The 72089-nt window shown below is 46.1% G+C and overlaps 1 long non-coding RNA gene and 1 pseudogene across 2 annotated transcripts; one reads left to right on the top strand and one right to left on the bottom strand.

Annotated features, from left to right (window-relative positions):
• Positions 1 to 11789: 11789 nt before the first annotated feature.
• On the bottom strand, positions 11790 to 63389 carry LOC132829698 (uncharacterized). 2 transcript variants are annotated; one of them, XR_009646258.1, is made up of 4 exons: positions 63296 to 63389; positions 62472 to 62604; positions 59428 to 59550; positions 11790 to 11909 (listed from the first exon to the last, which is right to left on the bottom strand). It is a non-coding gene; the product is annotated as an uncharacterized LOC132829698 (long non-coding RNA). The 2 variants fall into 2 exon arrangements; XR_009646259.1 differs by lacking the exon at positions 11790 to 11909 and adding an exon at positions 53740 to 53756.
• A 3087-nt stretch (positions 63390 to 66476) lies between these two features.
• On the top strand, positions 66477 to 67035 carry LOC132829497 (cyclic AMP-responsive element-binding protein 1-like; annotated as a pseudogene).
• Positions 67036 to 72089: the final 5054 nt, after the last annotated feature.

The following is a 72089-nucleotide window of genomic DNA, read 5'->3' as shown; positions in this document are numbered from 1 at the left end:
GGTCCTACCCAGTGTGAACCCGCTGGGGTCTCAGGGGACAGGATGAATCACTGCATCCCTTCTCCACACTGAGCATCTGAATGGGCTCTCCCCCTGTGTGGGCTCACTGGGGACTCTGCAGGTTGGAGTATTTATATTTACAAATCCATTCCCACCGTCACATACAGTGTGAAATTGATGTAAAACTGAAGGGAAGGAGTGAGTGAGCACCCACAGAATCATATGTGTCTGAGTTGAATGAATCTGGCATGAGGAAAACATGACAACATTCACAACTAGTTAGAAACACAGAATCCTGTGGGTGCAGAAAGAGTCTATTCAGCCCATCGAGTCTGCAATGACCTGCTCACCCATCCTACCCCCATAACCCCACATTAACCATGGCTAGCCCAACCCATCTAAATTGCACACTGTGGCCATGTTAGCATGGCCAATCCAGTAACATTACACATTTGTGGGAGGGTCACAAACTACATCCAAATGCTCAGGATTGTGGATGAAGGCTCACAAATACTTAACTCTGACACAAATGCTCTGCTTTTCAAAATAAAATCGGGGGGACACTGCAACAGGAAAGATTTCTGCTTATCTCAGGAGGAAGAGAATTCAAAACTCGCGCCATTGACCCAGGGGGCGCAGTGAAAGATACAGAGGTCTGGGAACCATCAGAAATGTAACAGGTTGTGAGCAAGGTGGGGTGAGACAAGGGCAAAACGACAGTCTGTCACACAGGGGAAGGCAGAGATTAAACAGCAGAAATGGTAATCCCTCAAGGCCACAGGGAATAGAGTTAGGGCTGGGAAAGAAACAAGGAAACAAGGTGTGCAGCTGTCAAAGAAATATGTTAAAAAATAGATTATAAAAGCATAGAGGGCAGAGTTCAGTCTGAATTTTTTGCTCTCAATGGAGACTAAAAAAAGCTGTAAAGCCTGGGGAGTTCTATTGCAGCCAACACATACCCAGGATTGGCCAAGAGGCCTCGATCGGCGCTGTCACTTTCTGATTTTTTTTCTGACATTTGTACTTAAAGTCTGATGACGCTTATTAATTTTTCAAATCAGACTGGAGTTTAATATTCTGGAGAAATGTCAAATAAATCACATTGATCACATTCTGCAGACCTTAGTCCATAACCCTGCATGTTCCAGCATTTCAGTTACATCCGTGACCTGCCGATGGGACAGGACATACAGGAATGGTGATGGTGGTGTCTAGGACATTGTAAGCTATGATTTTGTGCATATGACTGTGTCAGCTTGTTGCTTGACTAGTCTGCGTTCCAGCTCACCCAATAAGATGTTAACAGGGTGAGACACTACAGTTGGAGTTCCTCTGTTCGCCAGTTCCTTTCCTTTCTGCTTTTTAAAAATTCCTTTCTCTCTCACTCTCCCCTTTGCAGACCCTGACACAAGTGTCTCAACATTGAATCATGACAAAAATAAAAAAAAACATCTCTGCAAGAAAACTAATGGATGAAACTATATTATTTTCTGCATATTTAAACAAAAGCAATCCTGTTCAATAAACAGTATTGAACCAATTTATCTGTTTAGGTTTTAGCATTAGTTATCAAGTCATTACCATTACAATAATTGCATAATAATTGGTCTGGGTAACAAGTATACTGAGGTTCACAATTTAATTTATTGACTGTTTGAAAAATGGCACAAAGTATCTTTTTTCAGGATTCTAACAGTAATTATTAAGGCATTTGCATGACATTAATTATAGTATGCTTTAGTTTAGTCTTGCTAACAACTACAGTGAAGTGTATATTTGAATTTAATCCAATCTTCCCTAGTACCTATACAGCAATATAAAAATCCATTTTATTTCCAATCAACACACCTACAAAAGAATCCATTATTTCTGATGCAACATGCACTGTAAAAATATGACTTTTGCTCATTTGAATGATCTGTGTAATCCCAGCCTTATAAATTGAGAAAAACCTAATTAATTTTCCCTGCAACAATTCCGTTCATTTTTGCAGTCAAATAGCAAGATGAAATTTATCATTATTCTTAAATATGCCAATAGAGTTTTGAAAATTTATATGTTGCTAATATGCAGGCATTTCAGCCCATAGAATATAGAATAGTACAGCACAGTGCAGGCCTTTTGGCAACGGTGTTGTTCCGAAATTTTATCCTACTTTAAGATCATACTTACCAACATGCCCTTCATTTACTATCATCCATGTGCCTACCAAAGAGTCGCTTAGATGTCCCTGATGGATCTGAATCTACTACCACCACTATCTATAAAGAAACTATCTCTGACATCTCCCCACAACTTCCCCCATTCACCTTAAAATAATGTCACTTTGTGGGGAAAAGTCTTTCATTGTCCACTCTATCTATGCCTCTCATCATTTTACACAAATCTATCAAGTAAACTCTCATCCCTTTTCACTGCAATGACCAAAGCCCCAGCTCCCTCAATGTTTCTTCATAAGACATGCCTTACAGACCAGGCAGCATCTTGGTCAATCTCATCTGCACCTTCTCTAAAGCTTCCACATCCTATGTATAATGAGGTGATCAGAACCAAATACAATATTCCAAGTGTCATCTCACCAGGGATCCATAGAGCTGCAGCATACCCTCATGGCACTTAAACTCAATCCCCCCGCTAACGAAAGCCAACACAGCATACACCGTCTTAATAACCCTATCATCTTGGATGTCAGTTATGAGGAATCTATGGACGTGCACCCCACGATCCCTCTGTTCCTCCACATTGTCAAGAATCCTGTATTTAATCCGAAATTATGCATTCAAATTTACAATTCCAAAATAAATAACTTCACACTTTCTCAGGTTGAACTCCATCTGTCACTTCTCAGCCCAGCTCTGCATCCTTTCAATGTCCTCTAGCAACCTACAAAAGCCCTACACATTATTCACAACTCCACCAACCCTCGTGTCATTGGCAAACTTCCTAAACCACCCTTCCACTTCCTCATCCAAGTCATTTGTAAAAATCACAAAGAGCAGAGGTCCCAGAACTAATCCCTTCAAAATATCATTGGTCACCGTGCTCCAAGCTGAAAACTATCTATGTAATCTCACCGTCTTCTGTGGGCCAGCAAATTTATTATCTAACCAGGCAGGTTTCCCTGTATCCCATGCCTCATTACTTTCTAAATGAGCCGACCATGGGGAAGTTTATCAAACACCTTTCTAAAATCCATATACACCACATGCACTGCTCTGTCCTCACCAATGTGCTTGTCACATCCTCAAATAATTCAATGAGGCTTGTGAGGTATAAGCTGCCGCTCACAAAGCCATGCTGACCATCTCTAATCAATCTATGCTTTTCCAAATAATCATAAATCCTGTCCCTCAGAATCCTCTCCAATAATTTGTCCACAACTGATGTAAGACTGACTCATTGATGATTCCCAGGATTATCTCCATTGCCTTTCTTGAATAAGGGAATAACGTTTGCCACCCTCCAATCATCTGGGATAACTCCAGTGGACAGTGAGGTTGCAAAGATCATTGGAAAAACACAATAATCCCTTGCCTCCCTTCCCATAACTGCCTAAGTTATATCTTTTCTGGGCCAGAGGATTTTTCTATCCCCACGATTTTTCAATATTTTCAGCACATTCTCAGACTTAACATCAACCGGTTCCAGCATATCAGCCTGTTTCACGCTGTCCTCACAAAGAACAAGGTCCCACTCACTCGTGAATACTGAAGCAAAGCACTCATTAAGGACCTCCCCTACCCCCTCTGACTCCTGGCACAAGTTTGCTTCACTATAAGGGGTATAATTGTGGAATTATGTCTCAGCACTGAATTAATGTAAAGATATTGCAGAGTACAATCACTCGATTGCTTTGAATATTGAACTGTATTTTAGCTAAGAAAACACAGTTGAATTGATTTGATTATATTTCACTTCATGCTAACGTTTATTGAATTTCGAACCGCAATAAGAGTTTCCTTTTTACATATATGAAATTTACTTAAAATAATCACATGTTTATGTGAAGAAAATAGAATTAATATCTGCTTGTTCCTTCCTTTTTCAATGACTGTTCATTTTGAATTTGTGGAAGTTGTACTTTGTTGAAAGGAAGGGAAATTGTCTTCAGCTGAATATTCACATTGATTTTAAAAATGCATCAGTCACTCAAAGTACAATGATCACGCACTTTTGTCAATTTGTCTTTCAAAGAATTGTCATGAGATTCCTGTTTATTTAAGACTATCATTCATTTATTCTATTGTTATTGTAAAATATTGTCTAATTTCCAGTCCATTACACACAGAAACTACCTAATTAATTCCCATTCAAATTACAACAATAAACAGCTGATTAGTTTTCATTTGAGAAACCACATAAAACATAATATTGCAGTCCTGGCCGTCCTGAGTGAGAACATTATGGAAGGAGCTTGTGGAGCTGTGGCAGTGTCTCTGTTACCGGACGCGAGGGAAGGTTTCAAATCACACCTTCAACAGAAATATAACAAGAGCTGCTCTGAATGTTGATGAGAGAGTAGCTAAGCACAGATTGAATTGCTTTTCAATTCAACATTAGATCTGCGTTTATCTTTTATATCAATAATCACAAAATCTGATACTTATTTGAGTCAGGTTACCAAGAAATATGTGTTGGAAAATACACTTTAGTCACTTTGCTTTTACAAAAGACTTACATCTTGTCCCTGTTTTCACTAACTGAAAGAAATCTGAGGAGGATTTTCACGTTTACGAAAAAAGGGGAGATGTTTCCCATTTAAATTAATGCTTCTTCGATTTTCAGCTTTTGTAAGGTTTCATAATAACGCTTTAATTTCGGACAGTGGGGATACCTGGAGAATATTTGAAAATGTTGCAGAATTAAAGATTACGATATCTAAGTAATGAGATTGACTTTTTTTGTTACAAAGGGGCAAGTCCAAACAATTCAAACACAACAAACATTATTCTCTCATGCTATAAATTTGAAAAAAAGTTGATATCTTCTTCAGAAAACTAACAAATGCTCGCACCTATTACTTGTCAGTCAGCTGATTGCCTACTTTGTAACTGAATGTTGTGATTCATCTAAATGTTACTCTGTCCTTTGATCAAAGGGAATTTGTAATTGTTGTTCAGTTTATGAATTGTCAGAAACTTGTTTTATTTTTCCATTCACCTATTCATTTTGACCGTAAGATTGAAATGCTTTGAAAATATTGGAGTTTGTTCATTTAAAAATAAGGTTTGCACACCTCTCACTTATCTCATTTCTTGTATTATGACTCAAGAATGTTTCCTGGTGGAATTCGAGTAAATTCCAAACATTTGTTCACTTCAAATAAGATTTGTAACACCCAGTCATCAACCTGCTGTTAATGTTTCAACTGGTTACATTGACATTGATTAGGTACTCATTCAGAGAGATCAACTGGCAATTATAAACTATTTGCAGGATTATTGAATTGAAAGAAATATACAGATGAGCAAACATTTTTTGGAAAGAATTGCTTTTTCATTCAAATGTGTAGGCTGTTCAAGAATTCTAAATTGCCTTCCATTGGTTTTCTTGTCGAGAAATCAAATTTATAATTCATGTGAATTTTAATGTGTTCTGTATTTTGAAATTTGTATCAGATTTAAGAATAAAAAGACGAGAAATTAAAATGAAAACTTCAGTGAATAGAAAGCACGGTAAATTTAATTGACAGAGGCAACCTTTAGTATTATCTCTGAATATTCAGTCAAATATTTCTAATGTCAAAAGAGCATGGTGCCGGAAAAGCACAGCAGGTCAGGCAGCATGCGAGGAGCAGAATCGACGTTTTGGCCATGAGCCCTTCATCAGGAATCTTTTTTGATGATGGCCCAATGCCCGACAGGTCGATACTCCTGCTCTTTGAATGTGCCTTCCCTTCTCCAATGCTACAGCTTTCCTCACTTTCTCCAATATGTTTAATGAACATGAACTGAAAATGTTAGCATCAGCAGTTGAACAAGACCAAATTAACACATTTTTTGCAATATTTATAGTGAAAACCTTTTTGAGAACATGCAACAAATACGATCGAACAACATCTCTTGCCATTAGAATCCTTGGCCATTCATAATATAGAATAACCATCCTTTGAACAACCAGTATGGTGTATAACTACTGAACTGAAATACCAGAGGACACCGATTACATTTATTGAAGGGAACGATAACCAGACCCTTACTGTGATAATGGTGATTGATCTCCTAAACAATAAAATTTTACTGTGATTAATCCACTGAACAGTAATTAGATGGTCATGAAGATCTTTGTGTAGCTTTATGTGCAGCGTTTTGCTTGAACATTGATTTCAGTGACATTGAGATATTTTACAAGATTAACAATTGACAGTTAGAGATAAGTTTTAAATGCAACATTTAAAAAAATATCAGTTTTGTTTTGTGAAACACAACTCTAAATTTATCGAATCACTACTGTGTGGAAACAGGCCATTTAGCCCAACAAGTCTACACTGACGTTTCAAAGAATAATCCACACAGCACCATTCTGCTCTTAGTTTACTGGACATTTACCCCTGACTTATGCACATAACCTACACATCCCTGAATAGAACTTGCAGCATGGCATGGCCAATCTACCTAACCTGCACATCTTTGGATTGTGGGAGAAAACCAGAACATGCAAACTCCACACAAACATGTGGCCGAGGATGGAATCAAACCCAAGTGCATAACACTGTAAGACACCAGTGCTGACCACTGATCCTCTGTTCTGAATGCCCAGTCCCAAGCAAGAAGTGAGATAATTGAGAGACGTGCAAATCAAATTTCAAAGAAACACTCTCTGATGTTGCCAAAGCGTATCAATCTTACATTCAATATGAATAGGTGGATGGAAAACAAAAAATAGAAATCCCTGACAAATCATGAATGAACAATAATTAGAAAATTAATATGATCAAAGGGCACAACAATATTGAGGTGAATTGCATTGTTTCATTCCAAATTCGGGAATGAGCTAACTAATGAATAATGGGAAGTGACATTTGTTTATTTCACTGATGAAGAAATTGACTTGCTTTTCGTCTTTGTAACACTACAGAATAGCAATTTATGTGCCTGCCATGTTTGAATTAAGCACTTTCCAATAAAAAGAATAGTAAAATCACATTGACTTCTTCATCTTTAAGACTGCAACAATATCAAATACTTTCCAGGAATTTAGAACCAGCAGAATTCGTTAATTTGGTTGCTTGGGAACTCGAAGAGAATAAACAGCAGATTCTGTGAATTAGTCATTCAGTGAGATTATTCAGCTGAAGACAACAACCCTTCTTTGCAAAAATGCTCAACTTCGAAAAATTCAAAATGCATTGTCATTGTTTAATGAAACAATACAGAAATGTTAATTCTTTTTCATTTGACTTAACAAGACGCAGGAATTTTACATGATTTTGTGTCAAGAAAAATACTTAAATCTTATTATGGTGAGAAATACAGTAAATGGTCACATCCAAGTGAAATATATTTAAATGAATTCAACTATGTTTCCGCAGGTAAAATAAGAATTAATATTAACAATGATTGAGAGATTGCACACTACAATAGTTATTCATGTAAACAGCCGTAACTTCACATTCACAGCACGTACTGGATTTCATAATTATTACGTACGAGCAACAACTGAATTATAAAATTCGATCAATGAATTTAGAAATCATGAGAAATCTCGTTTTGCCATGTGACTGAGAAATATGTACAAACAAACAGGAATTATTGCAATGAAAAGTGATTGCAGGCCTGTGAATTTACAGTCTGTGATTACGGAGATCATTCAAATAAGCAAACATTAGACATTCATAATTAATGTTGGATGGGAAGTCATTGGATCCATTGTGGGAAACGTGACCTGAAAATAAAGTTTCATATTGCAGTGTTGGTACTCAGAAACAATTGGTCAAATTAAAATGTGAATCTCACTTTAATTGTTCAAAACATTTTCTTAAATAATTGCGCAATTATTATCATGACAATTACTTGATAATGTTGTTATGTGAGCAATTATCTAATGTTAATTAGATATTTATTAAAATTGGTAAATTGTGGAATAAAATATAGTAACTAGCTTTATGAATTGAAGTAAAACTGAGTCATTCAGTGATTATAGAAAAAAGTTTTCTTTCTTTATTAAAAAATGAAGATAATACAAGAAATTTGAATTTCTATAAAATTCAATTTTCTATTTTCTATTTTCTATTTTCTATTAAATGAAGATAATACAAGAAATTTGAATTTCTATAAAATGGTTTCATCATAGAGACATGTCATTTTGATTTCGATGATTAATATTATGATCAGAGTTCAGACATTTGTGTCAGAATTTGGAAGACAGTTAATAGATAATGAAAGTGAGCATGAAAGTGAACAAATGATGCAGTCAATTACGCTTGGTACATAAAGGGATTATAATAATTGTTCAGGATTGTACAGTGATGAATGATGTTGAAATAGAATAGACAAAAAGAATTAACATGTTCAAAACAGTTTTTTCTTACAATTAAATGAAACCAATAATCATTTTGTAGAGGACGTGATTTGGAAAAAAAAAGTCATTTAATGTGTTATATAAACTGAAAACTACTTCCATTTTGCAAAAATGGAGACTTTTCCAAATTCAAAATTTAGGTTTGCTGAATTATACAACAAAAATGGGTGTAATTTGAAATATCTCTTGCACACAAATTTAAAATAAGTAAACTTAAAGATTTTTAGAATGACAAAGCGTTTGTTGTTTGCATGATTGTATTACAGTCAATATCTGTGATAAAGTAGCAGCATTGTTTTAAGCAACATAAATCATCTTTAACTCCTGAACTGAAATAGAAGATATCAATTGCACTTGTTGCATGGAATAGTAACCAAATGCTTACTGTTGTCATTGGTTTCAGGAGCAATAAGGTACTTACTCAGGTTATTCTACTGAACAATAATCAGATGGTGATGGAAGTCTTTGTGTAGCTTTATGTGTATTGTTTAGTGTGAACATTGGGTTTGATAAAATGGAGATATTTGCATGAATTAGGAACAGATCGATAATTGGGTGTGAATGATCTGATTTAAAATCAGACAGTTTTTGATTTTTTTCGAGGATTGCTGAGTTAAATGTTCTTAAACCATCATGCAATCAACGGGATAAGTGAGAGATATGCAAATTGAACTTCAAATGAACACACCCTGATATTTTCACACTATTTCAATGTCACATTCATTATAAATAGATGACTGAAAAGCTAAAAACAAATCTCACACAATTCATAAACTGACCAGTAATTAAAAATTGATTAATAAAGCAAGTGACATTTGTTTATTTTACTGAGAAGTACTTGATCTTTTCTCATATTTATTGAACTGGAGCATAAATTTCTATGTGTTGTTTTAATTAAGATCTGCAGAAAAAGACAAAATGTTAACATTGAAGTGAATTACAATCAAAACAATTCAAAAGTGTTTCCAAGTTTAAAATGAAAAGCAATATTCACGACGATTGAGAGATTATACATTGTAATGTCCTTGTATTAGTTATTATACGGAACTATAATTCCACATTTACACCCCTTACTGAATTGAGCAATTATTAGTTATTCGGTATTAGCAACAAATCGTTTTTAAAATGTATATTAGTGAATTTAAGAATATTGAGGTACCTCACCTTCCTATTCCACTGAGTCATGTGCAGAAATGAAGAGAAATATTATAGTGTAAAGTAATTGGTGTTCTCTGAAGTTCAATAGCTGAGATGACAGTGATCTTTCTAATGAGCAAATGTCAGATATTTACAAAGGAAATTACTGGTCTTTATGTGGGTGTATTGGCCTGACCAAACAGGTTTTTATCTTGTAGCATTCACACTAAGAAATATAGAAGATACTAAAAACTCATTGTGCTCATTACAAAGTCTAAGTTAAAATGTTGTGTAATTAATCATTGGTTCTCGAATCCTGATAGATAAATTGGCTTCATATTTTAATGCACTTTGCTCTGATGTCGATTGCATATGATTTAATATTAATAACCTGAAAATTGAAATCTAAAATGTTGCTTTAATAATTAAAAAAGCACTCAGCAACAATTGAATACAGTTCAACTTTGTTTTTTTTTTGTCGAGTCGTGTCTATTTCATTAATGCAATACTTTGCATGATAAATGTTTAGACATTTATGTCAGAATTAGGAAGAAAATAATGAGGCCTGGAAAGTGAGTATGATTGTGAACAAAAGGTCGAATTAATGACATTTGGTATAGGAAGTCATTTTGTACCAAATGACTGATAATTGTGTGATTATTGTTCACTGACAACTAATGTTGGAAGAAAAATAAACTATCTCAACATTTCAAAAGCATTTTCTTCCTTATCATGTAATTGAAATGGAGGTCACATGATTTGAAAAAAGGAAACAGCCATTTAATGTGACATTTGAGCTGACAAATCGTTATTTTTCCCCCAGTGCAGTATTGACAATAATTTAGTTTTAGTTGAACTAAAGAACAAATGGATGCGCCTGCATTGTTTTCCTGCACACAAAAAAAGTAAAACAATTTTAACATGAAAATGATGTCACTCTGAAAGTAATCATTTCGCACATAGTAAATATTTGTATTGAATTGAAATGTCATCATAGCTGTAGGAGTTTTTTTCGCTGACAGTGAATGAGGACTCAGGAGGCAGGGTGAACTCAGGCATGTGGAAGATGCTTACTCACGTAGGATACAGTCAATGCAGGGATCACCCACCCAGGCCAATCTCGGAAGGGAGATCCATGACATACTGTAACGTGTACAGTAAAAAACAATATTTTTACACACTTTCTGTATTACAATGTCCACATGGTTACAGTTTTTCCCTCCTTATACAGACACCCAATCCTGTAGAACACCTCATCTCAGATGGACATTGTTATGGATAGCAACCGCTTTCTATTGTCTCATGGTGCTTCACCGGTGTTATAATCTCCAGGCATTGGGATCTCTCTACGTATCTTATTTCTTCAAATTACAATGTTAATTGCTGCACTCCTTCTGTCCTCTCACTCTGCCTTATCTACGATTCTCAATAATTTGTAATTAGGCGCTTTTTTAAAAATGTTCTGAGCAACTTTAAAATAGTAACTGTATCTGACAAATGAATGCTATCTGTTGCGCTGATAGCTGCTTAGGGGGTTAACTGCGCTGTATCCTGCAGATGGTGTCTATTTATTCGCTGGGACAATTATTCTTTCATCAACGAAGGTCAGGGTCGGTCGTTTTTTTTTGTATCTGACATGTACTTATCGCTGTCTGGAATATAACTGTCTGGAATGGCATACTTATGGACTTGGTGTAGGATTGTACAAAATGCTCTTTTTTAATTAAGACTGGAACAGCCTGTTAGTCTTGTTTACCTCCCCTCCATCATCTTGTGTTTTAATTCTAAGGCACGTTGTGTCATTTTGTTTGTCGGACAAGAGCCAACATGGGCCCTTCTGTTCGAGATGGGGCAGGGCATCCCCAAGACAGCAAATCAACCAGGATTTCTGTATTAAAATAAAGAAATCAGCATTCGCGACCGTTAGGAAACAGTACCATGCAATATGCCTCCGTAACTGAGACTTAATTCCACATTTAAAGCTGAATATGCTGCATTTGATCAATGAATAAATGTTAGATATAAGGAACGATTATCATAGGTCACTGCAAACTTAAAATAATTAGAAATCTCATGTTGTAATATGTAGAAATGAATATTAATTATTGTAGTCTAAAAGAATTAGACTTATCTTCATTTGTAAGGCTGAATATTAAACCAATGGTTTATGTGAACATTCAAATGAGAAGGTATCAGATATTTCCTGCGAGTGTGGGATGAGGAATCATTGCTTGGTTCATGGTTGTGTTGACCTGTAATAGAAGATCCATTTTTCTTCGTAAAATTGGCACTAAGAAATAATGGTTTAAATTGAAATGTGAATCTAACATCAATTGTTACAAATCCTAAACTGAATTACGGTGAGATTGTTGGAATAACAATGAATTGGTAATTTACTTTAGAACGCTGACACATTAAGTGATTCAATATTTCCAAGGGAGTTTGCTCTGGTATTGATGACATAATAATTAGTATCGGTGAACTGAGCATTAGAACGCTGGCATGATGGTTTGGAAAATGCATTCGATATTCAGTGATTATTGATCAGAACTGTTTTGTCATTCAACATTTTCAGATAGTCCTGAATTCGGCACTTGCTGTCTCAGCTTTTCTTCTGTAGAAGTACAATATGTAATCCATGCAACTTTTAATGTCATCAATATTCAGACATTTGTGTCAGCATTACAAAGAAAATAAGTCGATTACGAGCATGGTATCATAGCAAAATACAGTCAACAGCATTCTTCATAAATGTTGTATTCGGAACAAATAAATTGACTCAATATTTTAAAAGCACTTTGCTCTGATGTTGATTAGATGTTCACCGAAGATGAACATATAGTAGCTAGATTGATGGATTGAGGACAATAAATAAGTCATTCAGTCATTATTGAAAATAAATTATTTTTTTCTCAAAATGCACACAACACAGAAATAATGTATTTTATTCCATTAGTTTACTTGTAGAAAAATGTGTTTTTAATTTATGTAATTTTATTCTGATTGATGTTGAAACATTTGTATCTGAATTAGGAAGAAAATAAAGAGGTAATGAAAGTGAAATTGAGAGTGACCACAAGATACAGTCCATGACATTTTCTAGAAAAAGGAATTTGCATAATTTCATGATTATTTAATGTTAATAAATAATTAACTCCTCAGGTACTGAAGCAGTCCAAGTCCAAGTACAACAAGGTCTGGATAATATCCAGGCTTGGGCTTACAAGAGGCAAGTAACATACATGCTACACAAATGCAGGCTATGACCATCACGTATAAGAAATAACCTAACCACCATCCCTTGACATTCGATGGTGTTACCATCACGCAACACCCACTATCAACACTATCCTGGCAATAATTATTGATCAGAAACTGAATTGGCCTCACCACATAAACACAGTGGCTACAAGAGTAATTCAACTCCTGGCTCCTGAAATCCTGTCCAACAGCTACCAGGCACAAGTCAGGAGTGTGATGGAATACTCCCCACTTGCCTGGATGAGTGCAGCCCTAACAACACTTGAGAGACCCGTGGCCACTTCCAACTCGAAGGACAAGGGCAGCAGTTAGATCGTAAGAGAACTACTTCAAAGTTCCCCTCCAAGGTACTAACCCACCCTGACTTGGAAATATATCGCCATTCCTTCATTGTTGCTGGGTCAAAATCCTGGAAATCTCCATCCCAATGGCATTGTGGGTCAACCCACAGCAGGTAGATTGCAGCGGTTCAAGAAGACAGTTCACCACCAATTTCTCAAGGGTAACTAGGGACGGGCAATCAATGCTAGGCCCAGACAGTGACACCCACATCACATCAAATAAATATTATTATAATGTCTGCAAGATCAAAACAGCTCCAACACTGTCCGAGTGCAATCTCTGCCTCTTATTGACAAAGACAAAAGAATCTTAGCTTGCTCAACTTTCTCATCAGTACAGTATTCAGCCCAGCCCTCTCTTATACCAACCACAGCATTTCCATCACCAATAGCTGCTCCTCTTAAAATATTTTGTCAGTAACTTTTCATTAACGGGTTACTACAATTACAATGCAATCTCTACCAACAGACCAAGTAACTTCTAGGCGACAACAAATTTTCTAACAATTTTTCTCAATCTCTCGCTGCCTTTCTTTTTGGTTAGATGTGGTAGGGAGGGATGGAAACATAACTGTGATATAAGATATATGTAACACAGTGAGACAGGAAAGCCAGTATGGCTCACGTTGAGTCTTAGAGACCCCACACAGTGAAGCAACACATTTACTGCAAAATAAACATAACACAACATTTCCACCCCACTCACACCCGGAGTGACAGAAATAAAATGTGGATCAGATGGACAGGCTGGGTTTGTTTCAGCTGGAGTTTGGGAGAGTGACGGGTGACATCACTGAAGTGTCTAAGATCCTGAATGGTTTGATAAGGAGGATGTGGAAAGGAAGTTTCCTCTTGTGGGTGATTCCTGAACGAGAGGGAACTGCTTTAAAATTGTGTTCACCCTTTCAGGACAACGATGAGGAGACTTGTTTCCAATCAGAGGGCAGGGCAACCTCGGACCTCTCTGCCCCAGAGAGCTCATTAGGCTCACTGAGTATTTTAAGACACAGGCTGATGGATTATTGTTAAGGGGCATTGGGGTGAGATGGAACACAAATCACTAACAGATCAGGCCTGGTCTTATTGAATGATGGAGAAGGCTCGAGGGGCCGAATGGTCACCTTCTGCTTCTTTCCCACATGATCCCAGGACTGAGAGAATTGTTGAATATTAATTCACTGGATGGAGGTGACACTGGCTCGGACATCATTTATTCCCCAGAGGGCAGTTAAGAGTCAACCACATTGCTGTGGGTCAGGAGTCACATGTTGGCCAGATCAGGTAAGGATGGCAGCTTCCTTCCCTAAAGGACATCAGTGACCCAGATGGGTTTTTCCTGACAATTGATGATAATTTCATCAATAGACTCAATTCTAGATTTGTATTGAATTCAAATTCCACATCTGCCATGATGGGATTCGAATCAGGGACCCCAGAATATTGCCTGGGTCTCTGGATTAAGCAATGATACCACCAGGCTGTTTCCGAGCTACAAAGGGACAGTTTTAAGGGTGGAAACCAAATCTTTGATCAAACAGGTACAAATTAAGGAGAGCTGGTAGAATGGAGAAGAGTTGAAGGGAATGGGGGAAGAGAATTACCAAGTTTAGGTTCAAGGCAGCTGAAACTAAAGCCACCAACAGGGAAGACAATAAAATAAGAAACTCTCACACAGCTAGAATTGGATAAGTGCAGATACCTCAGGAATGTGTGGAACTACACAGGGCAGACAGGGTGAAGGGAGGGGTACGTTTAAACACAGTGAACCAAATTTTGAAATGATCTTTCTAAACATAATGTACATCAGGTTAAAACTGAGGTAGATGTCTTATGGAACTTGCTGCAAGGACACAGACAGTAGAATCTGAGGTGATCATGAGTATATGGAGGTAGAATGTGGGAGACAAGCTGGGACTGTATTGGAATAGTCATGGTAGAACATAGAACATTACAGTGCAGTACAGGCCCTTTGGCCCTCGATGTTGCGCCGACCTGTCATACCAATCTGAAGCCCATCTAACCTACACTATTCCATGTACATCCATATGCTTGTCCAATGACAACTTAAATGTACTGAAAGTTGACGACTCTACTACCATTGCAGGCAAAGTATTCCATACCCTTACTACTCTCTGAGTAAAGAAACTACCTCTGACATCTGACCTATATCTATTACCCTCAAGTTAAAGCTATGCCCCCTCGTGCTCGCCGTCACCATACTTGGAAAAAGGCTCTCCCTGTCCACCCTATCTAACCCTCTGATTATCTTATAGGTCTTCATTAAGTCACCTCTCAACCTTCTTCTCTCCAACGAAAACAGCCTCAAGTCCCTCAGCCTTTCCTTGTTAGACCTTCCCTCCATACCAGGCAACATCCTGGTAAATCGCCGCTGCACCCTTTCCAAAGCTTCCATATCCTTCTTATAATTCGATGACAGAACTGTACACAATACTCCAAGTGCGGCCGCACCAGAATTTTGTACAGCTGTAGCATAACCTCGTGGTTCCAGAACTCCAGTAATAAAAGCTAAAACACTGTATGCCTTCTTAACAACCCTGTCAACCTGGGTGGCAACTTTCAAGGATCTGTGTACCTGGACACCGAGATCTCTCTGCTCATTGACGCTACCAAGAATCTTGCCACGAGCCCAGTACTTTTCATTCCGGTTACTCCGAGCAAAGTGAATCACCTCACACTTGCTCGCATTAAACTCCATTTGCCACCTCTCAGCCCAGCTCTGCAGCTTATCTGTGTCTCTCTGTAACCTACAACATCTTCGTCACTATCCACAATTCCACTGACCTTAATGTCGTCTGCAAATTTACTAACCCACAGTTCCAAACACTCATCCAGTTTTAAAAATGACGAACAGCAGTGGACCCAACACTGACCCTTGCGGTACACCACTGGTAACTGGACTCCAGGATGAACATTTCCCATCAATCACCACCCTCTGTCTTCTTTCAGCAAGCCAATTACGGATCCAAACTGCTATATCTCCCACAATCCCATTCCTCCGCATTTTGTACAATAGCGTACTGTGGGGAACCTTATCGAACGCCTTGCTGAAATCCATATACACCACATCAACCGGTTTACTCTCATCTACCTCTTTGGCCACCTTCACAAAGAACTCAATAAGGTTTGTGAGGCACGACCTACCCTTCACAAAACCGTGCTGGCTATACCTAATCAAATTATTCTTTTCTAGATTATTATAAATCCTATCTCTATAACCTTTTCCAACACTTTACAACAACTGAACTAAGGCTGACTGGTCTATAATTACCAGTCTCTATCCCCTTGAACAGAGGAACCACATTTGCTATCCTCCAGTCTTCTGGCCCAACTCCTGCAGACATTGAAGATTTAAAGATCAATGTCAAAGGCTCGACAACCTCCTCCCTGGCTTCCCAGAGGATCCTAGGATAAATCCCACCCAGGGAACTTATCTATTTTCACACTCTGCAGGAATTTTAATATCTCTTCCTTGTGAACCTCAATCACACCTCGTCTAGTCGCCTGTATCTCAGTATTGTCCTCGACAACATTGTCATTTTCTAGTGTGAATACTGTCAAAGAACATTCATTCAGTGCGCTTCCCCGATCTCCACTGACTCCACACACGACTTCCCACTACTATCCTTCATTGGCCCTAATCTTACATCTCCTTCTTTCATTCCTTAAATACCTGTAGAAATCCTTAGGGTTTACCTTGATCCTATCCGTCAACAACTTCTCATGTCTCCTCCTGGCTCTGCTGAGCTCTCTCTTTAGTTCTTTCCTGGCTACCTTGTAGCCCTCAAGCGCCCTACCTGAGCCTTCACATCACATCCTAACAGAAGCCTTCTTCTTCCTCTTGACCAGAGATTCCACTTCCTCCTTCCAAGTCTAACACCTGGCCGGGCTCATTACCTAGTACCAAACCTAATGTGGCTTCGCCCCTTGTTGGCCTGTCTACATACTGTGTCAGGAAGCCCTCCTGCACACACTGGACTAAAACTGACCCAGCTATAGTACTCGTCCTACAGTGTTCCCAGTCAATATTTGGAAAGTTGAAGTCCCCCATGACAACTACCCTGTCTCTCTCACTATTATCGAGAATCATCTTTGCTATCCTTTCCTCTACATCTCAGGAACTATTCGGAGGAGTGGGCTCTCAATGCTGGCCAAGCCAGTGATACTCACATCACACAAAATGAATATTAAAAAAAGAATGCCTGCAAGATTAAAACGGCTCCACACTGTCCGAACTGCCATCTCTGCCGCTTCTTATTGAGGAAGACAAAAGAATCTCACCTTGCCTTTCCCATGCTCACCTTTCTCACAAAAGCCCAGGATTCACCCCAGTCCTCACTTATACCAACCAGCAGCACTGCCACCAGCAACACAGCAGCCCCTCTCAAGATGTCTTGTCAGTATTTTTTTTAAATTAACTGGTTACTTCAATTACAATGCAATCTCTACAATCAGACACATTACCCTTTAGGCGACAACCAATTTTCTAACAGATTTTCTTGATCTCTCTCCTTTTTTGTTTAGAAGGAAGGAGGGTGGTGGAAACATGACAGTAATGTAAGATATTTGTCCAACAGTGAGACAGGAAAGCTAGTATGGCTCATGTTGACTCTTAGATACCGCAGAGTGAAGCAACACAGTCACTGCATCATAAACATAACATTTCAACCCCACTCACACCCTGAGTGACAGAAATAAAATGCGGATCGTTTGGGCAAGGCTGGGTTTGTTTCAGCTGGAGTTTGGGAGAGTGAGGGGTGACATCACTGAAGTGGCTAAGATCCTGAATGGTTTAATAAGGAGGATGTGGAAAGGAAGTTTCCTCTTGTGGGTGATTCCTGAACGAGAGGGAACTGCTTTAAAATTGTGTTCACCCTTTCAGGACAACGATGAGGAGACTTGTTTCCAATCAGAGGGCAGGGCAACCTCGGACCTCTCTGCCCCAGAGAGCTCATTGGGCTCACTGAGTATTTTAAGACACAGGCTGATGGATTCTTGTTAAGGGACGTTGGGGGGAGATGGAATATAAATTACTAACAGATCAGGCCTGGTCTTATTGAATGATGGAGCAGCGTCTAGGGGCCGAATGGTCATCTTCTGCTTCTTTCCCACATGATCCCAGGACTGAGAGCTTTGTTTAAAATTCATTCACTGGATGTAGGTGCCACTGGCTGTTGGCAACATTATTACCCAGAGCGCAGGTAAGGGCCAACCACATTGCTGTCAGGAGTCACATGGAGGCCGGATCAGGTAAATATGACACCTGCCTTCCCTAAAGGACATCAGTGACCCAGATGGGTATTTCCTGACAATCGAGAATAATTTCATCAATAGACTCAAAATTCTCGATGAGTCTCTGGATTAACAGTTCAGCAATGGTACCAACAGGCTGTTACCGAGCTACAAAGGGAGAGTTTTAAGGGTGGAAACCAAAACCTTTATCAAACAGCTAGAAATTAAGGAGAGCTGGGAGAATGGAAGGGAATGGGGGAAGAGAATTACCAGGTTCAAGACAGCTGAAACTAAAGCCACCAACAGGGAGGAGAATAAAAAAAGAAACTGTCACGCAGCTGGAATTGGATAAGTGCAGGTAGCTCAGGGAGGTGTGGGACAACACAGGGAGGACAGAGTGAAGGCACGGGGAGGTTTCAAAGCAGTGAACCAAATTTTAAAATGATGTAGATCAAGTTAAAACTGAGGTCGATGTCTTATGGAACTTGCTGCAAGGACACAGACAATAGGATCCGATGTGATCATGAGTATATGGGCGTAGAATGTAGGAGACAAGCTGGGACTGTATTGGAGTAGTCACGGTGAGAGGGAACAAATGCTGGAAGGAGGGTTTCAGCAGATAATGGATTGATGCTGGGGTTAGTCATCGGCAGCTGAGCAAGTGACCACTATCTATTAGCTATCACCTGATGAAGGAGCGATGCTCTGAAAGCTAGTGTGCTTCCAATTAAACTTGTTGGACTATAACCTGGTGTTGTGTGACTTTTAACTTTGTACACCCCAGTCCAACACCGTCATCTCCAAATCATGACCATCTATTAGGACAGAGAAACTGATCCATCAGCCTGAAACTGACTGATCACGTGGCTGTCAGTGACTCCAACACAAGTGAATGGAAACATTGCTCAGAGCCTGTTTCTGTAACATTCAACACAACCAGGAAGTGGAAAGTGAATAATGAGCTGAAAACAAAGCCATTGCTCTGTCAGACTCAAAATGATTTAACATTAAGTTAGTGAACATTAATGATTTTCAGAATATTAGAATCTGCAGAAAGCAATCTCCCAGAATCACAGTAAAAGGGGAAAATAAACAACATTCTTGGCAAAGACAGAATGAACCAACTGCTTGTATAAAAACAGTTCAGAACAAAGGGGCTGAATTCTCCACAAATGACAAACACAGATACCATCAGATTTATGGACAGAGATTGGAATTCTTTAGAAAAACCTTTCCCTGCTGATGGTGAGTGCTGGAAACCATTCACACTGTGATCTACAACTTATTTCTTTTGAAAATAATCTCTGTTTCCACAAAGGATAGCAGGTGTGTCCCTCCCTGTCGCCTGATTCACAGACAAAGGAAACCTGATCTGGGTCTCTCAAATAAATTAAGCTACTCGCGACATTGCACATGACAAGAGCTTAGAACACAACAGGTTCTAGTGAAACCGACAATGCAATGAAAAAGGTGGATTAGTCTATATAATCGTGCAGACTCTCAAATAATTTGGTCAACTGCTAAACATTTTTAAACTATTAATACCTGTGTTTATATATTCATTTTCTTTCCTAATTTCCTCCAAAAAAATTATCTGATTATTCTCTTGAAAATATATTTTAAATGGTCAATTCATAATCATAGTTCACTTCAAATATTCTTAGTGCAGAACATCTTGCAAACGAAAACATTTTTCTTATCAATGATAACACTATATATCACACTCCACCCAGTGCTGCCTTGATATCACAGGCAGTTACTTCCCAGCCCTGTCCCAGTGTGACAAAACTGCTGTGAAGCGAGTTGAGATCAGTTTAAACCCAGTCCGACAATGAGAGTACCTGATTGACCCTTCTCAGTGTCAGTATTCTGGTTAACAACGTGCATCCTTTCCTGCAGTCAGAGGAAGATGAAGTCTCTCTCGGCTGTGACAAGTCAGTGAATACTCAGTCCTGATGAGAAAACAGGTCTCTTCCCCTAATCCTCGTGTTTCCAGGATTTCCCAGCTTTGTCAGTGCATTTAGGTTCTGATAACACTGAATCATTGTCCACGTGACCGGCCTCCGCCCAATGGGAACAATGATTTTTCCCTGCTTGTTCAAAATTCAGCTTCCTATAAACTGGCTGACTGTCAGATTCTGATCTGCTGTTTGTGTTGCAATTGGGAAACACAAACCAAATCATAGAATCCCTATGTGCGGAAGGAGGTCACTCGGCCCGTAAGGTTTGCACCAACCCATTGAAGAACATCCCAAACAGACCCACAATTCCCTACCCTCTTCCAATAACCCTGCATTTCCCCCTGGATAATCCACCTACCCTGCCCATCTTTGGACTGCGAGAGGAAACCCACACAGACACGGGGAGAATGTGCAAATTCCACACAGACAATGTTGGGTAGAATCGAACCGGGCTTCCTGGTGCTGTGAGGTAGCATTGCAAACTGCTGAGGCACTGTGCCACCCCTAAATCCTGCTAATATCCCATGTAGTTTGTTAATCAGAAATCAGAAACACCATCAAAGGAGTGTGGGAGATCACACAAAAGCACAAAGTCATGTTGTGAAATGGAGCTGAATGAAACCGGAAATGTGTGGAGCTGGGTGGAGGAAGAAGTCCTCATCAAAGCTCCTTTATTGTTATTAAAGCCCCGCCCACCCATTCACTCCCATTGACTGGAGGACCAACTACACCCCTCATGCACTCCCATTGATTGGAGGACCAGCTCCATCCTCATTCACTCCCATTGGATGTAGGATCTGCCACACACCTTCAGTCCTTCCACGGCACCACACACTCACTCCCAAAGCCTGGAGGACCAGGACCCATCAGCTCAGTCCTCCAGGCCCATTCCTCATTCACTCTCATTGGCTGGAGGACCAGATCCCCCCGCTTGGTCCTCTATCCCCACCCCCATTCACTCCCAGTGGTTAGAATTCCTTATTCATGGAAATGACGTGGAGGTCATGATGATGGGATGGACAAAATCACACAACAACAGGGTACAGTCCAATAGGTTTATTGGGAAGCACAGCTTTCTGGAGCGCTGCTCCTTTGTCAGGTAGATACCGAAAGCTAGTGCTTCCCAATTAAGCTGTTGGACTATAACTTGGTGCTGTGTGATTTCTAACTTTAATTGAAGTTTGTCAGGTACTTGAGTGAGCTATGGAGGATGGGTCAAAGTGCTGAATTGCCTTATGTACTGTTGTCATGGAGATAATCCTGATAGAAAGCCTCCATTCAAAGCCAAAAACCACAGAGTACATTTTACAGTCACACTGACATTTGAAATATTCATCCACAGACAGAATACACACCTTTCCTTCCACGTGAAAAGGCCAATGATATTGAGATGGCACAAGAAGTAAGATCAAATGTAAGGTTTTGAGACAGCGGGAGACGAGCAAGTGTGTCTGCTGACTCTACTGGCTGGAAATATGCAGAACATGCTGCCTGTGTGGTGGTGCAATGATTGATAGTAACAATGATATCAGATCAGAGGGAAATAAACTTGCAGAGTGTAGGGGACATGTGGGGAATGAGAATATGGGAATCTACTACACAGAGCCAGTTTGGAATTGATGGGCCACGTTTCGTGCGATAAAGCATTTTATTTGGACGTGCTTAGCTTGCTCTGGTCACTTGCCTTCAGGGGTTAAATTATCATTTAGGTAAATCTGCTCAGTGTTCCGACTCTGAGAAATACAGGCTGTCCTTCCACAGCAGGAGATAATATTTACTATTTTGTACTGGGTTCTGGGGAGGCGGGGGGAAGGGAGGGGGGTTCCCAGGTAGGGTACAAAGAACTGAACACCTGCTCCAGGATTGCGAATATCTCAGAACATCCAGAGCCAATACATGAAACGCTTACTGACAGACTGAGGAAATATACTATGTTCCTTCCAAGTCATCAGAGCGATGATATCCATATCCTCGTGTAAGGAGTGACTGCACAATGTCTGTTTGGAATCTGCAAATCCTTCCCATTTCATAGAGTCGTGTCTTGGACTGTCCCAATCCTGGGAAGGGCTGTGTCAAAGGATTCAGACAAAACCACATCCAGCTCTGACAGTCACTCTGTTTATCAGTGTCAAAAAGTGTGGTGCTGGAAAAGCACAGCAAGTCAGACAGCATGTGAGGAGCAGGAGAATCGATGTTTCAGGCAGAAACCCATCATCAGGAATGTGGGGAGGGGAGTCCCACAGCGGAGAAGAGACGATTGAGTTACGGGGTTTACTGGAACCTAATTATCAAAAGGTTTTCAACAGGAAACAGCAGCATTCAGACTGGGCAGTAACACACCTACACGGTGTGTGTAACTGCCTGCCAGCATTTATCTGAAATGGCAAAACACCAGTGCAGCCACACCAGGGAGAGTCTGTGGAAATGTGGGGAATGCCAGAAGGGAATTCTTTACCTATCCCACCTGGAAACTGGCTAAACAAGTCAGACTGGAGAGAAGCTGTTCACCTGCTCTGTGTGAGGGGGAAGGGATTCACTCAGGCATCCATCCTGCTGGGACAACAGGGAATTTACTCATAACTACAGTTGAAGGATTTTTTTTCTCTTGTTCACACCAAGGAATGAACAATGGTTTTGGCAGTTACAATATTAATAAAGTTTTGCCTGTAGAGAACTTAGTTTTGGAAATGTTTATGACATGTTCAAAGATGTTCAGATTCACACTGGGTAGAGACTTTTATTTTCCTTTATTCATTCACAGGAGGAGGGTGTCGCTGGCCCGGCAGCATTTCCTGCCCATCCCTAATTGCCCAGAGGGCAGGCAAGAGTCGACCACATTGCTGTGGGTCTGAGGTCACAATGTAGGCCAGACCAGGTAAAGATGGCAGCTTCCTTCCTGAAAGGGCATTAGTGAACTGGATGGGCTTTTTCTGACAATCGATTAATGGTCATCATTAGACTCTTAAGTTCCAGAGCTTCTTTTTATTGAATTCAAACTCCCCCATCTGCTGCAGCAGGCTTTGAACCCAGGTCTCCAGAACGTTATCTGAGGCTTAGGATTAACTGTCTAGTGACAATACCACTAGGCCAGTACTTCGCACATCGCTGTCCATCTGCACAGAGTGAACAGTGATTTTCTGGTTCATCAGGACTGGGTAATCACACATACGTTTGCTCAATGATTGCAAGAGTTGGAGTTGATGGGCTATTGACATCCATGTCTGAATCACGTATTCTGGGGTTCGATTCTGATGATGATTGGAAACACCAATCTTGTTATCTTTTGGGGATGAAAACAGTTTCAGTTAGCTTTCTGTTAAATGCATGGCAATCACGTCGATCCCATGGTTCTCAGGCAGATTAGTTTCTTTTGAAGGGCTCTCCATCTCCCCAACCTCCTCCAACAGTACAATAATCTGAGTCTCTTTGTGACTATGAATGAGACAATCTGATCAGCTGCTTCTTTCCCTACTCCTATGTCAAGTTGGCTCTTAAACTCCCCTTGCTGCAGTTGTGATCCTGCATTGTACAGTGTTGCTCGTATTTCCTGACTTGGCCTATCAGTGATCATGATACTGCATGTAGCTTCTTGTATATATGGCTTACAGTGTAAGAGTTTAGCTGTTTCCTTCCAACAGCAGTAGAATTGCACTACAACAAAAAAAAACTTACGGCCCAGCATATCCCCCAATTTATCTCTTACCATCAAACCAGAGGATCAATCCTCCTTCAACTGAGAGAATTCAGGAGGGCATGCCAGTAACAGCAGCATGAATACCTAAAAATGAGGTGTTAACCTGATGAAGTTACCAAAGAGGACTACTTATGTGCCAAACAGCATAAGCGACAAGTGACAGACAGAGCGAAGCAATCCGGGAAACAACAGAACAGATCTAAGATCTGCAGTCCAGCCACACCCAGTTGTGAATGAAGTCAGAGCACAGCTGGAGTTCTGAGGACAGTTCTCTTCAAGATATTAATCAACAAGAATGAAAGACTGGATTAACTATCATAAAACTCAAGTCCGTTTGATATTCATATATTTACAATCAATCAGTGTTCAATTCACCAAATATAGATGAAGCTAAAACTAATTCTCAATTGTTTGTAACAGTGAAGACATCTGAATACAAATTAAAATCTGTGGTGTTTAGATCATAATAATTTTAAAGAGATTTTAAAAAGTGCGTCGACTTGGGTATAATGGAAGAAGTTGGTTGGTGGGACCCTCATTCTCCTACACACTGTGATTCCCTTACACACTCTGGGTCACTCGGTGCGTCTCTCACACACTCTGGGACACTCAGAGATTCTCTTACCCTCTCTGTGAATAGCTGTGTTTCTCTTACACACTGTTATTCCCTCACACACACTGCGATACTCAGTGAATCTTTTACACACTCTGGGACACTGATTCCCTTGCACACTCTGTGACACTTGGTGATTCTCTAACACACGCTGGGGCACTCTGTGATCCTCTCACACACGCTGGGATTCTCTTCCACACTCTGGGATTGATGTGATTCCCTTACATGCTCTGGGACACTCGGTGAGTCTCTGGGATACTCTGAGTCTCTTACCCTCTCTGCAAATATCTGTGATTCTCTTACACACTGCTATTCCCTTACACACTCTGGGACACTCGGTGATTCCCTCACACACTCTGTGACACTCGGTGATTCCATTGCACACGCTGCGACAGTCTCTCACACACTCTTGGAGTTTCTCACACACTCTGGGAGTCTGATTCTCTTGCGCTCTCTGTGAATCTCTGTGATACTCTTTCACACGCTGTGATTATCTTACGCACTCTCTGAGACTCTGTGATTCACTGACACACTCCGGGACACACTGCAATTCTCTTACAGACTCTTGGACACTCTGAGATTTCCTTACACAGGCTGGGACACTCTGAGATTCCCTTATACACTGAGACTCTGTGATTCTCTTACACACTCTCTGAGACTCTGATTCCCTGACACACATTGTCACAGAGTGTGTAAAAGAATCACAATGTGTGTTAGAGAATCACAGTGTCCCAGAGTGTGTAAGGGAATCACACTCTGATTGTGTTACACACTCTGTGATTCCCTTACATATTCTGTGACACTCGTTGAGTCTCTCACGCACTCTGGACACTATGTTATTCTCTTACACATTCTGGGACACTGTACTTCTCTTACATACTCTACGGTTCCCTTACACACTCTGGGACACGCCGTGATTCCCTTACACAGGCTGGGACACACTGATTCTCTGACACACTCTGGGACACTCTGTGATACGCTTGCACACTGCAAATATTTGTGATTTTCCGACACACTCTGGGATACTCTGATTATCGTACACACTCTGTGATGCACTTACACACACTGTGACACGCTGTGATTCCCTGACACATTCTGGGGCACTAGGTGAGTCTCTTAAACACTTCGGGACACTCTGCGATTCTCTTACCCTCTCTGCGAATATTTGTGATTTTCTTACACACTCTGTGATGCCCTTCCACACATTGGGTCATTGTGATTCTCTTACCCACTCTGAGATTCTGTGATTCCCTTACACCACTCTGGGACACTCTAATTCTCTTACCCTCTCTGCGAATCTCTGAAATTCCCTTACTCACTTCGGGACACACTGTGGTTCCCTTACACGCTGTGATTATCTTACACACTCTGGGACACTTAGATTCTCTCTAATACACTCTGATTCTCTCGGATTCTCTGGGATTATCTCACACACTCTGGGACACGCTGTGATTCTCTCGCACACTCTGGGACTCTCTGGGATTCTCCTGAATACTCCCACGCACTCTGGGATACGCTGTGATTCCCTCACACACATTGGAACACGCTGTGATCCTCTCATACACTGGGACACGCTGTGATCCTCTCACACACGCCGGGACATGCTGAGATTCTCTCCCGCACATGCTGTGATACTCTGGGACACACTGTGATACTCACACATGCGTTGCGATTCTGCCACACACACACTGCACAAATGCTGTGATTCTCTAACACATTCTGGGACATTCAGATTCTCTCGCACACTCTGTGATTCTCTCGTACACATCTGGGATTATCTCACACACTCTGGGACATGAGGTGATTCTCACGGACGCTCTGGGATTCTTTGATTTACATCCACACTCTGGGACACTGTGATTCGCTCTCACACTCCTCGATTCTCTCATACACTCCGGGATTCTCTCACTCACATTGGAACATTCTGGGATTCTCTCACACACTCCGGGATTCTCTCACACACTCTGGGTACACATTCTGAGACACTGTTGGATTACCTTACACACTCTGGTATTCCCTTACACAATCTGGGACCCTCTTGGATTCTCTTGCACATACTGGGACACTGGGACCCTCTCCCACACACTATGGGGTACTCTCCCACACTCTGGGACTCTCTCACACACCCTGGGACTCCGTTACACATTCTGGGATTCTCTCGCACACAATGGGACACAGGGACCCTCTCCCACACACACTGGGATTTCTTTACACTCTCTGGGATACCCTGTGATTCTCTCTCACATTCTGGGATTCACACATAGTCTGGGTTTCCCTTACACATTCTGCGATTCTCTCTCACACTCCGGGACACACTGATCCTCCTACACACTCTGGGACATTCTGGGATTCTCTCACACACTCTGGGATTCTCTCACGCACACTGGGTACACACTCTGGGATCCCCTACACACTCTGGGATGCCCTTACTCACTCTGGGACACTGAGAATCTCTTGCACATACTGGCATTCCCTTACACACTCTGGGACAATGGGACCCTCTCCCACACACTCTGGGATCCTCTGGGAATCTCTCGCACACACTGGTATTCCCTTACACACTCTAGGACATTGGGGCCCTCTCCCACACACTCGGGAAATTCCTTACACACTCTGGGATACTCCCCCACACATTCTGAGACCCTCTCCCACAAACTCTGATTCTCTCACACACTCTGGGATTCTCTTACACACAGTGATTCCGTTATACACTCTGGGATTCTGTCACACACTCGGGCACACTCTCGCATATTCCGTGATTCCCTCTTACACTTGGAGATTCTCTCTTACACTCGGGGATTCCCTTACGGACCATGGGACCGGAGGACTCTCTCGCTCACTCTGATTCACGTCCACACTCTGGACACTCTCCCACACTCTGGGATTCCCTTACATGCTATGGGACACTGTGATTCTCTCACGCACCTCCTCGATTCTCTCACGCATTCTTGGACAGTCTGGGATTCTCTCACATACACTGGGTACACACTCTGGGACACTGATTCTCTCACACACTCTGCGACACACTGGGATTCTCTCACACGCACTGGGATTCTCTCTCACGCACTGGGTACACACTCTGGGATTCTCCCCCACACTCTGGGATACTCTGGAATTCTCTTGCACATGCTGGGATTCCCTTACACACTGAGGGATTCCCTTACACACTCTGGGACACTGGGACCCTCTCCCATACACTCTAGGATTCCCTTACACACTCTGGGATTCCCTGCGATTCTCTCTCACATTCTGGGATTCTCACACACGCTGGGTTTCCCTTACCCACACTAGGACAGTTGGACCCTCTCTCACACACTCTGGGAAGTCTCACACAATCTGGGATTTTCTCTCACACTCAGGGATTCTCTACAATTCTCTCTCACACTCTGGGATTCTCTCATATACCCTGGGACCCTCTCCCACACATTCGCGATTACCTTACACACTCTGGGACACTGAGATCCTCTCCCACACATTCTGAGACACTCTGGGATTCTCTCACACAGTCTGGACCTCTGGGACCCTCTACCACACACTCTGGGGCCCTCTCCCACACACTGTGTACACACTCTGGGATTCTCTCGCACACCCTGGGATTCCCTTACACACTCGGGGACACTCTGATTCACGTAAACACTCTGGGACGGTCTCCCAAAATCTGCGACTCTCTCCCACACACTCTAGGACTCTGGAACCCTCTCCCACACACTCTGGGGACTCTCTCTCACACTCAGGAATTCTCTCACACACTCTGGGATTTTCTAACACACTCTGGGACACACTGGGATTTTCTCTCTCACTCTGGCATTTGCTTACATACTCTGGCACACTGGGACCCTCTCCCACACACTCTGGGATTCTCCTCCACACTCTCTGGGACACTCTGGGATTCTCTCACACACTCTGGGACACAGAAACCCTCTCCCACACACTCTGGGTTCACACTTTGTGATTCACTCTCACACTCTGGGATTCTCCCTCACACACTCTGGGACACTGTGATTCTCTCACACACTCTGGGAGTCTCAAACACACGTTGGGTACACACTCTGGAATTCTCTCACACGCTGGGATTTCCTTACACACTGTGGAACACTTTGGAACACTAGGATTCTTTCGCACACTCTGGGACCCCCTGGGATTCTCAAACACACTCTGGGACCCTCTCCTACACACTCTGGGACACTAGGATTCTCTCGCACACTCTGGGACACACTGATTCACGTACATCCTCTGGGGCTCTCTCCCACACACTCTGGGACACTAGGATTCTCTCGCACACTTTGGGATTCCCTTACACACTCTGGGAATCTCTCGCACGCTCTGAGACATTGGGACCCTCTCTCACGCATTCTAGGAACCTCTCCCACACACTGTGGGATACCCTGTGATTCTCTCTTACACTCTGGGATTCTCTCACACACTCTGGGAGATTCTGGGATTTTCTCACACACTCTGGGACACAGGGACCCTCTCCCCCATACTCTGGGACACTCCTCACACATTCTGGGTACACACTCGGGCACACTCTGGCATACTTCGCACATTCGGGATTCCCTTACGTACCATGGGATCCTGGGACTCTCTCGCACACTCTGATTCATGTCCACACTCTGGGACACTCTCCCACACTCTGGGACACTGTGATTCTTTCACGCACTCTTGGACACTCTGGTATTCTCGCACACACACTGGGTACACACTCTGGGATACTGTGATTCTCTCACACAATCTGGGATTCCCTAACACACTCTGGGACTCTCTCTCACACTCTATGATTCTCTCACACACACTGGGATTGTATCACACACACTGGGTACACACTCTGGATTCTCTCTCACACACTAGAACTCCCTACACACTCTGGGCTTCTTTCACACACTCGGATTTCCTTACACATTCTGGGACTCTCTCACATACGCTAGGATTCTCTTACAGACTCTGGGACACTTTCCCACACACGCTGGGGTACCCTCCCACACACTCTGGGATTCTCTCCCACACACTCTGGGACAGTGGGACTCTCTTCCACACACTGGAATTTCCTTACACACTCTGGGATTCCCTGTGATTCTCTCTCACATTCTGGGATTCTCACACACTCTGGGACAGTCTGGCATTCTGTCACACACTCTGGGATTCTCTCTTACACTCGGGGATTCTCTCATATAGCCGGGGATACCTTACACACTCTGGGACACTCTCACACACTCTGCGACACTCTGGGATTCTCTCACACTCTGGGAAAATCTGGGATTCTCTCAAACACACTGGGTACACACTCTGGGACACTGTGATTCTCTCACACACTCTGGGATACTCTCACACACTCTGGGATTCTCTCTTACACTCGGGGATTCTCTCATATAGCCGGGGATACCTTACACACTCTGGGACACTCTCACACACTCTGCGACACTCTGGGATTCTCTCACATTCTCGGAAAATCTGGGATTCTCTCAAACACACTGGGTACACACTCTGGGACACTGTGATTCTCTCACACACTCTGGGATACTCTCACACACTCTGGGATTCTCTCACGCAATCTGTAACGCTGGGAACCTCTCCCACACACTCTGGGATTCTCTCACATACTCTGGGACTCGCTCACTCACTCTGGGATTCTCCCACATGCTCTGGAAACTCAAGGACTCCCTTACACACACTGGGACTCCCTTACGCAATCTGGGACACTGGGACCCTCACCCACACACTCTGGGACACTCTCCCACATACTCTGGTTTACACACTCTGGGATTCTCTTACGCATTCAGGGATTCTATTGCACATTCTGCTATTCTCGCTTGCACTCGGGGATTCCCTTATGCTCCGTGGGACTCTCGGACACTCTCTCACACTCTGGGATTCTCTCACTCTCTGGGACAATCTGGGATTCTCTCACACGCTCTGGAACCCTCTCCCACACACTCCGGAACTCTCTCACATACTCTGGGATTCTGATTCACGTAAACACTCTGGGACCCTCTCCCACACACTCTGGGTACACACGCTGGGATTGTCTCTCACACTCTGGGACAATCGTGGATGCTCTCTCACAATCTGAGACACTCTGATTAAGTACACACTGGTGCTCTCTCCCACACACTCTGGGACTCTGGGATCCTCTCCCGCACACTCTGAGTACACACTCGAGGATACCCTCACACACTTTGGGAAAATCTGGGATTCTCTCTCACACTCTGAGATTCTTCATCACACTCTGGAACACTCTGTGGTTCTCTCACACACGCTGGGATTCCCTTACACACTCTGGGACACTGGGACCCTCTCCCACACACGCTGGGTACACACACTGGGATTCTCTCGCACATTCTGTGATCCTCTCTTACACTCGGGGATTTCCTTATGCTCCATGGGACTCTGCGAGCCTCTCACACTCTGGGACAATCTGGGATTCTCTCGCACACTCTGGGGCACTTTGGAAATCCCTTACTCACTCTGGGACACTGGGACCCTTGCCCAATAACTTTGGGATTCCATTACACACACCAGGACAGTGGAATCGTCTCACTCACACTCCTGGAACTCTCACACACTCTGGGATTCTCTCTCTGACACACTCTGGGACATTCTGGGATTCTCTCACACACTCTGGGATTTCCTTACACATGCTGGAACATTGGCATCCTGGGATTCAGTTAGATACTCTGGGACACTAGAATTCTCTCTCACAGACACTGGGGTTCTCTCTCTCTCCCACACACACACTCTGGGGTTCTCTCTCTCTCCCACACACACACTCTGGGGTTCTCTCTCTATCTCTCACACACTCTGGGGTTCTCTCTCTCACACACACACTCTGGGGTTCTCTCTCTCTCACACACTCTGGGGTTCTCTTTCTCTCACACACTCTGGGGTTCTCTCTCTCTCACACACACACACACTGGGGTTCTCTCTCTCACACACACACACATTCTGGGGTTCTCTCTCTCTCACACACACACTCTGGGGTTCTCTCTCTCTCTCACACACACTCTGTGGTTTTCTCTCTCACTCTCTCTCACACACACTCTGGGGTTCTCTCTCTCTCTATCACACACACTCTGGGGTTCTCTCTCTCTCACACACACACTGGGGTTCTCTCTCTCTCTCACACACACACTCTGGGGTTCTCTCTCTCTCTCACACACACACACACACAATCTGCGATTCTCTCTCTCTCACACACAATCTGGTGTTCGCTCTCTCTCACACACACTCTGGGGGTTCTCTCTGTCACACACACACACAATCTGGCGTTCTCTCTCTCACACACACACTCTGGGGTTCTCTCTCTCTCTCTAACACACTCTGGGTTTCTCTCTCTCACACACACTCTGGGGTTCACTCTCTCTCACACACACACTCTGGGGTTCTCTCTCTCACACACACACACACTCTGGGGTTCTCTCTCTCTCACACACACACTCTGGGGTTCTCTCTCTATCACACACACACTCTCTGGGGTTCTCTCTCTCTCTCTCAGACACACTCTGTTGTTTTCTCTCTCTCTCACACACAAACACTCTGGAGTTCTCTCTCTCTCACACACACTCTGGGGTTCTCACTCTCTCTCACACACACTCTGGGGTTCTCTCTCTCTCACACACACTCTGGGGTTCTCTCTCTCTCACACACACACACAATCGGGGGTTCTCTCTCTCTCGCACACACACACACACTCACACAATCTGGGGGTCTCTCTCTCACAGACACACTCTGGGGGTTCTCTCTCTCACACACACACACTCTTGTGTTCTCTCTCTCTCTCACACTCTGGGGTTCTCTCTCTCTCACACACACTCTGGGGTTCTCTCTCTCTCTCACGCACACACAATCTGGGGTTCTCTCTATCACACACACACACTCTGGGGTTCACTCTCTCTCACACACACTCTGGGGTTCTCTCTCTCACACACACACACACTCTGGGGCTCTCTCGCTCTCACACACACACACACAATCTGGGGTTCTCTCTCTCTCACACACAATCTGGAGTTCACTCTCTCACACACACACACTCTGGGGTTCTCTCTCTAACACACACACACTCTGGGGTTCTCTCTCTCACACACACACTCTGGGGTTCACTCTCTCTCTCACACTCTGGGGTTCACTCTCTCTCTCACACTCTGGGGTTCACTCTCTTTCTCACACTCTGGGGTTCTCTCTCTCACACACACACTCTGGGGTTCTCTCTCTATCTCTCATACTCTGGGGTTCTCTCTCTCTCTCACACACTCTGGCGTTCTCTCTCTCTCACACACTCTGGGGTTCTCTCTCTCTCTCACACACTCTGGGGTTCTCTCTCTCTCACACACTCTGGGGTTCTCTCTCTCTCTCACACTCTTGGGGGTTCTCTCTCTCTCACACACTCTGGGGTTCTCTCTCTCTCTCACACTCTGGGGTTCTCTCTCTCTCACACACACTCTGGGGTTCTCTCTCTCTCACACACTCTGGGGTTCTCTCTCTCTCTCACACTCTGGGGGGTCTCTCTCTCTCTCACACTCTGGGGGTTCTCTCTCTCTCTCACACTCTGGGGTTCTCTCTCTCTCTCACACACCCTGGGGTTCTCTCTCTCTCTCACACTCTGGGGGTTCTCTCTCTCTCTCACACTCTGGGTTTCTCTCTCACTCACTCTGGGGTTCTCTCTCTCACACACACACTCTGGGGTTCTCTCTCTCTCTCACACACACACTCTGGGATTCTCTCTCTCACACACACACACACTCTGGCGTTCTGTCTCTCTCTCTCACACACACTCTGGGGTTCTGTCTCTCTCGCACACACACATTCTGGGGTTGTCTCTCTCTCTCACACACACTCTGGGGTTCTCTCTCTCTCTCACACACACACTCTGGGGTTCTGTCTCTCTCGCACACACACTCTGGGGTTCTCTCTCTCTCACACACACACATTCTGGTGTTCTCTCTTTCTCACACACACTCTGGGGTTCTCTCTCTCACACACACACACTCTGGGGTTTTCTCTCTCTCTCTCTCTCACACACTCTGGTTTTCTCTCTCTCTCTCTCACACGCACACTCTGGGGTTCTCTCTCTCTCACACACACTCTGGGGTTCTCTCTCTCTCTCACGCACACACAATCTGGGGTTCTCTCTATCACACACACACACTCTGGGGTTCACTCTCTCTCACACACACTCTGGGGTTCTCTCTCTCACACACACACACACTCTGGGGCTCTCTCGCTCTCTCACACACACACACAATCTGGGGTTCTCTCTCTCTCACACACAATCTGGAGTTCACTCTCTCACACACACACACTCTGGGGTTCTCTCTCTAACACACACACACTCTGGGGTTCTCTCTCTCTCACACACATACACTCTGGGGTTCACTCTCTCTCTCACACTCTGGGGTTCTCTCTCTTTCCCACACTCTGGGGTTCTCTCTCTCACACACACACTCTGGGGTTCTCTCTCTATCTCTCATACTCTGGGGTTCTCTCTCTCTCTCACACACACACACTCTGGGGTTCTCTCTCTCTCTCACACACTCGGGTTCTCTCTCTCTCCATCACACTCTGGGGTTCTCTCTCTCTCACACACACTCTGGGGTTCTCTCTCTCACACACACACTCTGGGGTTCTCTCTCTCTCACACACACACTCTGGGGTTCACTCTCTCTCACACACTCTGGGGTTCTCTCTCTCTCACACACACACTCTGGGGTTCTCTCTCTCTCCCACACACACACTCTGGGGTTCTCTCTCTATCTCTCACACACTCTGGGGTTCTCTCTCTCACACACACTCTGGGGTTCTCTCTCTCTCACACACACACTCTGGGGTTCTCTCTCTCTCACACTCTGGGGTTCTCTCTCTCTCTCTCTCACACTCTTGGGGGTCTCTCTCTCTCTCACACTCTGGGGGTTCTCTCTCTCTCTCACACTCTGGGGTTCTCTCTCTCTCTCACACACTCTGGGGTTCTCTCTCTCTCTCACACTCTGGGGGTTCTCTCTCTCTCTCACACTCTGGGTTTCTCTCTCACTCACTCTGGGGTTCTCTCTCTCACACACACACTCTGGGGTTCTCTCTCTCTCTCACACACACACTCTGGGATTCTCTCTCTCTCACACACACACACTCTGGCGTTCTCTCTCTCTCTCACACACACACTCTGGGGTTCTGTCTCTCTCGCACACACACACTCTGGGGTTCTCTCTCTCTCACACACACTCTGGCGTTCTCCCTCTCTCACACACACACATTCTGGGGTTGTCTCTCTCTCTCACACACACTCTGGGGTTCTCTCTCTCTCTCACACACACACTCTGGGGTTCTGTCTCTCTCGCACACACACTCTGGGGTTCTCTCTCTCTCACACACACACATTCTGGTATTCTCTCTTTCTCACACACACTCTGGGGTTCTCTCTCTCACACACACACACTCTGGGGTTTTCTCTCTCTCTCTCTCACACACACTCTGGTTTTCTCTCTCTCTCTCTCACACGCACACTCTGGGGTTCTCTCTCTCGCTATCACACACACTCTGGGGGTTCTCTCTCTCTCACACACACTCTGGGGTTCTCTCTCTCTCTCACACACTCTGGGGTTCTCTCTCTCTCTCACACACACACACTCTGGGGTTCTCTCTCTCTCTCACACACTCGGGTTCTCTCTCTCTCCATCACACTCTGGGGTTCTCTCTCTCTCACACACACTCTGGGGTTCTCTCTCTCACACACACACTCTGGGGTTCTCTCTCTCTCACACACACACTCTGGGGTTCACTCTCTCTCACACACTCTGGGGTTCTCTCTCTCTCACACACACACTCTGGGGTTCTCTCTCTCTCCCACACACACACTCTGGGGTTCTCTCTCTATCTCTCACACACTCTGGGGTTCTCTCTCTCACACACACACTCTGGGGTTCTCTCTCTCTCACACACTCTGGGGTTCTCTTTCTCTCACACACTCTGGGGTTCTCTCTCTCTCACACACACACACACTGGGGTTCTCTCTCTCACACACACACACATTCTGAGGTTCTCTCTCTCTCACACAAACACTCTGGGGTTCTCTCTCTCTCACACACACTCTGGGGTTCTCTCTCTCTCTCACACACACTCTGTGGTTTTCTCTCTCACTCTCTCTCACACACACTCTGGGGTTCTCTCTCTCTCTCTATCACACACACTCTGGGGTTCTCTCTCTCTCACACACACACTGGGGTTCTCTCTCTCTCACACACACACACTCTGGGGTTCTCTCTCTCTCTCTCTCTCTCACACACACACACACACACACACAATCTGCGATTCTCTCTCTCACACACACAATCTGGTGTTCGCTCTTTCTCACACACACTCTGGGTGTTCTCTCTGTCACACACACACACAATCTGGCGTTCTCTCTCTCTCACACACACTCTGGGGTTCTCTCTCTCTCTCTAACACACTCTGGGTTTCCCTCTCTCACACACACTCTGGGGTTCACTCTCTCTCTCACACACACTCTGGGGTTCTCTCTCACACACACACACACACACACTCTGGGGTTCTCTCTCTCTCACACACACACTCTGGGGTTCTCTCTCTATCACACACACACTCTCTGGGGTTCTCTCTCTCTCATACACACACTCTGGGGTTCTCTCTCTCTCTCTCAGACACACTGTGTTGTTTTCTCTCTCTCACACACACAAACACTCTGGAGTTCTCTCTCTCTCACACACATTCTGGGGTTCTCACTCTCTCTCACACACACTCTGGGGTTCTCTCTCTCTCACACACACTCTGGGGTTCTCTCTCTCACACACACACACACAATCTGGGGTTCTCTCTCTCTCGCACACACACACACACTCACACAATCTGGGGGTCTCTCTCTCACACACACATAATCTGGTGTTCTCTCTCTCACAGACACACTCTGGGGGTTCTCTCTCTCACACACACACACTCTTGTGTTCGCTGTCTCTCTCACACTCTGGGGTTCTCTCTCTCTCACACACACTCTGGGGTTCTCTCTCTCTCTCACGCACACACAATCTGGGGTTCTCTCAATCACACACACACACTCTGGGGTTCACTCTCTCTCACATACACTCTGGGGTTCTCTCTCTCACACACACACACACTCTGGGGCTCTCTCTCTCTCTCACACACACACACTCTGGGGTTCTCTCTCTAACACACACACACTCTGGGGTTCTCTCTCTCTCACACACACACTCTGGGGTTCTCTCTCTCTCTCACACACACACTCTGGGGTTCTCTCTCTTACACACACTCTCTGGGGTTCTCACACTCTCTCTCTCACACACACTCTGGGGTTCTCTCTCTAACACACACACACACTCTGGGGCTCTCTCGCTCTCTCACACACACACACAATCTGGGGTTCTCTCTCTCTCACACACAATCTGGAGTTCACTCTCTCACACACACACACTCTGGGGTTCTCTCTCTAACACACACACACTCTGGGGTTCTCTCTCTCTCACACACATACACTCTGGGGTTCACTCTCTCTCTCACACTCTGGGGTTCTCTCTCTTTCCCACACTCTGGGGTTCTCTCTCTCACACACACACTCTGGGGTTCTCTCTCTATCTCTCATACTCTGGGGTTCTCTCTCTCACACACACACACACTCTGGGGTTCTCTCTCTATCTCTCATACTCTGGTTTTCTCTCTCTCTCTCTCACACGCACACTCTGGGGTTCTCTCTCTCGCTATCTCACACACTCTGGGGTTCTCTCTCTCTCACACACGCTCTGGGGTTCTCTCTCTCTCTCACACACTCTGGGGTTCTCTCTCTCTCACACACACACACACTCTGGGGTTCTCTCTCTCTCTCACACACTCGGGTTCTCTCTCTCTCCATCACACTCTGGGGTTCTCTCTCTCTCACACACACTCTGGGGTTCTCTCTCTCACACACACACTCTGGGGTTCTCTCTCTCTCACACACACACTCTGGGGTTCACTCTCTCTCACACACTCTGGGGTTCTCTCTCTCTCACACACACACTCTGGGGTTCTCTCTCTCTCCCACACACACACTCTGGGGTTCTCTCTCTATCTCTCACACACTCTGGGGTTCTCTCTCTCTCACACACACACACACTCTGGGGTTCTCTCTCTCTCACACACACATTCTGGGGTTCTCTCTCTCTCACACTCTGGGGTTCTCTCTCTCTCTCACACTCTTGGGGGTCTCTCTCTCTCTCACACTCTGGGGGTTCTCTCTCTCTCTCACACTCTGGGGGTTCTCTCTCTCTCTCACACTCTGGGGTTCTCTCTCTCTCTCACACACTCTGGGGTTCTCTCTCTCTCTCACACTCTGGGGGTTCTCTCTCTCTCTCACACTCTGGGTTTCTCTCTCACTCACTCTGGGGTTCTCTCTCTCACACACACACTCTGGGGTTCTGTCTCTCTCGCACACACTCTGGGGTTCTCTCTCTCTCACACACACTCTGGCGTTCTCCCTCTCTCACACACACACATTCTGGGGTTGTCTCTCTCTCTCACACACACTCTGGGGTTCTCTCTCTCTCTCACACACACACTCTGGGGTTCTCTCTCTCTCACACACACTCTGGGGTTCTCTCTCTCACACACACACACTCTGGGGTTTTCTCTCTCTCTCTCTCACACACACTCTGGTTTTCTCTCTCTCTCACACACACTCTGGGGTTCTCTCTCTCTCTCACACACTCTGGGGTTCTCTCTCTCTCTCACACACACACACTCTGGGGTTCTCTCTCTCTCTCTCACACACTCGGGTTCTCTCTCTCTCCATCACACTCTGGGGTTCTCTCTCTCTCACACACACTCTGGGGTTCTCTCTCTCACACACACACTCTGGGGTTCTCTCTCTCTCACACACACACTCTGGGGTTCACTCTCTCTCACACACTCTGGGGTTCTCTCTCTCTCACACACACACTCTGGGGTTCTCTCTCTCTCCCACACACACACTCTGGGGTTCTCTCTCTATCTCTCACACACTCTGGGGTTCTCTCTCTCACACACACACTCTGGGGTTCTCTCTCTCTCACACACTCTGGGGTTCTCTCTCTCTCACACACTCTGGGGTTCTCTCTCTCTCACACACACACACACTGGGGTTCTCTCTCTCACACACACACACATTCTGAGGTTCTCTCTCTCTCACACAAACACTCTGGGGTTCTCTCTCTCTCACACACACTCTGGGGTTCTCTCTCTCTCTCACACACACTCTGTGGTTTTCTCTCTCACTCTCTCTCACACACACTCTGGGGTTCTCTCTCTCTCTCTATCACACACACTCTGGGGTTCTCTCTCTCTCACACACACACTGGGGTTCTCTCTCTCTCACACACACACACTCTGGGGTTCTCTCTCTCTCTCTCACACACACACACACACACACACACACACACAATCTGCGATTCTCTCTCTCTCACACACAATCTGGTGTTCGCTCTTTCTCACACACACTCTGGGTGTTCTCTCTGTCACACACACACACAATCTGGCGTTCTCTCTCTCTCACACACACTCTGGGGTTCTCTCTCTCTCTCTAACACACTCTGGGTTTCCCTCTCTCACACACACTCTGGGGTTCACTCTCTCTCTCACACACACTCTGGGGTTCTCTCTCACACACACACACACACACACACTCTGGGGTTCTCTCTCTCTCACACACACACTCTGGGGTTCTCTCTCTATCACACACACACTCTCTGGGGTTCTCTCTCTCTCATACACACACTCTGGGGTTCTCTCTCTCTCTCTCAGACACACTCTGTTGTTTTCTCTCTCTCACACACACAAACACTCTGGAGTTCTCTCTCTCTCACACACATTCTGGGGTTCTCACTCTCTCTCACACACACTCTGGGGTTCTCTCTCTCTCACACACACTCTGGGGTTCTCTCTCTCACACACACACACATAATCTGGTGTTCTCTCTCTCACAGACACACTCTGGGGTTCTCTCTCTCACACACACACACTCTTGTGTTCGCTGTCTCTCTCACACTCTGGGGTTCTCTCTCTCTCACACACACTCTGGGGTTCTCTCTCTCTCTCACGCACACACAATCTGGGGTTCTCTCAATCACACACACACACTCTGGGGTTCACTCTCTCTCACATACACTCTGGGGTTCTCTCTCTCACACACACACACACTCTGGGGCTCTCTCTCTCTCTCACACACACACACTCTGGGGTTCTCTCTCTAACACACACACACTCTGGGGTTCTCTCTCTCTCTCACACACACACTCTGGGGTTCTCTCTCTTACACACACTCTCTGGGGTTCTCACACTCTCTCTCTCACACACACTCTGGGGTTCTCTCTCTAACACACACACACACTCTGGGGTTCTCTCTCACACACACACACTCTGGGGTTCTCTCTCTCTCACACAAACACTCTGGGGCTCTCTCTCTCTCACACACACACACACACAATCTGGGATTCTCTCTCTAACACACACACACACTCTGGGGTTCTCTCTCACACACACACACTCTGGGGTTCTCTCTCTCTCACACAAACACTCTGGGGCTCTCTCTCTCTCACACACACACACACACAATCTGGGATTCTCTCTCTCTCTCACACACACAATCTGGGGTTCTCTCTCTCTCTCACACACACTCTTGGGTTCTCTCTCTAACACACACACACTCTGGGGTTCACTCTCTCTCTCACACTCTGGGGTTCTCTCTCTCTCACACACTCTGGGGTTCTCTCTCTCTCACACACACTCTGGGGTTCTCTCTCTATCTCTCATACTCTGGGGTTCTCTCTCTCTCTCACACACTCTGGCGTTCTCTCTCTCTCACACACTCTGGGGTTCTCTCTCTCGCTCACACTCTGGGGTTCTCTCTCTCTCTCACACTCTGGGGTTCTCTCTCTCTCTCACACTCTGGGGGTTCTCTCTCTCTCACACTCTGGGTTTCTCTCTCACTCACTCTGGGGGTTCTCTCTCTCTCACACACTCTGGGGTTCTCTCTCTCTCTCACACACACTCTCTGGGATTCTCTCTCTCACACACACACACACTCTGGCGTTCTCTCTCTCTCTCACACACACACTCTGGGGTTCTGTCTCTCTCGCACAAACTCTGGCGTTCTCCCTCTCTCTCACACACACATTCTGGGGTTGTCTCTCTCTCACACACACACTCTGGGGTTCTCTCTCTCTCTCACACACACACTCTGGGGTTCTGTCTCTCTCGCACACACACTCTGGGGTTCTCTCTCTCTCACACACACACATTCTGGTGTTCTCTCTTTCTCACACACACTCTGGGGTTCTCTATCTCACACACACACACTCTTGGGTTCTCTCTCTCTCTCTCTCACACACTCTGGTTTCCTCTCTCTCTCTCTCACCCGCACACTCTGGGGTTCTCTCTCTCGCTATCACACACACTCTGGGGTTCTCTCTCTCTCACACACACTCTGGGGTTCTCTCTCTCACACACACACTCTGGGGTTCTCTCTCTCTCACACACACACTCTGGGGTTCACTCTCTCTCACACACACACACAATCTGGTGTTCCCTCTCTCACACACACAATCTGGTGTTCACTCTCTCTCACACACACTCTGGGGTTCTCTCGCACACACACACAATCTGGGTTTCTCTCTCTCTCACACACACACACTCTGGGGTTCTCTCTCTCTCTCTCTCACTCTGGGGTTCTCTCTCTCTCACACACACTCTGGGGTTCTCTCTCTCTCACACACACACTCTGGCGTTCTCTCTCTCTCACACACACACGCTGGGGTTCTCTCTCTATCTCACACTCTGGGGTTCTCTCTCTCTCACACACACTTTGGGGTTCTCTCTCTCTCTCTCACACACACACACACACACAATATGGGGTTCTCTCTCTCTCACACACACACAATCTGGGGTTATCTCTCTCTCACATACACACAATCTTTGGTTCTCTCTCTCACACACACACTCTGGGGGTTCTCTCACTCACACACACACACTCTGGGGTTCTCTCTCTTTCTCACACTCTGGGGTTCTCTCTCCCTCTCACACACACTCTGGGGTTCTCTCTCTCTCACACACACTGGGGTTCTCTCTCTTTCTCACACTCTGGGGTTCTCTGTCTCTCACACACACTCTGGGGTTCTCTGTCTCTCACACACACTCTGGGGTTCTCTCTCTATCTCTCATACTCTGGGGTTCTCTCTCTCTCTCACACACTCTGGCGTTCTCTCTCTCTCTCACACTCTGGGGTTCTCTCTCTCTCTCACACACTCTGGGGTTCTCTCTCTCTCTCACACTCTGGGGTTCTCTCTCTCTCTCACACTCTGGGGTTCTCTCTCTCTCTCACACTCTGGGGGTTCTCTCTCTCTCACACTCTGGGTTTCTCTCTCACTCACTCTGGGGGTTCTCTCTCTCTCACACACACTCTGGGGTTCTCTCTCTCTCACACACACACACTCTGGGATTCTCTCTCTCACACACACACACACTCTGGCGTTCTCTCTCTCTCTCACACACACACTCTGTGGTTCTGTCTCTCTCGCACACACTCTGGCATTCTCCCTCTCTCTCACACACACATTCTGGGGTTGTCTCTCTCTCTCACACACACTCTGGGGTTCTCTCTCTCTCACACACACACACTCTGGGGTTCTGTCTCTCTCGCACACACACTCTGGGGTTCTCTCTCTCTCACACACACACATTCTGGTGTTCTCTCTTTCTCACACACACTCTGGGGTTCTCTCTCTCACACACACACACTCTGGGGTTTTTTCTCTCTCTCTCTCTCACACACTCTGGTTTTCTCTCTCTCTCTGTCTCACGCACACTCTGGGGTTCTCTCTCTCGCTATCACACACACTCTGGGGTTCTCTCTCTCTCTCACACACTCTGGGGTTCTCTCTCTCTCACACACACACACACTCTGGGGTTCTCTCTCTCTCACACACACTCGGGTTCTCTCTCTCTCCATCACACTCTGGGGTTCTCTCTCTCTCACACACACTCTGGGGTTCTCTCTCACACACACACACTCTGGGGTTCTCTCTCTCTCACACACTCTGGGGTTCTCTCTCTCTCACACACACTTTGGGGTTCACTCCCTCTCACACACACACACAATCTGGTGTTCTCACTCTCACACACACAATCTGGTGTTCACTCTCTCTCACACACACTCTGGGGTTCTCTCGCACACACACACACAATCTGGGTTTCTCTCTCTCTCACACACACACTCTGGGGTTCTCTCTCTCTCTCTCTCATTCTGGGGTTCTCTCTCTCTCACACACACACTCTGGCGTTCTCTCTCTCTCACACACACACACGCTGGGGTTCTCTCTCTATCTCACACACACTCTGGGGTTCTCTCTCTCTCACACACTCTGGGTTTCTCTCTCTCTCACACACACTTTGGGGTTCTCTCTCTCTCTCACACACACACACACACAATATGGGTTCTCTCTCTCTCACACACACACACAATCTGGGGTTCTCTCTCTTACACACACTCTCTGGGGTTCTCACACTCTCTCTCACACACACTCTGGGGTTCTCTCTCTAACACACACACACACTCTGGGGTTCTCTCTCACACACACACACTCTGGGGTTCTCTCTCTCTCACACAAACACTCTGGGGCTCTCTCTCTCTCACACACACACACACACAATCTGGGATTCTCTCTCTCTCTCACACACACAATCTGGGGTTCTCTCTCTCTCTCACACACACTCTTGGGTTCTCTCTCTAACACACACACACTCTGGGGTTCACTCTCTCTCTCACACTCTGGGGTTCTCTCTCTTTCTCACACTCTGGGGTTCTCTCTCTCACACACACACTCTGGGGTTCTCTCTCTCTCACACACACTCTGGGGGTCCTCTCTCTCTCACACTCTGGGGTTCTCTCTCTCTCAAACATACTCTGGGGTTTTTTTTCTCTCTCTCTCTCGGACACACTCTGGGGTTTTCTCTCTCTCTCACACACACACACTCTGGGGTTCTCTCTCTCTCACACACACACTCTGGGGTTCTCTCTCTCTCTCACACTCTGGGGTTCTCTCTCTCTCACACACACACACACAATGTGGGGTTCTCTCTCTCACACACACACACAATCTGGGGTTCTCTCTCTCACACACACACTGTTGGGGTTCTCTCACTCACACACACACACTCTGGGGTTCTCTCTCTTTCTCACACTCTGGGGTTCTCTCTCTCACACACACACTCTGGGTGTTCTCTCTCTCACACACACACCCTGGGAGTCCTCTCTCTCACACACTCTCGGGTTCTCTCTCTCTCAAACATACTCTGGGGATCTCTCTCTCTCTCTCTCTCGGTCACACTCTGGATTTTTCTCTCTCTCACACACACACACTCTGGGGTTCTATCTCTCTCACATACTCTGGGGTTCTCTCACTCTCACACACTCTGGGGTTCTCTCTCTCTTTCTCTCACACACTCTGGAGTTCTCTCACTCTCTCAGACGCTCTGGGGTTCTCTCTCTCACACACTCTGGGGTTCTCTCTCTCTCTCACACTCTGGGGTTCTCTCTCTCTCACACACTCTGGGGTTCTCTCTCTCAAACTCTGGGGTTCTCTCTCTCTCACACACACTCTGGGGTTGTCTCTCTCTCTCACACTCTGGGGTTCTCTCTCTCTCACACACACACTCTAGGGTTCTCTCACTCTCTCACACGCTCTGGGGTTCTCTCTCTCTCTCACACTCTGGCGTTCTCTCTCTCTCACACTCGCTGGGGTTCTCTCTCTCTCTCTCAATCTGGGGTTCTCTCTCTCTCTCACACACTCTGGGGTTCTCTCTTTCTCACACACACTCTGTGGTTCCCTCTTTCTCACACACACTCTGGGGTTCTCTCTCTCACACACACACTCTGGGTTTCTCTCTCTCTCTCACACTCTGGGGTTCTCTCTCTCTCTCACACTCTGGGGTTCTCTCTCTCTCACACACACTCTGGGGTTTTCTCTCTCACACACACTCTGGGGTTCTCTCTCTCACACACACTCAGGGGTTCTCTCTCACACACACACTCAGGGGTTCTCTCTCTCTGTGGCACTCGGGGTTCTCTCTCTCTCACACAAACGCACTCTGTCGTTCTCTCTCTCTCACACACACTCTGGGGTTCTCTCTCTCTCTCACACACTCTGGGGTTCTCTCTCTCACACACTCTGGGGTTCTCTCTCTCTCTCACACACACTCTGGGGTTGTATCTCTCTCTCACACACTCTGGGGTTCTATCTCGCTCTCTCACACTCTGGGGTTCGCTCTCTCTCTCATACACTCTGGGGTTCTCTCTCTCTCACACACACACGCTCTGGAGTTCTCTCTATCTCACACACACACACTGGGGTTCTCTCTCTCACACACACACTGGGGTTTTCTCTCTCTCTCACACACACACACACTGGGGCTCTCTCTCTCTCACACACACACACACACTGGGGTTCTCTCTCTCTCACACACACTGTGGGGTTTTCTCTTTCTCTCACAGACACACTCTCTGGGTTTCTATGTCTCTCTCACACTCTCTGTGATTGTCTCTCTCTCACACACACACTCTGGGGTTCTCTCTCTCTCACACACTCTGGGGTTCACTCTCTCTCACACTCTGGGGTTCTCTCTCTCTCACACACACACTCTGGGGCTCTCTCTCTCACACACACACACTCTGGGGTTCTCTCTCTCACACACACACTCTGGGGTTTTCTCTTGCTCTCCCACATACACACTCTGGGGTTCACTCTCTCTCACACACTCTGGGGTTCTCTCTCTCTCACACACACACACTCTGGGGTTCTATCTCTCTCTCACACACTCTGGGGTTCTCTCTGTCTCACACACACTCTGGGGTTCTCTCTCTCTCTCACACTCTGGGGTTCTCTCACTCTCTCACACGCTCTGGGGTTCTCTCTCTCTCTCACACTCTGGGGTTCTCTCTCTCTCACACACTCTGGGGTTCTCTCTCTCACACACACTCTGGGGTTCTCTCTCTCTCTCACACTCTGGGGTTCTCTCTCTCTCAAACACACTCTGGGGTTCTCTCCCTCACACACACACTCTGGGGTTCTCTCTCTCTCACACACACTCTGGGGTTCTCTCTGTCTCACACACACTCTGGGGTTCTCTCTCTTTCATAAACACACTCTGGGGTTCTCTCTCTTTCACACACACTATTTGGTTCTCTCTCTCTCAAACACACTCTGGGGTTCTCTCTCTCACACACACACTCTGGGGTTCTCTCTCTCACACACACACTCTGGGATTCTCTCTCTCTCACACACACTCTGGGGTTCTCTCTCCCTCCCACACTCTGGGGTTCTCTCTCTCTCACACACACTCTGGGGTTCTCTCTCCCTCCCACACTCTGGGGTTCTCTCTCTCTCTCACACTCTGGGGTTGTCTCTCTCTCTCACACACTCTGGGGTTCTCTCTCGCTCTCTCACACTCTGGGGTTCGCTCTCTCTCTCATACACTCTGGGGTTCTCTCTCTCTCTCACACACACACTCTGGGGTTCTCTCTCTCACACACACACACACACTCTGGGTTTCTCTCTCTCACACACACACACACTCTGGGGTTCTCTCTATCTCACACACACACTCTGGGGTTCTCTCTCTCTCTCACACACTGTGGGGTTTTCTCTCTCTCTCGCACACACACACACTGGGGCTCTCTCTCTCTCACACACACACTCTGGGGTTCTCTCTCTCACACACACACTGTGGGGTTTTCTCTTTCTCTCACAGACACACACTCTGGGTTTCTATCTCTCTATCACACACTCTGTGATTCTCTCTCTCTCACACACACTCTGGGGTTCTCTCTCTCACACACACACTCTGGGGCTCTCTCTCTCACACACACACTCTGGGGCTCTCTCTCTCTCTCACACTCTGGGATTCTCTCTCACATTCAGGGACACTCTGGGATTCTCTCACACTCTGGGACACTCTCTCACACACTCTGGGACTCTCTGTGGTTCTCTCACACACTCTCTCTCTCTCATACTCTGGGACAGTCGGGGATTCTCTCTCACAATCTGGGACGCTCTGATTAAGTACACACACTGGGACTCTCTCCCACACACTCTGGGTACACACTTTGGGATTCTCTCTCACACTCTGGGACATTCTGGGATTCTCACAAACACACCCTACGATTCTTTCACACACTCTGTGACACTTTAATTCACGTACACACTCTGGGGCTCTCTCCTTCACACTCTGGGATTCCCACGCACACTCTGCGACACTGGGACTCTCTCGCACACACTCTGGGATTTTCAAATTCACTCTGGGACACACTGGGATTTTCTCTCACACTCTGGGATTCCCTTACATACTCTGGTACACTGGGACCCTCTCCCACACACTCTGGGTGCACACTCTGGGCTTCTCTCACACATTCTGGAATTCCCTCATACACACAGGGACACTGGGACCCTCTCCCACACACATTGGGATTCCCACACACACACTCTGGGTACACAGTCAGCTGACACCTCTGGGATTCTCTCACACACTCAGCACACACAGGCACACTCTCGCACATTCTGTGATACACTCTTACACTTGGAGATTCCCTTACACACCATGGGACTCTTGGACTCTCTCAGACACTCTGGGATTCTCTCACACAATCTGGAACTATGGGACCCTCTCCCACACACTCCGGGTACACACTCTGGAACACTCTGGAATTATCTCGCACACTCTGAGATTCCGTTACACACTCTGGGACTCTCTTACTCAATCTGGGACACTGGGACCCTGTCCCACACACTCTGGGAACTCTCTCACACACTCTCGCACATTCCGAGATTCTCTCACACATCTGGGACCCTCTGCGATTCTCTCACACTCTTGGACAATTTGGGATTCTCTCACACACTCTGGAACACTCTGGGATTCCATTACACACTCTTGAACACTGATTCTCTCACACACTCCTGGACACTCTGGGATTCTTTCACACGCCCTGGGACTCTCTAGGATTCCCATACACTCTCTGCGGCACTCTGGCACATTCTGTGATTCTCTCTTACACTCGGGGATTCCCTTACACACCATGGGACCCTGGGACTCTCCCACTCAATCTGGGAATCTCTCCCACTCACTGTGGGATTCCGTTACACACTCTGGGACATTGTGATTCTCTCTCACACTCTCGGATTCACTCTCACATTCTGGGATTCCGTTCCACTGTCTGGAACACTGATTCTCTCAAACACTCTAGGAATTCTCGCACACGGTTTGATTCCCTTACACACTCTGGGAAACAATGGGATTCTCTCACACACTGGGACACTCTGGGATTCACTCTCACACTCTGGGATTCACTCGCATACACTCTGGGACACTCTGGGATTCCGTTACAGTCTCTGGGACACTGATTCTCATAACGCACTCTGGGATACTTTGGGATTCTCTCACACACTCTGGGATTCTCTCACACTCTCTGTGACACTCTCATACTCTCTGGGATTCTCTCACATTCTCTCTCACACTCTGGGATTCTCACACACACTCTGATTCCCTGACAAACTCTGGGAATCAATGGGTTTCTCTCACACACTGGGACACTCTGGGAATCTCTCACACACTCTAGGATTCCCTTACACACTCAGGGACACTGAGATCCTCTCTCTCACTCTAGGACACTCTCACACACTCTGGGTCACTGTGATTCTCTCTCACACACTGGGATTCCGTTACACACTCTGGAAAACTGTGATTCTCTCATACACTCTGGGATACTCTCTCACATTCTGGGTTCTCTCACACACTCCAGGACACGCTGGGATTCTCACACACACCCAGGATTCTCTCACACACCCCGGGACTCTCCGGGATTCCCTTACACACCATGGGACCCTGTGATTTTCTCATACACACCACTGGATTCTCTTACACACACACATGCGCACCACGGGATTCTCTCACACACTCACGCACCACGGGATTCTCTCGAACACACGCACGCACCACGGGATTCTCTCACACACTCACACGCACCACGGGATTCTCTCTCACACACTCACACACCACGGGATTCTCTCACACACACACACACGCATCACGGGATTCTCTCTCACACACACACCCCACGGGATTCTCTCTCACACACACATCCCACGGGATTTTCTCTCGAACACACATACCACGGGATTCTCTCACACATACACGCACCACGGGATTCTCTCTCACACTCACGCACCACGGGATTCTCTCTCACACACACGCACCACGGGATTCTCTCACACACACATGCGCACCACGGGATTCTCTCACACACTCACGCACCACGGGATTCTCTCTCACACACACGCACCACGGGATTCTCTCACACGCACACGCACCACGGGATTCTCTCACACACACACGCACCACGGGATTCTCTCACACATACACACCCCACGGGCTTCTCTCTCACTCACACACCCCACGGGATTCACACACACACACACACACCACGGGACATTCCCTTCCACACTCTGGGACATTCTGTGATTCTCTCTTTTACTCGGGGATTCCCTTACACACCATGGGACTCGGGGATTCTCTCACACACAGCCTGGGACACTCACACACACACCCTGGGACACTATGGGACTCATACACACTCTGGGATTCCGTTACACACTCTGGCATTCACTCACACACTCTGGGACTCTCTGGGATTCTCTCACACACCTGGGAATCCCTTAAAAACTCTGGGACACTCTGGGATTCCCTCTCTCACACACTGGGATTCCCTCTCACACACTCTGGGATACTCTGGGACACTCTGGAATTCTTTCACATACTCTGGGCGGCACGGTGGCACAGTGGTTAGCACTGCTGCCTCACAGTGCCTGAGACCCGGGTTCAATTCCCGACTCAGGCGACTGACTGTGTGGAGTTTGCACGTTCTCCCCGTGTCAGCGTGGGTTTCCTCCGGGTGCTCCGGTTTCCTCCCACAGTCCAAAGATGTGCGGGTCAGGTGAATTGGCCATACGAAATTGCCCATAGTGTTAGGTAAGGGGTAAATGTAGGGGTATGGGTGGGTTTCGCTTCGGCGGGTCGGTGTGGACTTGTTGGGCCGAAGGGCCTGTTTCCACACTGTAAATCTAATCTAATCTAATCGAGGAATCCCTAATACACTCTGAGAAATTATGGGAATCCCTTACACAATCGGGGACTCTGGAAAGCTCTCGCCCACACAGAAAGCTCTCTGGGATTCCCTCCTGCAATCAGGGACTCCCTCCCGCAATCAGGAACTCGGGGACTCCCTCCCGCAATCCGGGGGCTCAGGGACTCCCTCTTGCACACACTCGGAGTCCATCTCACAATCTGACACTCTGGGACTCTAGCTCGCATACACTGGCACCCTCTGGGATTCTCTCACACACTCCAGGACTCTCTCACAAGCTCTGGGACACTGATTCCCTTACACACTCTGGGACTCGCACACACTCTTTGGGATTCCCTGACACTCCCTGGGACACTGGGACCCTCTCCCCCACACTCTGCGATTCTCACACACTCTGGGATTCCCTGTCGTGTACACACTCTGGGCTCTGCTCTCGCACATACACCCTGGGATCCGCTCTGGGATTGTCTCTCAAACTCTGGGATTCTATTAAAAACGTTGGGACACTCCCCCACACACTCTGGGATCATCTCCCATGCAGTCTGGGACACTCTGGGATTCCCTGTCGGGCACACAATTCGGGATCCTGTCACGCACAAACTCTGCGGTTCCCTCTCGCACGCACACCCTGGGATTCTCTCATACTCACTCCCGGGACGCTCTGACACACTCTGACATATTCTGTGATTCTGTCTTGCACATCGTGGGATTCTCTCACACACCCTGGGAAATTCTGGGACCCTCCCTCACACATTCTGCGGATTGGTGGCAAAGGTGTCCGGGCAACGGGTTTGGGGGGAAATGGTGTTGCACGGGTTTGGAGGGGATGGCATTCCACGGGGTTGGGGACGGGATTGAGGGCAATAGTGTTGCGGGGGGGGGAGAAATGGTGTTGGATGGGTTGGAGGGGACAGTGTTGGGGGATGAACGGTGTTGCACTGGGTTGGGGGAACGGTGTTGCACGGGGTTCGGGGGGACGGTGTTGCACGGGGTTCGGGGGGACGGTGTTACACGGGGTGAAGGGGGAACGGTGTTACACGGGGTTCGGGGGGAACGGTGTTACACGGGGTTCGGGGGGACGGTGTTACACGGGGACGGTGTTACACGGGGTTCAGGGGGACGGTGTTGCACGGGGTTCGGGGGGACGGTGTTACACGGGGTTCAGGGGAACGGTGTTGCACGGGGTTCGGGGGGACGGTGTTGCACGGGTTCGGGGGGACGGTGTCACACGGGGTTCGGGGGACGGTGTTACACGGGGTTCGGGGGACGGTGTTACACGGGTTTCGGGGGAGACGGTGTTACACAGGGTTCGGGGGACGGTGTTGCACGGGGTTCAGGGGGACGGTGTTGCACGGGGTTCAGGGGGACGGTGTTGCACGGGGTTCGGGGGGACGGTGTTGCACCGGGTTCGGGGGGACGGTGTTACACGGGGTTCGGGGGACGGTGTTACACGGGGTTCGGGGGGACGGTGTTACACAGGTTTCGGGGGAGACGGTGGTACACAGGGTTCGGGGGGACGGTGTTACACGGGTTTCGGGGGAACGGTGTTACACGGGGTTCGGGGGACGGTGTTGCACGGGGTTCGGGGGAACGGTGTTGCACGGGGTTCAGGGGGACGGTGTTGCACGGGGTTCGGGGGGACGGTGTTGCACTGGGTTCGGGGGGACGGTGTTACACGGGGTTCGGGGGAACGGTGTTGCACGGGGTTCGGGGGGACGGTGTTGCACGGGTTCGGGGGGACGGTGTTGCACGGGGTTGGGGGGGACGGTGTTACACGGGGACCGTGTTACACGGGGTTCAGGGGGACGGTGTTACACGGGGTTCAGGGGGACGGTGTTGCACGGGGTTCGGGGGGACGGTGTTACACGGGTTTCGGGGGGGACGGTGTTACACAGGGTTCGGGGGGACGGTGTTGCACGGGGTTCGGGGGGATGGTGTTGCACGGGGTTCGGGGGAACGGTGTTGCACCGGGTTCGGGGGGACGGTGTAGCACGGGGTTCGGGGGGACGGTGTTGCACCGGGTTCGGGGGGACGGTGTTACACGGGGTTCGGGGGGACGGTGTTGCACGGGGTTCGGGGGGACGGTGTTGCACGGGTTCGGGGGGACGGTGTTGCACGGGGTTGGGGGGACGGTGTTACACGGGGTTGGGGGAACGGTGTTGCACGGGGTTCGGGGGGACGGTGTTGCACGGGGTTCGGGGGGACGGTGTTACACGGGGTTGGGGGTGAAATGGTGTTGCATGGGATTGGGAGGACAGGGTTGGGGTCAATGGTGGTGCGTGGGGAAACGGCGTTTCGCGGGGTCGGAGGGGGTAAATGGCGTTGGAGGGGGGTGAGGGGACAGGAGCCCCCTGTAAACAGAGGTACATCCCCCCGCCTCCCCTCGAAGCCCCCTGTAAACACTGACACATTTCCCCCACCCCACCCACCTCAGAGCCCTATGTCAACACTGACACATTCCTCTGATATAAATCCGTTCCTGAAAGTTTGTGTAAACATCCCCACAACCATGATAAACCAGCTTCTCTCAAGCTCCCCCTCACAATGACAGCTATAGCCCCCTCTTCAATTGGGTGAAAAGAACAATCCAAATGATACCCTTCCATTTCCTACATAAAAGCAGTGACTACTCTTCAAGCTGACAATCTGGATCTCTGATCAATCTCTCTATTCTAGGAATTCACTGAGTAAATATTAAAGAAGTATCCACTATGATCCTGACAGACCAATTTTCAGGGATTCTCCCAAGGGAAAATATGAGTATCTCCTGAATTGTCCCATCCACTGGAAGTGTTTCTCCATCGAGATCCTCTGATTCAAAGTCCAGAAGCCGGGATGTGTGGAAGGACAGGACTGTGGGAGCTACTGTATACCACATCTGACCGTGTCAGTCACAAAAATAAATCTCTCGGTTCGAGTCCTGTCATGGTCAGTGAGGATCAGTAATGGACGTCCGATTCCCTGTCTGGGAGAAAACCTTGTTATTTCGCAAGATCCACATTTTAAATTGAATATTCCCATGTATCAGAACTGCCTTCAGAGTCAGCGATGAATAACGGACCCTAATTTACACTCAGACATCAATGAGACACAGAAAGTGTCCTTGCTGTTTCAATAGCACAGTCAAGCAAATGAGGGGATTGTTTTTCCCCAAAAAAATGTTAGCAACACAGACAGAACGATACCATTTAGCACCAGGAGCCTGACTGCAGCTTAATAACATTCTTTGGTTAGCACTGCTGCCTCACAGCACCAGAGACCCGGGTTCATTTCCCGCCTCAGGCGACTGTCTGTGTGGAGTTTGCACATTCTCCCCGTGTCTGCGTGGGTTTCCTCCGGGTGCTCGGGTTTCCTCCCACAGTCCAAAGATGTGGGGGTCAGGTGAGTTGGCTATGCTGAATTGGCCGTAGTGTTAGATGTAGGAGAATGGGTCTGGGTGGGTTGCGCTTTGACGAGTCGGTGTGGACTTGTTGGGCCGAAGGGCCTGTTTCCACACTGTAAGTAATCTAATCTAATCTAATGCAAAACATGAACTCTGCTTCTCTCTCTCTCTACATTAGCTGCCAGTCTGTTTCAAATTTCCAGCAGCCCCCAGCATTCTAGTAACATCATCGTTAACTTTTCAGAACTCACCCAGTTCCTGCAACATCTTTTGATCCATTTAGTATCACAAACATTGCAAACTATTCTCTGGAATGGAGTCAGTGAGTCCGTCCTTGAGGTGGAAATGATCACAGATTCCCAGGTGTTTGAGTGAAGTCATTTCTCCTTATCTCAGTCACTCAGGCTGCTCTCCAGTCCTGAGACTGGGACCCATTGTTGGAGATTCCTATCAGCAGAGACAGCTGTCAACATCAATCCTGCCAATCTCTTTGATAATAATATCCAGTTCAATAAAAACACCTCTTATCACATGCAGTACTCACCCACTTAGTCCCACTTTGTAACCAACCTCCAGGCCCAGGAATGAGTCAGTGCCCTTCTGTTACAAACACTCTGATGGCAGCGTGTGCTTCCTTCAGTGAGGAAAACAAAGTTGCCCCCATCTGTGTCCATCTGTCTGCCTGAGGTTCCAATAAGTGCATTGATGGAAACCACATTGGAAAACCAAATCCCTTTCCAGGTGTTTAAATCACTTCATGCAGAATGTACAGACAAAGGAAATCTGCGTTATCGGGAGCATAATCTGATTAGTGACAGTCTGTTGCGCACAGCAACATGATCCTCTCTCAAACACAAGCCATTGTTTTATGTTGAAATTGAAATATGAAGCCAAAAAGGTCATGTAAACAATCTGCCACTTGTCACTTTAATAGATGAACTTGCTGATAAGGTAATGCTCAAAGTGTTATAAAGATGAAGGTGTGTGCTAAATCTTTAAGAGGGAGAGAACACTCTTCTGCACTGAGAGCTTACAAGCACCAGTGTACTGTCTATGACTGGCCAGCAATCCCAGAGTGTACTGGGAAAACAAACAAATGTAACATTTGGTTGTGTAATATAGACCTGAGTTAGTTGCTGTTTCAAATTTAACCTATCAGTTTAAATTATATCCCAAGATTCCAAAGCCCAATTGAGTTTGAATTTATTGTTTTGCCACCATCAAGCCAATGAGATGATCTGATGGGGGCGTATAAAATGTGGACATTTTAAAAACTGGTCAGAGAGTAACTGCTGTCTGGGAGAGTTAACATCTTGCTCGCCAAGAAATTAGGAAAGTCTCTCAATCAAAGAGTACCTTTTCATATAAAACATATTCAGAGCAAAAGAAGACAATGACCCAGGGAGATCCTCAGCCAGAAGCAGAAAGACACAAAAGACACGAGTCATGTGTGGGTTTGAAATTAAGTTGATGTAATTTTAACAAGTGTCTTATTGAAATAACGTATAGTTATAGAGCTGGAGGCAGATAATAAGCAGTGAAGAGAAAGGGGGAGCTTAGATTTATGATTAGTTGTTTAATATTCACTTTTCGAGTTAAAAATAAATAGATGCTATTTTCTTTAAATAGTGGAATTTGTGAGTTTTCTGTCACTCAGACTTTAACAGATTACGTGGTGAGGTGAACGTTTCTGGGTGTTTAGTTTAATTAACAGAGGGGTTCACCATCATGTTGTAACAAAAGAAACACAATAAAGAACAGTACAGCACAGGAACGGGCCCTTCAGCCCATAATGTTGTGAGGAATGTGACACCAAATTAAACTCATCCTTTCTGCTTATCTTTGTTCCATGTCCTTGCATATTCACATGCTTACCCAAAAACCCCTGAAACACCCCTCTCATATCTGCCTCCTCCACCATCCCTGGCAGCATGTTCCAGATTCCTACCACACTGTGTGGAAAACATATTCGCCCTCACATCTCCTTTGAGCTCTCCCCCTCTCACCTTAAATGCACATTCTCTAGTAAAGATATTGCAGCTCTGGGTAAAACATTTTGACCGTCAACCCTGTGCATCTCATGGCGCTGCGCTGACTGTCCCTAATTAGGTCATGCTTTACCAAAGGCGCATCAATCCTATCCGTAAGAATTCTGTCCAAAGCTTCCCAACTACTGAGGTGAGACTCACCGGGGTATAATTTCTTGGATTGTCCCTATTTCCCTTCTTGAAGATAGGAACACCATAAGCTACTCACCAGTCCTCTACGACCTTTCCAGTGGCTAGGGAGGATTCAAAAATCTTGGCCAGGGCCCCAAAAATCTCCTGCCTTGCCTTTCTCAATAATCTGGGGTAGATACCATCGGGCCCTCAGGATTAATCCACTTTAATGCTCTTCACTAAATCCAACGCTTTTGTCCCAACCTCAAAAATGCCCGAGCACATTAGCATGCTCCACACAAATCTCAGTATCCTCTATATCCTTTTCCTGGGTGAATGCCGATGCAAAGTAATTATTTAGGATCTCGCCCACTTCCACTGATTTCAAGCACAAGTTCCTTCCTTTAGTCTTGACTGGCCCGACATTCTTCCTAGTTATGTGCAAGCTGTGGAAAGGGTTCAGAAGAGATTTACTGGGATATTGCCTGGTATGAAAGGAAGGTCTGACAAGGAAAGGCTGAGGGAATGGAGGCTGTTTTAGTTGGAGAGAAGAAGGTCGAGAGGTGACTTAATTGAGATGTATAAGATAATCAGAGGGTTAGATACGGTGGACAGGGAGAGTTATTTTTTCTGCGAATGGTGAAGGCTAACATGAAAGGACATAGCTTTAAATTGAGGGGGATAGATTTAGGACAGATATTAGGGTACTTTCTTCACTCAGAGAGCAGTAGGCGTGTGGAACGCCTGCCTGCAACAATAGTAGAATTGCTGACGCAAAGGGCATTTAAATGGGCATTGGACATGCATATGGGTAATATTGGAAGGGTATAGGTTAGATAGGCATCAGATTATTTTCACAGGTCGGTGCAACATTGAGGGCCAAAAGGCCTGTACTGCACTGTAACGATCCATGTTCATATCCTCTTGTGGGTAATTATCTCCAGAACGATTTGGGATTCACTTTAACCCTACTTGTGAAGGGCATGGCCCCTCCTTGCTCTGCTCATTCCCTGTTTGGGTTCCTTTGAGCTTTTGTTTTTTACATTCCTCACATGCTATGTCCAATTCTAGCTTCCCAAAATTTGCATAGGCTTGTTTTTTTTTCCCTTTTGACTAAATTTCCGGCCTCCCTCGTTATCCAAGGGGCCCTTACATTACCAGCCTTGTTCCTCCTCCCTCCTGGAACATGCTGGTCGTGAACTCCGATCAGCTGGCCTTTAATCAGACGTGTCCAATGTGGCATTGTCTGATGATAGCGTCTCCCAATTAACACTCCCTAGCTCCTGCCTAATACTGACATCATTTGCAATCCCATAATTTAGAAACATCCCTCATGATCCTGTCCGTATCCTTATTCAGAGATACCTTAAAAAAAACTTAAGTTGTGATCACTGTTTCCAAAATGGTCTCCCACTGAAAGGTCAGTCACCTGGTCAGGCTCATTCAGCAATATAAGGTCCACTATGGCCCCTTCCCCTCCTTTCCATTACTATTTCAAGAAACCCTCTTGGATGCACTTAACAAACTCTGCATCATCTAAGCCTCTTGCTCTGAAAAAGTGCCAGCAAATGTTGGGGAAGTTAAAGTCACTTTGAGAACTCTGTTGTTATTGCCTCTTTCCATAATCTGCCGAGATATTTATACCTCGAGGTATCGTTGGCAGATTGAGGGCCCTATTGTATAATCCCATCAACTGCATCCTTCTTATCCACGTTGCCTCAGTGGGCGAGCCCCTCCAGTATATCCTGAGTGCAGACGTAACATTCCCCCGATTGGTAATGCAACTCCTCCACCTCTTTTACTTCCTCTCCATCTCGTCTGAAACAATGAAATCCTGGAATACTGAGCAGCCAGTCCTGTCCTTCTCTGAACCAAATCTCTGGAATCGCCACACTATCGGATCTGAGCTTAACTACCTTAGCTATGTTGCGCCTGGTATTGAAATTAACACAGTGAGCCCATTCGTACTATGGTGTTCATTTCTCCATATTCCCTTTCTGATTGACCCGTTTACATCTTCCGACCTTCCTTCCCACCCCCACCCCCCCATGTGCTGCCCTGCTGCTGTGGTTCCCACGACCTTGCCATTCTAGGTTAAACCCTTCCCTTGTAGCAGGAGCAAGCCTCCCTGTGAGGATATTGGTTCCCCTGTGGTTCAGGTCACCCCTGCTCCAGAAGAGGTCCCAATGATCCAAGATCCTGTAACCTTGTCCCTGTACCAGCTCTGCAGCCATGCATTCATCTCTGCTATCTTTCAATTCCTTGTCTCACAAGCACATGGGACTGGTGGTAATGCAGCGATTAGTCCCCTCAAGGTCCTACTTTTCAGTCATTTCCTACTTCCTGTGCTTACTCCTCAGGAACTCATCCCTCTTTCTACCCGTGTCGTGGGTAGCAATGTGCACCATGACCTCTGGCCTCCCATTCTCCCAATTCAGAATTTCATGCAAATGCTCAGAGATGTCCTTGACCCAGGTGTCAGGGAGACAACACCCCATCCTGGAGTCTTGAACGCAGCCACAGTAACACCTGTCTATGTCCCCAACTAGTGGCTCTCCTCCCATTTTTGCTCCCTTGGAGTTTGCCCGATCTTGTTCTACAGCAGAGTCAGTTATAGAGACATAGAGTCTTCCAGCACAGAGACAGGCCCTAGGGGATGACTGATCCCTGGCAACCATAATGTCCATCCATGGCAACCCCATTTCCCCCCCCCCCATGCCCCATATCCTTCTAATCCTTTCCTATCCATGTATTTGTCCAAATGCCTTTTAAATGTTGTTAATATACCTGCCTCAGCCACTTCCATTGACAGCTCATTCCATATGTGCATCAGCATCTGTGTAAAACAGTTGCTGCTAACGTTCCCTTTTATTCTTTCCCCTCTAACCTTAAACTGATGCCCTCTAGTCCTCAATTCTTCAAGCCTGGGAAAAAGACTGAATACATCCACCCTATCCATGCCTCTCATGATCATATACATTTCTATAAGATCTCCCATATGTCTCCTGTGTTCTGAAGAAAAATGTCCCAGCTTGTCTAAACTCTCCCGATAACTCAGGCCATTGAGTTGTGGTGCTATAGACCTGGCTACCGCTGTGCTACTCCTGAGAAGCTATTCCCAACAATACACCAGCTCTCTCTCCTTAAACATCCCGTATCCAACCCCATCTTTGTCCCCTGTATGCTCCTCAGTGGGTCCTGCCGTTGCTCCAACCCAACCACGTGGACACCCACCTACCTGATGGAACCTGGATGTTTGGACAGGACAAGATCATGGGTGTATTTAATCGCAATGAATGGAAATCTGAAATTGCATTTGGACTGAATGTAATGTAGAGCAGTGTGAAATGGAGGTGGATAACCTACGTGACTTGCTGTAAGGATACTGACAGTAGAATCTGAGGTGATCATGAGTATATGGAGGTAGACTGTGGGAGACAAGCTGGGACTGTATTGGCGTAGTCATGGTGAGAGGGAACAAATGCTGGATGCAAGGTTTCAGCAGCTGACGGCCTGACACTGAGGTGAGCCATCGGAAACTGAGCAAGTGGCCACCATCTAATAGGACAGAGAAACTGATCCATCAGCCTGAAACTGACTGACCTCGTGGCTGTCAGTGACTCCAACACAAGTGAATGGAAACATTGCTCAGAGCCTGTTTCTGTAACGTTCAACACAACCAGGAAATGGAAAGTGAATAATTAACTGAAAACAAGGCCACTGCTCTGTTAGAGTCAAAATCAATCAATGTTCAGTCACTGAATATTCTAATCTGCAGAAAGGAATCTCCCAGAATCATAGCAGAAGGGGAAAACAAGCTTGGCAGAGACCGAATGAAGCCACCGCCTGCATCAAAACAGCTCAGAACAAAGAGGCTGAATTCGCAACCAACTGAAAAGCCATCCAGATATTTTCAGAGTTACAGATCAAGTTCAGAATTATTCAGGAAACAGACTTACCAGATACACTGGTCGGTGGTGTGTGCCAGAAATCCATGACATAGCTTTGTGATGTGCCGTTTTTTCGTTGAGAAATGATTCTTTATTTTCGCCAAGAAGAGCGGATGTGTAGTTCCCTGATCACTAAATTTACAAAGGAAACCTGATCAAGCACTCCCAGGTCAATTACACTATTAGTGACAGTCCATCGCACACACAAACAACAGCCTGTTACACAGAGAACAGAACAGATTCTAGTTTAACAGAGACACTCTCACAATGAACATCTGCTGCTTTAATAAAAATGTTACCTGTTTGAAGAAAAGGAATACATCACCAATACAACGAGACTTTTAAACTGCCCAATGTAACTGCGGAGTTTTTAACCAATTCAGTGATCACTGTTTCTATGTATTTTGAAGCTATTTTGAGCAGGGTATATATCGTGGGTCGGTGTGGACTTGCTGGACCAAGGGTCTGTTTCCACACTGGAGGGATTCTCTTCAAAACAATTGTCAACCTGTCCCACAGCAGGATGGGTAAGGCCCGAGGGGAGTCTGCACCGGGGGAGGGGGTTGTGTCCCACAGCAGGATGGGGAAGACCCTAGGGGAGTCTGTACCGGGAAATAGTCGTGCCCCACAGCAGGATGGGCAAGGCCTTGGACAAGTCTGGACTCGGGATGGGTAATGTCTGAGGGAAATCCGTACGGGGAGGCAATGTGTCCCACGTTAGGGTGGGTGAGGCCGTATGTGAATCTGTACAGGGGAGAATGTGTCCCACAGCAGGATGGAGAAGGCCCAAGGGAAGTCTGTACTGGGGACAGGTTGTGTCCCACAGCAGGATAGGTAAGGCCCCAGGGGAGACTGCACCAGGGAGGGGTTGTGTCCCACAACAGAATGGGTAAGACCTGAGGGGAGTCCAACCCATAGAGGGGTTGTGTCCCATAGCAGGATGGATAAGGCCCGAGGGGAGTCTGTACTGGGGAGTGGCTGTGTCCCACAGCAGGATGGGGAAGACCCAAGCGGAGACTTTACCGGGGAGGGGTTGTGTCCCACGGCAGGATGGGTAAAGCCCGAAGGTATTCTGTACCGGAGAGGGGTTGTGTCCCTCAGAAGATGAGTAAGACTCGAGGGGACTCTGTACCCATGTGGTTGTGTCCTTCAGCAGGATGGGTAAGGCCCGAAGGTCTTCTGTACCATGGAGGGTATGCGTCCCACAGCAGGATTGGTAAGGCCTGAGGTGAGTTGTACCATAGAGGGGCTGTGTACCAAGCAGGATGGGTAAGGCCCGAGGGCAGATTGCACCAGGGAGGGGTTGTGCCCCACAGCAGGATGATTAAGGCCAGTTGAGACTCTGTACCGGGGAGGGATTGTGCCTCACAGCAGGAAGGGCAAGGCCCGAGTGTACTCTGTACCGGGGAGGGTATGCAACCCAAAGCAGGACAGGTAAAGCTCAAAGGTAGACTGTACCGGGAAGGGTTGTGTCCCACAGCCAGACGGTTAAGGCCCAAGGGGAGTCTGTTCCTGGGAGGGGTTGTGTCCCACAGCAGGATGGTTAAGTTTAAGGCCAGAGGGTAATCTGTACCAGGGAGGGTATGCATCCCAAAGTAGGATGGGTAAAGCTCAAGGGTAGACTGTACAGGGGAGGAGTTCAGTCCCACAGCAAGATGGGTAAGGCCCGAGGACAGTCTGTACTGGGGATGGAATGTGTCCCACAGCAGGATGGGTAAGGTCAGAGGGAAAACTGTACCCAAGATGGGGTTGTGTCCAACAGCAGGGTGGGTAAGGCTCAAGATTAGACTTTACCGGGGATGAGTTCAGTCCCACAGCAGGATGGGTAAGGCCTCAGGGGAGTCTGTATCAGGGAGGGGTTGTGTCCCACAGCAGAATGGGTAAGGCCTGAAGGGAGTCTGTACCAGGGAGGAGTTCAGTCCCACAGCAGAATGGGTAAGGCCCGAGGGCCATCTGTACCGATGAGGGATTGTGTCCCACTTCAGGATGGTTAAGGTCTAAAGGGCAGTCTGCACCGGGGAGGGGTTGTGTCCCACAGCAAGATGGGTATGTCCCAAGGGGAGTCTGTACCAGGGAGGTGTTGTGTCCCACTTCAGGATGGGTAAGGCCCGAAAGATTCTGTACTGGAGTGGTATTGTGTCCCACAGCAGGATGGGTAATGTCCGAGGGAGTCTATGTTAAGGAGGAGTTGTGTCCAACAGCAGGATTGGTAATGTCCGAGAGGAGTCTATGTCTGGGAGGGGTTGTATCAAACAGCAAACTGGGTAAGGCCTGAGAAGTGACCGATAGCAAAGATTTACTTAGGGAGCTGAGCGGCAACATTTTCCACAGAGGACGGTTCATACACTGAACAGACTACCAGTGGCACATGGGAGAAACAAGAACAATTACAACATGGAAAAGACATTTGGGCAGGAACTTGGAAGGGAGAAGGTTTGAAGGGCCATGGGCCAAATGCAGGGACATGCAGCTCATTCAGTTCAGGAAATCTGGTCAGCATTGATGACTTCGGCGGGAGAGTCATGCAGCACAGAAACAGACCCTAAGTCTTGGGTTATTGGGGGAGTGGTCTATCGAGACAAGGCATGTTCTCGAGACTGAAGTAAGTTAGAGAGATATGGATGGTCATCTGGACTGGAGCAGGTTTCAAATGTATGAAGTGATTGGTGAGAGGGGAGGAAAGTACAAGATAGGAACTGTTTTTGGCATTAGAATGATTGAAGACACTGGTCCACAAGACATGCCATAGATACAGTGTGGGAGAGGGAACACAGAATGGAACATTTCCAGACAGCATTCTCACCCTCTCGTGGAAGGCCTGCTTTCCCCTCTTTTGTACTGATGCTCACTAAGACAGCACAGGCTTGGACTGATAACTGTGACACTCCCAATGTTGTCGTGGTAGAACAAAACTTGCAGTAAGGGCGGTGACTGAACCTGGGGTATGTCTGAACTGTGCTCCCCCTCCAGCACTATAGCTATGTCATGTCCTGTTAGCTGATGTTTGGAGCCCTCTCATTGCTCTCTGATCTGTGCACTGTGAGTGATCTTACCTCACTGCAGGATTTATTGAAGGCTCTGATCTCCCTGCCCTGTGTCTCTCTGGCTGACAAACCATTTTCAATGAGGGATGGATGAGACACCCAGCAGCTAGGAACTCTATTAGGTCAGGACCTTCCTGAGTACCTAAAGACAGATAGACAGAATGGGAAATTAGACTGATGCAGTGAGGGCTGCACATGTCAAAGGCACTGAGTCCCACAAAAATCTGGAACATCCCAGTCTCCATCGTCTCTCTGGAGTGGAGAATTCTGTTTGCTCAGGATCTGGAGTAGCTGCAAGAGCGAGGAACACTGACAGAGGCAACAATTAGACCCACACACTGAGAGATACCACATGGAGAGTTACTAAGTAATATCACCAGAGTGCAAGATCGAACAATTGTGCAGGAAGAAAGAGTTTTGATTCATGTTGCACTGGGATGCGCAAACTGTGAGCAGGTGAAGTGATGGCCTAGTGGCATTATGTGAGACAATTTATCCAGAAACTCAGCAAATGTTCTCTGGACGCAGGTTCAAATTCCCCCATTGCAAATGATTGAATGTGAATTAAATGCTTCAAAAATATGTAATTAAAAACCTGTAAGTGAGTATTAAACAATTGCTGATGTTAAGAAAAATCCATCGTGTGCATTCATGCCTTTAATGAAGTAATCTAAGGTGGGTCTTTCCTCCGATTGTATAGACCCCGATAGCCCCGCCCTCCTGCACATTGACCTTCCCTCAAACAAATGGCGGCCGTGTCCCTGGGCCACTTTCCCGACAGAGACCACCATCTCCTTATCCGGGCCTGGAGGATCTTGTTCGGGTTTTGTCACCTGTCCGCGTCTTGTGAATTCACTATGCTCCTTTCTCCCATACGCCGCTCGCTGAAGCCGAACGTAGCCGCACCCGGAGAAAGCTGCTCCATGTCTCGCCGTGTCCTGGTTAATGTGACACTGCGCATGCCCTTCATAGAAACCAAACCGCGCGTGCGTCGGAGGTTATCAGTGAAGTTATAGAGAATATTCATAACTGCACAGAATCAAGGGAGACATTTTAGACATTGACAAATGCTCTGTCGACTTACAGTCATTGAGATGGTTCATATACAAGTAGATTTTTTGGTCCAACTTAACCATACCGGCCAGGTATGTAAATTAGCAATCGTTCTGGAAGTTTGAAAATAAGTTTGTTACTCGAATTCTGTTAATCGATTGGAAATATGTACATTGTCAGATTTACATTTTAACGATGTTGTCAGATTTACATCTTAACGATTTCTTTGAAACCTCACATTGTTTTATGTGAGGGGATAATGCTCCACTATGTCGTGAGAATGATAAATCCTGCAAAACAGTTTGCTTTCTGACCAATCCTGAAGCGTTCACTCCCGAGAATGCATTGGTTTCGCTTCTCACTCAAACTGCTTGGAGGACCGGACGCTGCCCTGTCCTCCAGTTCCGCCGCTTCCTCCCAATTGCTGTGTTGATTGAGGCGGGACTCAGCAGCTCAGCAACAGAAACATTAAGGGACAAGGAAGTTGGAGTCGATGCCTTGTGATGTGGTGAAAATATCCCGAATCTTGGACGGGGAGGCCTGGGTCCAATTCACAGATGGTGCAGATGTCTGTAAAAACAACTTTGAACAGGTTCATTAGGGAAAATAAGGGAAGTCAGGAACCGAGTAAAAACAATAGAAAACACATACAATGTGGTGGGGCTCTCAATACGCAGATGATTTTAGTCTTTACCAAGTGATTCTGGGTCCCAATACAGTCTGTTCCACTCTTTATTGTGCACAGCCCTATACCACGATTGTGGGATAAAGTGTTGTGGTGGAATATAAAGGTGCTTTTCTGGAACTCCCTCAGTTTTGGAGGTGAAAATAGGTGAGAAGTAGTAGGGTTTTGTATGGAGTTATCTGTTCCCCTCCTGTTGCAGCATCTTATTATTGCCCTGACTCTACCTCGTACATGTTTGGTAGAGATCAGTGACGTTGCATAAGCCCACAATACAAGATCTGTCACTCTGTTTAAGACAGCAGAAATCTCTTTTAGCACTATAGTCATGACATGCATAGACCTGTTGCAGTACTTCAAAGGCCATGAGGCAGCCGTAATCGCTATGATAGACAGACTGAGATTGGAACCTCCTCTGTCCCTAAGACTTTATGCATTGCTTGCGCTCCTCCCTTTTGCACGTTCCCTTCCAACCCACTCCACCTGCATCACTCCACAGTTGGAGCTGTCAAGGGCAGAAATCTGTGGAATAGACTTGCTAACCTTCTCTATCCCCCTTTTAAGATGTATTTTAAAATCATTCTCTTTAATCAACGTTTTGATCATCCATGAAGCAACTTAGGAGATTTGCCATTGTGAAAGTTCCATACAATGCAAGTAGTTGTTGTTATTGTCATACATTAGGAGAAACTGGAATGATGCATTCAAAATTCTAACAAGAAAGTCACTGATAGGCGTAGTGTATAGGCCACCAAATAATTACATCACATTGGCATGGGCAATAAACAAATACATAACTAATGCCTGTACAAATGGTACAGCTATTATCGTGGGTGATTTTAATCTACATGTAGATTGGTCAAACCAGCTCAGTCAAGGTAGCCTTGAGGAGTTCATTAAGTGTATTCATGATAGTTTTCTTGAACAGTATGAAATGGAACTGACAAGGGAGCAAGATCTGGCACTGTGCAATGAGGCAGGAATAATTAATGACTTCAGAGTTACGGATCCCCTGGGAAGAAGTGATCACTGTATGGTTGAATTAGAATACATATGGAAAGTGTGAAAATAAAATCTAATAACTGGGTCCTGTGTTTCACCACTGGGAACTACAATAGAATGAGAGAAAATCTGGATAAAGTGGACTGGAAACAAAAATTTTATGGTGGGAGGTTGATGGGCAGTGGAAGATTTTCAAAGACATTTTACAAAGATCTATTCCAGTGAAAAGGAAGGACTGTATGAAAAGGCATACACGGCAATGGATATCTGAGGAAAGTGATCAAATTAGACCATAAGACATAGGAGTGGAAGTAAGGCCATTCGGCCCAACGAGTCCACTCCGCCATTTAATTATGGCTGATGGGCATTTCAACTCCACTTACCCGCATTCTCCCAGAAGCCCTTAATTCCTTGTGACATCAAGAATGTATTAATCTCTGTCTTGAAGACATTTAGCGTCCCAGCCTCCACTGCACTCCAAGGCAATGAATTCCACAGGCCCACCACTCTCTGGCGGAAGAAATGTTTCCGCATTTCTGTTCTGAATTGATCCCCTCTAATTCTAAGGCTGTGCCCACCGATCCTAGTCTCCTCGCCTAATGGAAACAATTTCCTAGAGTCCACCCTTTCCAAGCCATGTATTATCTTGTAAGTTTCTATTAGATCTCCCCTTAACCTTCTAAACTCCAATGAATACAATCCCAGGATCCTCAGCCATTCCTCGTATGTTAGACCTACCATTCCAGGGATCATCCGTGTGAATCTCTGCTGGACACGCTCCAGTGCCAGTATGTCCTTCCTGAGGTATGGGGTCCAAAACTGGACACAGTACTCCAAATGGGGCCTAGCCAGAGGTTCTTAAGGTCTCAGTAACACGTCGCTGCTTTTATATTCCAACCCTCTTGAGATAAATGACAACATCACATTCGCTTTCCTAATCACGGATTCAACTTGCATGTTTACCTTTAGAGAATCCTCGATTAGCACTCCCAGATCCCTTTGTACTTTGGCTTTATTAATTTCCTCACCATTTAGAAAGTAGCCCATGCTTGTATTCTTTTTTTCCAAAGTGCAAGACCTCGCATTTTCTCACATTGAATTCCATCAGCCATTTCCTGGACCACTTTGCCAAACTGTCTAGATCCTTCTGCAGCCTCCCCACTTCCTCAGTACTACCTGCCTGTCCACCTAACTTCGTATCATCAGCAAACTTCGTTAGAATGCTCCCAGTCCCTTCATCAAGATCATTAACATCTAATGTGACCATGCAGGTAACCATGCCTGGGATCCAATCAACAACAAGTCCAGCAGTAACTTTAGTGCAATTGCCGAATGGGCAGACTGTTTAAGTCCAAGGAGTTATCCAAGCAGCTCAGTCCTCAGTCATACAGTCCCCTCAAGTTCAGACTGTTCAGATTTCTACTATACTTGAAAATGAGGATTCCCAGGAATCTGTGGATAGCATGACTGACTCTCAGAAACGTAGAGAAATTCTATCGAGACGGCCTTCATACAGGAAAATCCTGAATGAACTTTTTTTCTGATCCCCCAGTGTGCCAAGAAATCGATGAGGAGAAATCAGAAGAAGAGTCTGTCTGAACCATTACTACAATGACAATGCAGACACCCATCTATCAGACTAACAGTGGCCAAGACATTGCTTTTACACAGGGGGGAGCAATTCAGCTGACCAACAATGATACAGATGGAGTGCAAGGACTCCAGACACTAACAATGACCAATGCAGCTACAGCCAAGGTTGGAGCAGCAATTATACAGTATGAACAGAGCCCTGATGGACAGCAAATCTTTGTGCCCAGCAGAACCTTGATATAAATTGTCCCATTGTACAGTCACAGCATGGGTTCATGAAGGGCAGATCATGCTTGACCAATCTTTTCGAATTCTTTGAAGACATTTCAAACAAGGTGGACAACGGGGACCCAGTGGATGTGGTGTAGCTGGATTTCCAAAAACTATCAACAAGGTACTGTGCAAGAGGCTGTTGCATAATATAAGGGTGCATGGTGTAACGGGTAGAAGATTGATTGACTAATAGGAAGCAAAGTGTGGGGATAAATGAGTATTGTTCTGGCTAGCAATCATTGACAAGTAGTGTGCCTCAGGGATCGGTATTGGAGCTGCAATTATTTACAATTGGTCCAGATGATTTGGAGTTTGAACCAAATGTAGGGTGTCAAAGTTTGCATGTGACACTAAGATGGTTAGCGGAACCAAGTGAGTGGAGGACTGTAAAACTTTGCAGATGAACATTGATACATTGAGTGAGTGGGTAATGGTCTGTCAAATGAAATAGAATGTTCATAAATATAAAGTTTATACTCTTTGGTTGTAGTAACATTTAAAAAAATTACTTGAATGTTAAAAAGTTGCATCCTTTGCTCTGCAGAGGGACTTGAGCATCCTTATGCATGAAGGTTTGTCACCAGGTACAACAATCAATTCAGAAAGCAAATGGATTTTGTCCTTCATTGCTGAAGGGGTTGTGTTTAAAAGCAGAGGTTATGTTCCAGCTGTATTTGGGTTCTGGTGAGGCCACACCTGGAGTACTGCATGTAGTTTTTATCTCCTTACTTGAGAAAGGATGTACTGGCACGAGAGGGGGGTGCTGAGGATGTTAACTAGGTTGACCCGGAGTTGAGGGGTATGGCTTAAGAGAGACTGAATAGATTGGGATTATATTCATTGTAACTCAGAAGAATGGAAACATATAAAATAATGAATGGAATGGATAAAATAGAAGTAGAGAGATGTTTCCATTGGCAGGTGAAGCTAGGACAAGAGGGCATCACCACAAGACTACAGGCAGCAAATTTAAGACTGAATTGAGAAGGAACTTCTTGACCTCTATGGAATTCATTGCCCAGGGAAGTAGTTGATGCTAGTTCAGTAAACGTTTTTAAAGCTCGGTTAGATTTTTAAAAACGTCATTAATTAATGAACATGGTGAGAATATGGGTAAATGGTTCTGTGTCCACGAAATGATCAGCCATGACCTTATTGAATGGCAGAGCAGGCTCGAAGGGCAGGACGGAATTCTACTGTTCCTAATTCTTATGTTATACATTCCTCCCTCATTCGTGAGTTGGAGGTGTTGGTGTTGGATTGGGATGGACAAAAGTAAAATTCACAGAACACCAGGCTATCGGTCAACAGGATTATTTGGAAGCATTAGGTTTGCTGCTGTTGTGTCATTTTTAACTCTTGTAACTCATGAACAGCAACAAAAGCCACGAAACAATCCGCATGCTTCAGCCAACAATGGGCCCCGGGTGATTGATGTCAGCGGCGGACCAATGGAAAGGCAGGGACAGAGCTGGATGAACTAGCGGGGCAGTTGGTCCTCCGACCAACCAGGGTGAATGAGGGGCGGGACTAGACTATACCACGTGATCATCTTCGCGGTCAGTTAAGGATGTGTGGACGGAGTGCTGTTGGTAAAGACAGAAATAAACAGCAGGAAGCGGGAGGGAAATGGTGTTGGAATGGGTTGAGAGGGTTTACAGACAGTTTGGTGCACATCGGAAAATACAAATTTGAAACTTATTCCCGATTTTGCAGTAAACGGGAAAATGCCTCATCGAGCGATTGACTCGAGTAAGTGCCGCCATCTTTATTCGGGGCAACGATTCACTGGACCCGTGCGGCCGCCAGCTTTGTAGGGGGCAAAGTTCAGCAGGACGCATGTGCAGCCTTCTCTGATAGAGAATCATAGGGCAGGATTTACACAGCACATTCACACACAGAGAAATGGATTTTTTTACTGGATTTGTTTTGTCATTCATTTAAATGATTTGGATGTGAATAGAGGCGGTATAGTTAGTAAGTTTGCAGGTTACACCAAAATTGTTGGTATTGTGGTCAGTGATAAAGGTTGTCTCAGAATACAATGGGATATTGATCAGATGGGCCAGTGGGCTGGGGAGTGGCAAATAGAGTTTAATTTAGATAAATGTGAGGTGTTGCATTTTAGAAAAGCAAATCAGAGCAGGACTCACACACTGAATTGTAAGGTCTTGGGGAGTCTTGCTGAACAAAGAGACTTTGGAATGCAGGTTCACAGTTCCTTGAAAGTAGAATCACAAGTAGATAGGATAGTGAAGAAGGCATTTCGTATGCTTCCCTTTATTGGTCAGAGCATTGAGTAAAGGAGCTGGACAGGACATTGGTTAGCTTACTTTTGGAATACTGTGTGCAGTTCTGGTCGCCCTCCTATCAGAAGGAGGCACTGAAACTTGAAAGGTTTGAGAATTGATTTTCAAGGATGTTGCCAGGGTTGGAGGATTTGAGTTGCAGGAAGAGGCATAATAGGCTGGGGCCATTTTCCCTGCACAGTCATAGGCTGAGGTATGATGTTGTAGAGTCTTATAAAAATCGTGAGGGACATGGATAGCGTAAATAGACAAGGGTTGGTGGAGCCCAGAATTAGAGGATATAGGTTTAGGGTGAGTAGGGGGAATTCAAAAGGAGCCTAAAGGGCAACTAAAATTGTAACATTTCAAAGGCATTTGAATAGGAAGGGTTCAGTAGGATGTTGGCCAAGTGCTGGCAAATAGGAATACATTAGGTTAGAATATCTGGTCGGCATAGATGAGTTGGACTGAAGAGTCTGTTTCGGTGCTAGACATCTCTGACTGTGGGATCATAAAAGTGAACATTGCTCTGATTCATCTCTGGGCTCCTTGATGTCCACTTGTTTGTTATCCAGCTTTCTCAGTCTCTCGTGTGTATTTTTGCTCTGTGTAGTACTTTACTATGACGTTCACAGACCTCTTTGTAAATGAATTTTCCACTGCTGCCCGGCTCCTGACCATTTGCTCCATTATCAGGTTATTTTTTTTCTACAATATCTTTGACAGTCAAGAGTTCTTTTTTCCAATAAGTGAGTGGATTTTCCTTCCATTTCTGACAGTCAAATTCTGCACCATTTGCATTCCCTATAAAACATATTGCACCCCCTGAAACATCATGTGTATTTCTCCTTCCACAGATACCAGTGATCAAGGCCAAAGCTCTGTTGCCTGTTGAGAAGGTGATGTTTGACTTCCTTGGACTGCTGCAGTTGAAGATGCTCCCACAACGTGGTTGGGTAGGAGACATTACAGATTATTCACTCAGAGATCGTGAAGAGTAGAAGATATCTGTACAAATCAACACATTTTTAATTTCACCAAAATATTGAGAACTTTTGACATAAGGCCACAGATGGAGAATATTATGTCCGGTCACCAAACCTTTGCGAAATAAGCAATTTTTCAGGAATGCCTTAAAGGAAGAAAGCAGATCTTAGAGGGTAGGAATTCCAGACCGTGTTGCCTTGGAATTTATAGAAACAGTCACACAGCTGAACTCAAAAATAAACACATCATTGGGAGTCTAAACTAAAATGAGTTATTGAGATGTGAAAGGGTGTCTGGTGCATGGAGATAGGAATGATTACAGCCAGGAATTAAATCAAGGGTGTGAAAGTAAATTGCTGTTGCTTATAAATGGGAGCCTTTTGATGGATCAGCAAGTTCTGGTACAAGTGAACACTTGGGCGGTAGAGTTTTCAATATTCTTGGATATTATAGGGAGGGTGATTGTGGGATGCTGGCCAGGAGTGGGTTTAGATAATGAAATCTAGCGTTAACGAAAGGAATGAGGGAGAGTTTCCGTAAATGAGCTGAGACTGTGGTGAGGTCAGGTGATATCATTGAAGTCGAAATAGTGGTCTTGGAGTGGGACTGGGCTGTTACCCTCAGCGGTGGGATTCAGCTGTTTGTCAGTTTGTGAATCAAGTCTGTAACAAGCTCAGAAGCTGATTGGCCCTGGAAGAACCCAAACTGGGCATCACTGAGCAGGTTATTGTGAGCATGTGCTTGACAGCACTGTCGATGACAACTTCTATCATTTCACTGCTGAGCGAGTGTGGGCTGATGGAGGGAAATTGGCTGGGTTGGATGTGTCCTGCGTTTTTGTGATGAACAACACTGGGAAAGATTTCCCAATGTCAGTAGATGCCAGTGCTGGAGCACTACTTGTCTTGGAGGGCAGCAAGTTCTGGAGGACAAAGTGAGGACTGCAGATGCTGGAGATCAGAGCTGAAAATGTGTTGTTGGAAAAGTGCAGCAGGTCAGGCAGCATTCAGGAATTCATTCCTGAAGAAGGGCTCATGCCCGGAACGTCAATTCTCCTGTTCCTTGGATGCTGCCTGAACCTGCTGCGCTTTTCCAGCAACAAATTTTCAGCAAGTTCTGGAGCACAGCCATCAGTATTATTGCCACAATGCTGGCAGGGCCCATAGCCTTTACACTACTTGTCTATTTCTTGATCTGATTTAAAATGAGTTTTGAACCAATTCGATTCACATCTGTGATGTCATGGACAAATGGAGAAGGCTCATCCACTTGGCACTGCTGGCGGAAGATTGCTGCAAATGCTGTCGTCTTATCTGTTGCATGAATGTGTGAGGCCCCTCCATCAGTAAGGGTGGGGATATCTGTGATGCTTCCTGCAGTAAGTTGTTTAATTGTCCATCACAATTCCTGACTAGGTGTGGCAGAACTCAGATCTGATCCATTGGTTGTTGGATCACGTAGTTCTATTTGATGTTGCTTGCACTGTAGCTTCACCAGCTTGGCACCACATTTTTAGGTATGCCTGGCATTGCTCCTGGCATGCCCTGTGGAACTCTCCATTGAACTAGGGTTGATTCCCCTGGCTTGATGTTAATGGTTGAGTGGGGGATATACCAGGCCATGAGATTTCAGATTGGGCTGGAGTACAGTTCTGCTGCTGCTGTTGGCCCACAGTGAGACAGAAGTTGCAGGGTCAAGAGGGCTGATTGTGTGGCTGTATTTTCCGGTGTATTGATAGATGTAATGTGG

Source organism: Hemiscyllium ocellatum, chromosome 29, assembly GCF_020745735.1.
Source record: "Hemiscyllium ocellatum isolate sHemOce1 chromosome 29, sHemOce1.pat.X.cur, whole genome shotgun sequence".
NCBI classification, from domain to species: Eukaryota; Metazoa; Chordata; class Chondrichthyes; order Orectolobiformes; family Hemiscylliidae; genus Hemiscyllium; species Hemiscyllium ocellatum.
Note: the sequence above shows the minus strand (reverse complement) of the source record. Positions and strands in the feature narration are given on the sequence as shown.